The sequence below is a fragment of the Urtica dioica genome, chromosome 2, assembly GCF_054948205.1.
Source record: "Urtica dioica subsp. dioica isolate 48M chromosome 2, U.dioica_male_clone48M_v1_H2, whole genome shotgun sequence".
In the NCBI taxonomy this organism is placed as follows: Eukaryota; Viridiplantae; Streptophyta; class Magnoliopsida; order Rosales; family Urticaceae; genus Urtica; species Urtica dioica.
In genome coordinates, this window is record NC_142757.1 from 39,362,525 (window position 1) to 39,434,613 (window position 72,089).

At 39.0% G+C, this 72,089-nt stretch overlaps 4 protein-coding genes across 4 annotated transcripts; 2 read left to right on the forward strand and 2 right to left on the reverse strand.

The window, feature by feature from the left end:
• The first annotated feature begins 7,227 nt into the window (after nt 1–7,227).
• LOC149404699 (uncharacterized) lies at nt 7,228–9,135 on the forward strand. The gene is made up of 4 exons (XM_089607635.1): nt 7,228–7,464; nt 7,510–8,336; nt 8,511–8,766; nt 8,917–9,135. Exons 1-4 carry the CDS (start codon nt 7,228–7,230, stop codon nt 9,133–9,135), a joined length of 1,539 nt encoding a protein of 512 aa, XP_089463761.1.
• Nucleotides 9,136–24,065: 14,930 nt separating this feature from the next.
• Nucleotides 24,066–26,644, forward strand: SKL2 (shikimate kinase like 2). Its single transcript, XM_089601573.1, has 8 exons — nt 24,066–24,358; nt 25,001–25,191; nt 25,279–25,473; nt 25,561–25,622; nt 25,755–25,821; nt 25,934–26,049; nt 26,123–26,299; nt 26,385–26,644. The coding sequence occupies exons 1-8, from the start codon at nt 24,128–24,130 to the stop codon at nt 26,495–26,497; spliced, it is 1,152 nt and encodes a 383-aa protein (XP_089457699.1). The 5' UTR covers nt 24,066–24,127; the 3' UTR covers nt 26,498–26,644.
• A 19,707-nt stretch (nt 26,645–46,351) lies between these two features.
• On the reverse strand, nt 46,352–48,636 carry LOC149404701 (uncharacterized). Its single transcript, XM_089607636.1, has 3 exons — nt 48,309–48,636; nt 47,579–47,780; nt 46,352–47,456 (listed from the first exon to the last, which is right to left on the reverse strand). The coding sequence occupies exons 1-3, from the start codon at nt 48,634–48,636 to the stop codon at nt 46,352–46,354; spliced, it is 1,635 nt and encodes a 544-aa protein (XP_089463762.1).
• Nucleotides 48,637–48,657: 21 nt separating this feature from the next.
• On the reverse strand, nt 48,658–49,107 carry LOC149404702 (uncharacterized). Its single transcript, XM_089607637.1, has one exon. The coding sequence runs from the start codon at nt 49,105–49,107 to the stop codon at nt 48,658–48,660; it is 450 nt and encodes a 149-aa protein (XP_089463763.1).
• Between the last annotated feature and the right edge of the window lie 22,982 nt (nt 49,108–72,089).

Genomic DNA, 72,089 nt, shown 5'->3' on the forward strand with positions numbered 1-72,089 from the left:
ATTTTATTTTATAATTTTCAATATAACTTCCTACCAAATGCATATTAAATTATATTAAACTTTTTTTTTGTTATGTTTATAAATATGATATCGTTATTCTATATAAACTATATTAAATTAAATTATAATAATATTAAATATTATGTTAATATATCACAATTTATTCTTAAAATAAAAAAATCACAATGAAAAAATTATATTTTGGGATAACATTCATTACATACGATTTAATTTTTATTAGTAAATTATTGTGGTACTTTATTAGTATGTATTGTGTTTAACTAATTTTATATAATTTATTGATGTTATGTTATTTGTTGGGGTCAAAAATCAATTTTCTAAAAATAAAAATAACAAAACCATTTAAGTTGGGCTTAGGTTCGACCAAAGCCCAACAACATACTCAGTCCGGCTCTCAAGGACATATCTGGACCTAGTTCGACTCCTGAAGCTCGGTCCAAGCCTAGTAAGGAGCCCAGTTCGCCACAGGAAAGACGAGCCGCCCGAGTTGACCCAGCGAGAGGAATCGGTCATGGTCAGATAGAAGACTCCGCCGCGAAGACCGGATCTGAGATAACTTCGACTAGCGACGTGGCAGAGCCGAACTGACGAACACGTGTCCACTTCAACAAACCAACCTCGACTATAAATAGAAGCCGATACGTCAAATTTCGCACACGTAAGCTGATAATCTTACTTTCGATCTCTCATTTCTATATTCTCTGAGTTCGTCCTTGTTGAGTTCGGCACTCCGCCACCTTTTAGTCTGTAATTCATTGAGTTATTAATAAAAGTTTTGAGCATTTATATTCGTTTCGGTCCATTTCTTTTGAATTTCCTTCGCTTCTTATACGACGTCTTCTGAAACCCATACTTACAATAAATCAAGGGAAATTGCTATAACTACCACCAAATCAATAATAATTTCCAATAATCCACCAAATAATAATTTTGGCCAAATATACCACTTACCTCTATGTGTAAAACCCTAAATACCCTTAAAAAATTATTCTTTACATTTATCATCTAATTCCTTCTCTCTCTCTCTCCCTAACGTCTGATACTTCTCCAAACTCATCACTCAAGCTCACCCAAAATCAAAACCCTTTCTTCTTCTTTGAACCACGATCGAAATCCTTGCCCAAACATTTCAGCGAACGAAACCCTTTTTCTTCTCCACGAATCTCTTCTCATTCTCCACGAATCTCTTCTCATTCTCCACGAATCTCTTCTCCTTGCCCGGATTCTACTTGGTTAGTTTCAGCGAATCTCTTTGCCAAAGTCTCTACTTTGTTAGTTTTAATGTTTTTTCTTATCATTTATTTCGTTTTGTGTATGTTTATTCTGGGTATGTTTAAATTTGGGGCAAAATACGATTTTCGTGATTCTGAGTAATTTTTGAAGTTGTTCTGCGAAGTTCGTAAGTTTCATCAGATGTCAACAGTTGACGTCAACAATTGACGTCAACAGTTGACATCAATTGTTGACATCTTAAGTCAACAGTTGATGTCATATATTGACATATATTGTTGATGTATATTGTCAAATGTTGACGTCAACTGTTGACATTAATTGTCGACGTCAACTGTTGACATCTTATGTCAACAATTACTAACTTTGGATTTCTTCTTGATTTGTACGCAGTGATGGCGGAAATTTATTGAGGACGTCACTGTAATGGAGAGTTGGCTGAAGTTTGGATTGTTGAAGAAGAAAGATTAGGAAACAATGTAAACAATAGATAGCAATGTGTTTCACGTACTACTCTTATCTTAATCTTTTGGTATGCTTTTGATAGCAATGTTGTTCACGTACTACCCGTATCTTAATCTTTTGGTATGCTTTTGATAGCATGTTTAATGAATATCAACAATATATCAATTATCAATATGTAGTTTCTTTTTAATGGTTTTGACGTCAATTGTTGACGTCAATGTCAACAGTTGACGTCAATTGTTGACATCTGTGATTTATGAGCTCTCTGTTTATTGACATTGATGTCAACAATTGACATTGATATCAACAGTTGACGTCAATTGTTGACATTGATGTTGTTGACATTGATGCTTTGTTCATACTACTTTTGTTTAAGAGTCTATTTGTTTAATTCATTATGTTTTTTGTTTAAACTACTTTTGTTAAATAGAATCTCTTTTGTACAGACTACTTGTTGACCTCAACTGTTGACGTTGATGTCAACAATTGACGTCAACTGTTGACATCAATGTCAACATCATCAATGTCAACAATTGACGTCAACTGTTGATATTAATGTCAACAATTGACATCAATGTCAACAATTGACGTCAACTGTTGATATCAATGTCAATAGTTGACATCAATGTCAATAAACAGAGAGCTCATAAATCACAGATGTCAACAATTGACGTCAACTGTTGACATTGATGTCAACAATTGACGTCAACTATTGACATTGACGTCAACAATTGACGTCAAAACCATTAAAAAAAACTACAGATTGATAATTGATATATTGTTGATATTCATTAAACATGCTATCAAAAGCATACCAAAAGATTAAGATACGAGTAGTACGTGAACAACATTGCTATCAAAAGCATATCAAAAGATTAAGATAAGAGTAGTACGTGAAACACATTGCTATCTATTGTTTACATTGTTTCCTAATCTTTCTTCTTCAACAATCCAAACTTCAGCCAACTCTCCATTACAGTGACGTCCTCAATAAATTTCCGCCATCACTGCGTACAAATCAAGAAGAAATCCAAAGTTAGTAATTGTTGACATAAGATGTCAACAGTTGATGTCGACAATTAATGTCAACAGTTGACGTCAACTGTTGACATTATACATCAACAATATATGTCAACAGATGACATTAACTGTTGACATAAGATGTCAACAATTGATGTCAACTGTTGACGTCAATTGTTGACGTCAACTGTTGACATCTGATGAAACTTACGAACTTCGCAGAACAACTTCAAAAATTACCCAGAATCACGAAAACCGTATTTTTGCCCCAAATTTAAACATACCCAGAATAAACATACACAAAACGAAATAAATGATAAGAAAAAACATTAAAACTAACCAAGTAGAGACTTTGGCAAAGAGATTCGCTGAAACTAACCAAGTAGAATCCGGGCAAGGAGAAGAGATTCGTGGAGAATGAGAAGAGATTCATGGAGAAGAAAAAGGGTTTCGTTCGCTGAAATGTTTGGGCAAGGATTTCGATCGTGGTTCAAAGAAGAAGAAATGGTTTTGATTTTGGGTGAGCTTGAGTGATGAGTTTGGAGAAGTATCAGACGTTAGGGAGAGAGAGAGAGAAGGAATTAGATGATAAATGTAAAGAATAATTTTTTTAAGGGTATTTAGGGTTTTACACATAGAGGCAAGTGGTATATTTGGCCAAAATTATTGTTTGGTGGATTATTGGAAATTATTATTGATTTGGTGGTAGTTATAGCAATTTCCCATAAATCAAATATATAAATTATATTATAATTTGAGATTGTTGAAATCGACATCAACAATTTGGCGCCGTCTGTGGGAAGGCCAGAAAGACTAACCTCGAAAGGAGCAAATTCGCCAGAAAAGTAATATCATGTCTTCCACCCCAATTCACTATGAATCGGGAGAGGAAATCCCTCCGGGGATCAGGGCAATCCTGGTTATGCGGAACAAAAAAATAGAAAGTCAAGAAGAAACCAAACGGAGCCTCAATGCCCGGTTAGATTCCCTCTTGACCCCTCAAAATACTCCGGGTCAACATCCAAACCCCGGCGAGGTGACCGCCTAGGAGTCCGCTCGTAACACGGCGTTAGCCGCGCAGACGAGCCGGGCTCTTCCCCCTGGAGTCCGTCTGGACTTCGCCGGGATCCAGGTCTCTCAGGGCATGGACCAGCCCCCAGGCTCGAGCTCATAGCTCGGGGGAGGTACGGAAAAGGTCACCACAGAAGCCCCGATTGATCCAAACGGACTACCCCCGCCACTGCCAGCGGGAACACCTCCGGGATCCTTCCCAGCGGACTTCGGACCTCGCCCTGCGATGACCTTTCCAACGTTCACCCCCCAATTTTTCGGCGGGCAGAACCAGACGCGAACTAATCGAGGCGAGGTCACTACGGTCACGCCAATGCGCACGGGACCTCGCCACTTTCAAGAGGGCGAACCCAGCACGACATAATTTGAAAGGTTCAAAGAGTTGGTAATAGCCGAGCTGAAGGCTGTCCGCTCAAAATTTCACAGTGCGACCAGCTCGGCCCCCGAGATAGACCGACTTGTCGCCGAAACGAGAAGAACCCCTTTCGCAAAAAACATCACCGACGTATTTATTGAAGACGCCGGGAAAGTTCGACTCCCGCGGTATAACGGGACCTCGAGCCCGAAAGCTTATATCCTGTCTTTCAGGATTGCGATTGGTCGAGCTATGCTGACAGAGAGAGAACAAGAGGCAGGATACTGCCAGCTGTTCGCTGAAAGTTTGTTTGGAGCCGCTTTAGAGTGGTTCGCTAAACTATCGGCAGCTTTCCTAAAACACTACTCGATGTTCGTCGAAGACGAGCTCACGATAGCGGACCTATGGGGGGTTCAGCAGAAGGAAAATGAGTCCTTAAAAGATTATATGATCCGCTATAAGGACGTCCTCTCGAAAATCTCCAACGTCGACCCCGAATCCGCCATAACCTCTATGAGGAATGGATTGTGGCACGAATCGAGGTTCAAACTAGAGATGATTGTGAACCGGCCCCTGTCACTGGAAGACGCAATCCACAAAGCTACGAACTACGCTAAGGCCGAGGAGGAGTTCGCCTTCTTGGCAAAATAGCGTGCGGCCGAAAAGAAACCCCATGCTAACACATGGGTATGCCCCGTAAGCGCTGGGAACAATCCCCGGAGACCCAACCCCCAAGAGGTCGGACCACAGGCTAGGAAGCAGCACACCCCTCCGGGTTTCGCTTTCAACATAGGAGAAGAAAGCAAGGAGGGAGGTCCCCAGGCAAAAAAATGGACTAGGGATCCAAACGCGTTCTGCGACTTCCATCAGGCCACCGGCCATGCCACAATAAATTGCGAAACCATGCGCAAATTGCTGGCCGAAAAATATGCAAAAGGGGAATTAAAAAACATCGACCTGGGTCCCCCACCCAAAAAGAAGGTTTTTAACAACCGCGGCAGAGGCAATCCTTCGCCAAAAGATCTAGGCCCATCGAAGAAGGGGAGCCGGAGTCCCCACCGACCGCGGCAAAACACCGAGTTGACTTCATAATGGGCGGGTCGAAGTTTTGCAAAAGCTCAGTTAATTCGATAAAGGCTCATCAACGTCAGCTGATGAATAAGACCATCAAGATCGGAGAGGAACAGGATGTTCAAATCTCATTCTCCGAAAAAGAAGCCTTCGAAGCAGCAGACCAACATGACGACGCGCTTGTAATAACAATCGACGTGTCCAACTGGGAAGTCGCCCGAGTCCTAATCGATGGAGGGAGCTCCGTAGATCTAATTTTCAAAGATACCCTTAAAAGAATGGGAATCGAAGAATCTGAGATCGAGAAGGAGCAGACCCAATTAACAGGCTTCAACGGGTCGACCACTCCATCAATAGGGACTATCAAGCTGCCTGTAAAGACCAACGGGATAAATAAGATAGTCGAATTCCAAGTTTTGGAATGCCTCTCCCCTTACAATATCATCTTGGGGCGACCATGGATACATCGGATGATGGCCGTCCCCTCTACCTTCCATCAATGTATCCGGTTCCCCACGCCTGAAGGGATATGTGAGATAAGAGGTAACCAGGCGACCTCCCGTAGCTGCTACCTCACTAACCATAAGCAAAATATTAAAGAAATTAGTGGGAAGCAATAGCAATTAACAAACATAGAGCCAACAGAAAATGAAGGCTCTAAACCGGAAGAACTAGACTCCTCGAGTACTGAAATAACAGTACAAATACAGCTCGACGGCCTCGACCCTTCTAAGTGTGTGGGAATCAGAGCCGAGCTTAAGAGAGGCGTACGACGACAGTTGATTTGTTTCCTGAAACGAAATAAATCTACCTTCGCTTGGACGATAGAAGATATGCCAGGGATTAGTATCGACGTTACGTCACATCAGCTTAACGTAGACCCAAGTTTCAAGCCGATAAAGCAACAGAGGCGTAAACTTGGTCCCGATACGGCATCGATAGTTAACGACGAAGTTGAAAGACTCCTCAATGCTGGCTCAATCCGCGAAGTCAAATATCCGGACTGGTTGGCCAACATCGTCGTCGTAAAAAAGAAAAAAACGGAAAATGAAGGGTGTGCATCGACTTCACTGACTTGAACAAGGCATGCCCCAAAGACAGCTTCCCATTGCCACACATCGACCAGTTGGTGGAGGCAACCGTGGGACATAAGATGCTTTCATTCATGGATGCATTCTCAGGATACAACCAAATCCTAATGCATCTGGACGATCAAGAAAAAAACGGCATTCATAACGGACCGAGGCACCTATTGCTACAAGGTCATGCCATTTGGACTTAAGAACGCCGGCGCCACCTATCAAAGGTTAGTCAACGAAATGTTCAAAGAAAAAATAGGAAAGACAATGGAGGTGTACATTGATGACATGCTCGTCAAGTCCCTAAGAGATTGTGACCATGTAGGGCACTTGCAGGAGTGCTTCAAGGTATTGAATAAATACCAAATGAAGCTGAACCCTGCTAAATGCTCATTCGGGGTGTCATCTGGGAAATTCCTTGGGTACTTAGTCACCCAGCGTGGAATTGAGGCAAATTCAGACCAACAGAACGCCCTAAGGGAAATGCCCTCGCCCCGAAATAGACGAGAAGTGCAGCGATTGACGGGCCGCATCGCCGTCCTCAATCGCTTCATCTCTCGATCCACAGACAAATGCCTCCCATTCTATCAACTACTAAAGGGAAACAAGAAACTCGAATGAGACGAAAAATGCGAGAAAACATTTAAAGAATTAAAAGAATACCTATCGACAACCCCGATCCTAGCAAAACCTTTGACAGGAGAACCACTCTACCTATACGTTGCCGTCTCCCAGGCAGCGGTTAGTGGAGTGCTCGTCAGAGAAGAGCAAGGGAACCAACGACCCATATTTTATGTGAGCAAGTCGTTAGTCGATGCCGAAACCTGATATCCTATCATGGAAAAATTAGCGTTAGCCGTAGTTTCCGCAGCACGAAAACTCCGGCCATATTTCCAATCCCATTCCATAATAGTGATGACAACCCAACCGCTAAGAAGTTTCCTACACAGCCCCAACCAATCAGGGAGACTGACCAAATGGGCAGTAGAGCTAAGCGAATACGACATTGAGTATCGAATTAGGACTTGCGCTAAATCTCAGGTTTTAGCATATTTTCTCATCGAACTCCCAAGAGAAGACCCAGCCGTGACTGAGGATGATGGCACTTGGACACTGAAAGTGGATGGCGCATCATCGAAACAGGGGGCAGATGTATGAATACACTTGACATCACCCCACGGCGAGGTCATCGAACAGCCATTCAGACTCGATTTTGTTGCATCCAACAACGAAGCCGAATATGAAGCACTAATAGCCGGACTAAGATTGGTCACAGCAGTGAGAGCAAAGCAAGTACATGCTTATTGCAATTCTCAGCTAGTAGCAAATCAATACTCCGGCGAATACGAAACAAGGGATGAACGGATGGAAGCCTATTCGAAGGTCGTAAAAGACCTTGCAGCGCAATTCAAGCAATTTTCTCTAACGCGAATCCCTAGGGGTGAAAACACCTCTTCAGACGCACTGGTCACATTGGCATCAACCTCGGATCCGGACCTCAAAAGGGTAATACCAATCGAGACAATCAAACAACCTTCCATAGCCATCACTGTCACGACAGTAATAGCTATAGAAAGGTGGGATTGGAGGGATGAAATCACACATTACATCACAACTGGTACGGTCCCGTCCGACAAGATGGCAAAACGAAGGCTTATACTAAGGAGCGCAAGGTTTTGCGTAATAGACGACAACCTGTTCAAAAGATCCTTCGTAGGACCATACCTCAAGTGCGTTGGCACGAACGAATCGAAGCAAATCCTAGAAGGCGTACACGAGGGAGAGTGCGGAAGCCACACAGGAGGCAGAGCACTTGCCATCAAAATAAAAAGGAAAGGCTACTTTTGGCCGACCATGCTGGCAGATTGCGAGGCACACTCGCGCCGCTGCGACCGATGCCAACGCCACGCACCTAACATAAAAAGACCCGTGCAAGAGTTGTCCTCCATCTCGTCTCCATACCCATTCATGAAATGGTCTATGGACATCGTGGGACCAATGCCACCCGCCCCCGGCGGACTAAGGTTTTTGTTAATCTTAGCAGATTATTTCTCCAAATGGGTTGAAGCAGGCGTCTTCGTCTTAATAAAAGATGTCGACGTAACCGCATTCGTCTGGAAGAATATAATCTGTCGGCATGGAACCCCCCACAAAATCGTAACGGACAACGGGTCACAGTTCATATAAAAAAAATTCAGAACTTTTTGTTTCCGCAATAACATAGAGTTGAGGATGTCAACACCACGGTATCCCCAAGGAAATGGACATGCAGAAGCAACAAACAAAACTATAGTAGACTCGATAAGGAAAATGCTCGATGCCAAGAAAGGACGATGGGAAGAAGAATTGCCCGGTGTGCTCTGGGCATATCGAACTAGCCCTCGAAGACCGACAGGAGAAACCCCGTTCTCCTTAGTTCACGGGGTCGAGTCAGTTATCCCGATCGAGCACCAGGTGCAAACCCTTAGGGTGACACACGCACCTGAAGATGAGTAAAAAAATAACGAATCACTATGCGACTCCTTGGATTTTGTTGAAGAAAGACGGGATGCGGCCCTGGCACGACTATCCCTCTATAAGCAATCTGCCAGATTCTACAATAAGGGCGTCAACGCAAGAAGATTTGACATAGGAGACTTGGTTCTCCGAAAAATATTCCAAAACACTGCCGAAGCGAACGTGGGAAAACTCTGTGCAAATTGGGAAGGCCCTTACAGGGTCACGAAAATAGCACATCCCGGGGTCTATGAACTCGAAACACTCAGTGGTGTTCCCGTTTTGAGATCATGGAACGTGATCAATCTAAAAAAGTATTACTGCTAAAAAGGCAAGAATCGAACTACGACCGACTTGATCCCTGCATAAGGGTACATAGGCAGCCTTTCTCTGCGAAGGCACAGTCCCATAAATAAAATAACACAAGTCGCCCATTGGGTAACAATTGCAAAAGTATAACAAAAGGCTCCGAAGCCCACACCTCGTCCTAGGACCACGGTGTAAATAACTCACGACCAAGGCGAGATCCGAAGTCTCACCTTGTCATCTCATGTGACATCTGAATCAGAGGACGTACCTCGCCAGAGAGGACCTCGTCCGGGAAAAACATAGCGAAGTTTTTAGATCTCAACGATCTAAAAAGACTAGACAACGCCCGGGTAAGATTCATTTGTTTACTCCAGCCTAAGGGAAACATTTTAGATCTTGGTTATCTGAAAGACTTAGCAACTATTAAAAAATATGGCAACGCGACTCCGGCCTAGGGGAAACATTTTAGATACTGCGACGATCTAAAAGACTTAGCCGCTTTAAAAATATCGCCATATGACCTCGGCCTAAAATCTTAAGGGAAACATTTTAGATCTCGGTGATCTAAAAGACTGAACAGATTTTAGAAAAACAAAAAGTGATTAAGACTTCGGCCAAGTAACATTCTGTGGAAACCCTCAGAATGAAAGAGGCGACCTGAATGACTTGGACGAAACACACATATTCATGCACTCTTAAAAGAATTTGGCGAGCTAAAAGACTTGACAAATATCTAAGAAATGAAAACCGCATTAAAATGAAATAAAGAAGAAACAATAAATAAACAAAAATCCAAAATAGATAGGGGTACCGAAGCCCCCAATTATTGTTTCAAAACAGATAAAAGTTTCGCCCAAAATAAACGGGCCCAAAATATAAAAACAAAAAAATGCTGAAAAACAAAAAAATGATGGAAAACAAAATGATTGATGAGCGAAGGCGAGATCGCGATGAGAACAGCTCTGAGCTCAAACTTTGGGACGTTCCGTGGACGGTGTGAATCGCTGCGCCTCTTCCTCAACCTCGGGAATCAGGTTCAGAGTTTCGTCCGTCACACCCATCATCGACCCATGCTCGTCGAAGGAAGGAACCTCCGGCTCAGGGACCTCGGCGGAAGCATCAGGAGCGGAGTCGGGCTGGGCCTCGGGGGGAGAATGGTCAGAGTAAGGAGTGAAGGGGATGTCCTCGACCTCGGGAACGACGATGGCGGTGAAATCTTTCTCGTACTGAGCGATGTCATCCTCAGTATCTTTGAGTTCGCCCGACCAGTCGGAAATATCTCGCTTCAGAGCCTCCGAGATCAACTCTCTGTTACCCCGGCATTGCTCGAGCTTCCTCACGACGATGATTGCCTCATCCATCATCTCATTCTGAGCCCGATACTTCAGTATCTGTTGTCGGTATCGCAACGAAGTCGCCTTCCGCGCCGACAGGACCGCCCGAGCCTTCTCGACATTCGCCGACCTCTTGATCTTCGCCAGTTCGCTCAAAGCGGCAGCGAGATCTCGATCCCGGTTCCTCACCTTGGCCTCGGACACGTCCAGCTTTTTCTTTAGCTCGGCCGAGTGAACGCCCCATTTATCAATCGTGGCCTCCTTCTTCCCGACCTCGGCTTCCAAACCCTTGGTCTTCGCCACAGGTCGGCCTGAGCGGCCTTATACTTCCCCAAGAGTGCGTCCTTGGCGGCGACGTCCTCTTCGAGGGAAGTCACTTTCCCGCCTACCTCCTTGAGCTCGGCCTGAAGGGACTCCGTCCCTTTCTTCACCGAGTCAAGTTCGGCGAGAGAAGCCTTCGCCTTTCGAAGGCGCCTCTCATACCGATAGACCCCCCGGTTGAACTGGGTACACAACTACAAAAAAAAGTATAAGGCATATTAAGTATCTCAGTTCGACCCTTCCATAAAAATTATAACAAAAAAATATACTTACCCCGGTGATGGTCGATGCCATACATTGGTACCAGTCCGACTCCGTCAGCTCGGGAACCTTAGGCAGCTCGTGACCATTTATGGTCATCTGCCTGACGAGTCATGTGGACGAGTAAAAGTCATCGCAGAGAAGGTGATCCAGGTTGAAATAGAAATTGACGCAGTGCTTCTTCTTCGGTTTCGAAGAAGAAGCACCAGGATCACCTCATCGCGCCCTCGCGAGACCACCCCGAGTCCTCGCCGCGCTGCTCCCGCCGGCTGGGGTGCTCTCCCCTTGCGCCGCTCCGACATCGGGAGCATTCTGTGGCTCGCCCGAGGCGACCACGGATTCCAGGTCTCTACCCCCGTCACCCCTGTCCTTTTTCTTCTTCTTCCATTTTAGCTCGCCTTCACGAGGGGCGCTCTCCTCTTCATCTCGGCCCTCGCTCCGGCCTACTCGAGTTTTCCTCTTTTTGGGTCCCGCAGTGGCCCCAGCCGAGTCACCCGCCTGCCCAACAGGTGTAGCAGAAACAGACCCGGAGGCTTGATCGCCCTGAGCCTCTCCGGTCCCCGCAGGGGCGACCTCAGTCTCGACATCCACAACTGGGATATCGGCCTAGGAGCGCTCTTCGGTGATCTCGACCTCGGGATCCTGAGAGGGACCCGAGGGCGCGGCAGCCGAAGAGGATGCCGCCGCGGTCTTCTTACTGCGCCTCGCGTCCTGAGCACTGAGAGGCATATTCATCGCTTCGTCGTTGACTATATAAATAATAATAATAATAAATAATAAAAAATGAAATGAGTAGTGATTGATAAAATCCTCGAACAAGAATCATATAAAAATGCCGAACCTACCGTCTCTAGGAGGGGGAGGCCAAAGTCCGGCTAAGGTGAATCGCTTCGGAGTGAAGCTCGGCCAATCAACAACGCTTTCACAAAGATGGTCGAGTTTAACTGTGAACTCCGCGATCGAGGGAGCCTTGATTTTTCCTATAATAACAGAGATGATAATACAAGGTTAGAGCACCCATAAAAAAATGTGTTAAAGTATCTAATAACAGGTTCGCATACTCGGTGAGCTCGCCCACTTCGCCGAAAAGTTACGAGCTCGACTCTCGAGGGATTGCTCATTAACGGCGAAATAAAAATAACGCCGTCCCCAGTTCTTGTCTTTCGAAGGGAGACCGGAGATCACTCCCCGGCCCGCAGCCTTTGAAAGATAGAAACACTTGGGGTCGTGTTTCGAGTTCGCCTTGACCACGCAAAGACGGACTAAGTCCGTCAAAGCGAGATCAACCTTCTGCTCATGAGCCACAACCAAGAGACCCATGACCATTCGAACAAAGTTGGGGCACATTTGGGGCAAAGTTAACCCCAGGGCCTCGACGAAGTCGAAAAGAAGGGGGTGGATCGGGAACCAAAGTGTTGGGAATATTGCCCACTTGAAGATAATGAATAAATGATTACTAAATTCGATAATAAGATTACTTTATTAGCATTATATGATTAGTGGGTTGAGTTCTAAACAAATTAGAATCAATAACAACCATCTTCCATAGCCTCCGTATTAAACTGAGTCACGTGCTGGGCACCTGAGTTCGGGCGGTGTGCTGAAACATGGTCGATGACTGATATACGCCTGGAAAGCTATATCTAAAGTCATATATGTGGAACACATAGGTGAAAGATGATCACTATGTGGGAGCATTCTACACTTGTGGTAAGTGTACGACTTGGACATGTCTTGGTTGTAGATGTGTCGTTTAAGGACCGTTACGACACACTAACCGATGCCACTATGATGGTCACAGTGAGACTTGATCTAAATCCTGAAGTGATCATGGACACTGGGTTATGTTACTGAGCTCTTTGACTCATTCGCTAAAAGGCTATTCACGCTAATCACAGCTTATGTCTTGGGAGTTTTCTCAGAGCATGATTCGAGTGGGAAGTGATTTACAGATACGGAATTCAGCCTTTCTGAAAGAAGGTTAATGTTCACTCACCTAAGGGTTGATTCCAAAACCGATATGTATCAAGAGAAGTATAACGGAAAAATTGACTTCTCTTGACACGGGTTGAACCTGGAGGATCTTGATCACGAACTGACTATATCAGTGGACACTCGTCACGATGAGTAAATATAATTCTAGTATAACGGAGAGTTCAGTCTTGGCTTACAAGGCGGAGTATTTGACCAAGATTAGACGAATCGATGGACAAAAGAGAAATGACTATTTCGTCTTTTTCATCGGATTTGTTAAGCTCCTATTACTAGGTCCATATTCCCCGATTCGGCTCTGATAAATGCGGATAAGAACTTTCGTATAATAATGTTTATCATTATTAATCTCACTTGCTGTAATTGTGATTGACAGCATTAATTCTGGAAAACGGGTATTGGCAGAATTAAATAAATATTTATGGTAGAATTGTTTATTTATTGTTTGATCAAGTAAATAATCAATTATTAATTATTTGTTTGTTGTTAGACCAAGTAAATAAATAAGTAAATGGGTTTTAAGCAATTGGGCCTTGCACAAAATATGAAAATCGGATTTGGGAATTTTTGGCACTAGGGTTTACGCAAATTCCCCCTTGGTCGTGTGCCTAAAATTCGAATTTTATAATATTGGTATTTACCAATATTTTCTCTTTAGTTGTTTAAATAAATGAGAGAGAAAAATATAAGATATTGTCCTATATTTTCTCCTTATTTAAAGGAAAGTATTTAGGAGAATATTTAGGAGAATAATATATTCTCCTTTATTATCTCACTAAATAAATTATTCTCTATTTAAATAAAAGAATAATATCCCATAGATATTGATCTGATGGATGAGAGAAAAAGTAGGATTCACTTGTTGAGATCCAAGGGCCTAGATTTAATCCACCAGTGTGAACACAATAAAAGGAAATAAAATATTTTGGAAGATTCCATGAATATCTCCTTTTACTACTATAAATAGGGGTTCATGAGAATGCAAAAATTAAGGATTTTAACCTAATAATTTCGTGGCTCTCCCTTGGCCGTGCGAAATTTTCTCTCCCTCCCCTCGGAAATTCGTTTCCATTCTTGGTAAAATAAGAGAGAGATCTCGAAACACCTAGTTTCGTGATCCAGTGAGATAAAGACTGTGCCCACTCATCTTTCTCATTCGTCTCGGAGATTACGTTTCGGAAGACTAAGGTGTCATCCTCGAGTCCTTCATCAAGACGACGCAAGGAGTACGCGATTGGATTGGAGCGTTTTGTAGCTGAACCGAAAATCAATGTAAGTACTCGTTTACACTTATATCGGTTACTTGACTTATATGCTCTCGTGAATTAAATTAATTAAACATAACTAGATCTTGTTAATTATAACCATAATTTAATTAGCTTATGATCAGCGTAATTAATTATTTTTCCGCATTAATATGGTTATATGGTGGAATCATCTCAAACGAGTCGCATCGGAGCGATCGTTCGTGTCCGATGCGTGCTCGATCCACCGACAAGTGGTATCAGAGCTAGATGTTATGATTAATTAATCGATTCGTTCTTGTAATTAATTTAAATATGGTTTGAATGAAATTATATGTGGATGTGAATTTCATGCAATTCAATATATGATATGTGAATTGTGATTCGTGGTTTGATCGTAGAATATTTGATTCTCGCTTTTCTAGATTTTTGTAAACCCGAAATTCAAAGGGTATATGTTTTATGTAATTATTATTATTATTGTTGTAATCCGATGGTGCGACGTTCTTGATCACGACGATCGGCGAGAGACGGACACAAAACGAAGAAGCATGACGGACGAAGAAAGCCTCCACGACTACGCCACAAGAAAACTTGTCACAAAATTTTGTGACAAGTCTCGGCCGTCCTCTTAGTGCCGGGCCGCGCCCTCGTGGCGGCGGCGGTCCGGTGCAGCCTCAAGTCTAATCTTGACCTAGGTCAAGATTAGAGGATTCGTCCGGGCCTCAGCCCGGAAACCCTAGTGGGCCCACAGGCCCACTCAATATAATAAAAAAAATTAAGTTTTTAAATGTTTTATTTAATTAATTGTATGGGCTGAGCCCTAATGATTTTTATTTAAAACATTACAAAATAAATGATTATGATATCGATTTATTTTAATGGGACATTGGAATGTTCCCTTACTTAATTAATTTTTTCGATAAAAATTAGAAAAATTAAATAATTTGATATTGATTTATTTTTCTAAGGGACATAAGAATGGGCCCAATTGAATCCATGGGCCAATATGATTGGGCTCATCTTGATTACTTTATAGAATCAAATAGGAAACGATCAATCCGAATCAAACCATTCTTGCATGCTCTTGCTTGTTTATTTAATTACTATGCCATGCTTGTATGCTATAACTTAGATCATGTATCGTATGTTAATAGTTGTCATGGGCTTTCATTCATTAAAATTGTCTAATTGGATTAGGATAGTTAATTAATGAATGAGTTGAACGGATCGGAGAGCTTTGTCACCAAGCCGATAAGAGGCTAAGCTGAGAGGTACTTAAGAAGACCTAGTGTCTCACCTTCTCTACTGGGAGCTTTTCCGTGATGGAATACTTTTAGGATAATCAAGACTAGATGTCACGAATTCCTAATCACTAAGCTATATCGAAACATCTGTTTTTAAGGGTAGCTTAGAAACAATCGAGTTTTTAATATGACTTAGTTAACTCGAGTGGATCACCTAGATTAAAGTTAATGCTAGGAAAATTAAAATACTGAAAGTATATTGAGTCGTAGGTCTCCAACATTGACACAACACCGTGAAGATGAACGATCCCCTCTTGACCGGCGGTTTTCTAAACATGGTGGTCAGTTCCATTCGGAAGGGCTTTTCTGATTCCAATACCAAGGTTATGTCGCTGACGATAGGTGGGAGGGTTGATCTCTACGTGTACTAGTTACGCTAGTGCGTATGAGCTAGATTTCTTTCACTGAAATGTTGGGTTGACTCATGCATGAACCAACTGGTGGTTGCTCATGTGGCCAAAGATTCCTATAAAATTGGTAGTTAGTGAGCATAGTTATGAAGGTGCATGTACTATGATTGCTCACTAATCTGAGATGGTTCTCATTTTCACTAGGTGCACTCCGTTACGTCACCAGAGTGAAACGGACTGTGGATATTAGTCGAATTACCTTGAAATATAAAAACTGGGTTCTTTTGATTAGTATTTTATCCCGTGCATGTTTACATTATAGTTTTTATTTCCTAAATTATATTGATGGTTGTTTCTTTTCATATTGTTAATAAACGTACTTTTATGTTTTTAGTAATCATGTCGAACCCTATTATGGCCCTGTTGTCGAAAGAGGTCCTGACTGGAGATAACTTCCCTAAGTGGAAGTCGAATCTCAACATTGTGCTTGTGAGTGAAAGCATTCGCTTTATCATCACTGAAGACAGACCTCCTCTTCCTGCTCATGGTGCCTCCAAGAACTTGAGGGAGGACTATGACAAGTGGACTACTGCCAATAACAAGGCGGTGGCCTACATGCTTGCAAGCATATCTGATGCGTTGCGAACTAAGATGGAAGGGAAGGAGACCGCTGTGGAGATCCTTGACTCGTTGCAACAAATGTTTGGGATGCAAAGCGAGCAAGCCCGCATTGAGCTCACCCGTAAGTGCACTAGCACTAGGATGACTGCGGGAACTCCGGTGAGGGATCATGTCATAAAGATGACTAACTACTTCACCGAAGCTGAACTCCATGGGGCACAGATGGATGAGGTTACTCAGGTGGGAATAATCCTGAATTCCCTTTCGAGTGACTTCATACAGTTTACGTCCAACTACATCATGAACAAGTTGACGTATGGACTGTCTCAGCTGTTGAATGAACTACAGACTTTCGAGTCTATCACTCGACATGGGAAGAACAAAGGGTCAGCTCTCTATGCTGACAAGAGTTCTTCGCCTAAAACCAAGAAGATGTTGACTTCTGGTGCTGAGTCATCTAAGGCACGTCCGAATACTTCAAAGGGGAAAGGTCCCGCTAAGAAGGAAAGGAAGAACTTTAAGAGAAGTGGAAAAGGAAAAGAGAAGAAGCGTGAAAGCATTGGTAAATGCCACCACTGCAACGCTGAAGGCCATTGGAAGAGGCATTGTCCTCTGTACTTGGCTGAGCTTGAGAAAAACAAGAAGAATGCTGGTATAGTACCTTAAAATTCATGATTAAAGATATCCTAAAAATGTTTTGAGGATAATTATTCATGAGCATACTTCTTTTCTTGTTGCAGAGCAGATCTGATGGAGCACACATGTGTAGACGAGCTTGCTGAGCAATGTCGGATTCAAGCCCGAATTGTAGAGAAGCTCATGCTCCGTTTGAAGATCTAATTTCCCGCTAGTTTTATTACTTTCATTTTTGGATTTATTTTTGAACATGGGATGTGTCATTTAATAATCCAAGGTTTTCTGGATTGTAGCCTTTATGGCTATTCCAGAAAGGATGAATCTTTCTTTCTTTATGTTTTATTACATTATTTATGAACACAAGGTTGTGTCTTTAAATATTTCCTTCTATTGAATGCCTTGATTGCTTTTATGATATTTGAATATGCATGAATGCTTATGTCCTTATGAAAAAGATATAGAATATGAACGTCACGTTTTTTCCGTTCATATGCTATATAGAAGCACAATAAATAAATATAAATATTTTCTAAGTTATTATCTCTGTTAGAATTTAATTAGCTTTTATTGCTTCATTAAATTCTTATGTTGAATATGTTTAAGAACTATTTAGAGCTTTGAAAGCGTCTAAATAATTATTACCATTATTCGACAATGACTTGTGCGAATAATAAGTAATAAAGGAGACACAACTAAGAGTTAGTGTTGATGATGAATTAAATTAGTGGGAGCTTCCTTAATTGGAACCTAGTCACTAATATTCGTATTGATTGAGTGAGAGCATCCTTGAATGGAACCTAGTCACTCTAAATTTATTGATTGAGTGGGAGCATCCTTAATTGGAACCTAGCCAGTCTAAAATTCAATAATCGAGTAAGAGCATCCTTAGATGGAACCTAGCCACTAAATAACCAATATTATTGAGTGGGAGTATCCTTAATTGGATTCTAGTCACTATTGTTCAATAAAATAGTGGGAGCTTTCTTTAATGAAATCTAGCCACTTGTTGTTCAATAAATAGCAACATCCTTCATAGGATTAAACCCATCATTGAAGATGGCATCTTTAATCGGAATGTATATGCTATTATTCAATAATTAAAGTGGAAGAGTAATCAATGATTACCTTGCCACATAAATTAATGAATTGAAAGGAAGGATAATTTTGAATTATCTTGTCATTAAAAACAATAACCTAGTGGGAGCCTCCTAGAATGGATCCTTGTCACTTTCATCAACAATAAACTTTCCTTAAATGGAAAGACATGATCTTGAGATATCACTCTCGATCATACTAACTTGTCTGAAAGTTATTAGCTCATATTTAATTGATCTACCTGTTAAGCTATTAGCTTAAAGGAATAGAGAGATCTATAAAAGGATTAATGAATGGTTTAAGCTTTAATAAGCTATAAGGTGAGGGATTGAGCCCTTAAGGAGAGACACTATCATCAATGATACTCTTCTTTCTGATACCACGAACCACTTCATTTGGGATCTTCAAAATTGAAGAAGAACTGTCCTTTGAGGATGAAGTTCCAATAACATAAAGACATGGATCGAAGTAGTTATACTACTAAACCTTTTTGAAATATGAAAGGTAGATCCTAAGTACTTAACAAACTAATCATGATTGTACATGGATGTTTGTTATAATCGATATTTTGAGAATGATCGATAAGTGTAGCTCCTAAACAAGTGTCATGAATAAAGTCATTACTATTATAGTTCTAGACATCATTATGACATAAGTTAATTGACTGAGCTAACTGTTTCTAAAACTAAATTTAGAAACGACATGCTCGTTCCATTATGTCTCAAACATACTTATTGATATAAGGTATGAGCTCAATGTTGAGGCTATTGACATTGTCATTAAAAGGACTAATAATTAGACCTTAGACAATGTCGTATTTCCGAGAATAACTACATGTGTTGTAAACACTGTAATTTCTGGAAATAGTGAGACACTTAGTTATTTAAATATAGTAGATCCTTAAAGTCCTGTGTATATATTTAATATGAACACGACAAACAAGGATGAACTATAAATAACCAAGTAATGGAAATAGGTGAATAAATTCTTATTTAAACACGTTCAATAAATCACACTATAGTAAGTGGTGATGAGATCTAACCATGCAATGGTGCAACCTGTTTTGGCACCAAAGGGATGCACACCTTGATAGGGAGACTTGTTATCTTTAGATATAAAGTCTGGTGTATAATCTAAAGGTATGCGAAGTGTTAATTTGTTCTAAAGTAAATTTATTTACTATGGACAATTTGACTTGACCTTAAATGGTAAGTCAAAGATCACTTGCAAAAATGCATGAACTAGAATAATGGGACATATGTCAGATCGACATAAATGATAGAGTATAGATAAAATGGGAATCCATATGATGGGAATCTCAATCCTGGGTCAAAGTCTAAACCGTCTATAATGATAGCAAAGAATTAAATTGGCTGAAGGAAACTTATCTTCTCTGGTCAAAGTGGGAGATTGTTGGGAATATTGCCCACTTGAAGATAATGAATAAATGATTACTAAATTCGATAATAAGATTACTTTATTAGCATGATATGATTAGTGGGTTGAGTTCTAAACAAATTAGAATCAATAACAACCATCTTCCATAGCCTCCGTATTAAACTGAGTAACGTGCTGGGCACCTGAGTTCGGACGGTATGCTAAAACATGGTCGATGACTGATATACGCCTGGAAAGCTATATCTAAAGTCATATATGTGGAACACATAGGTGAAGGCTGATCACTATGTGAGAGTATTCTACACTTGTGGTAAGTGTACGACTTGGACAGGTCTTGGTTGTAGATGTGTCGTTTAAGGACCGTTACGACACACTAACCGAGGCCACTATGATGGTCACAGTGAGACTTGATCTAAATCCTGAAGTGATCATGGACACCGGGTTATGTTACTGAGCTCTTTGACTCATTCGCTAAAAGGCTATTTATGCTAATCACAACTTACGTCTTGGGAGTTTTCTCAGAGCATGATTCGAGTGGGAAGTGATTTACAGATACGGAATCCAGCCTTCCTGAAAGAAGGTTAATGTTCACTCACCTAAGGGTTGATTCCAGAATCGATAGATTGCTAGCACTTTCGAAGTAAGTAACGTTTGAAAGAATCTTTCGCTGGGGAAGCAACAATGCTTAGGGCTGATATGTATCAAGAGAAGTATAACGGAAAAATTGACTTCTCTTGACACGGGTTGAACCTGGAGGATCTTGATCACGGACTGACTATATCAGTGGACACTCGTCACGATGAGTAAATATAATTCTAGTATAAAGGAGAGTTCAGTCTTGGCTTACAAGGTGGAGTATTTGACCAAGATTAGACGAATCGATGGACAAAAGAGAAATGACTATTTCGCCTTTTTCTTCGGATTTGTTAAGCTGCTATTACTAGGTCCATAGTCCCCGATTCGGCTCTGATAAAGGCGGATAAGAACTTTCGTATTATAATGTTTATCATTATTAATCTCACTTGTTGTAATTGTGATTGACAACATTAATTCTGGAAAACGGGTATTCGCAGAATTAAATAAATATTTATGGTAGAATTGTTTATTAATTGTTTGATCAAGTAAATAATCAATTATTAATTATTTGTTTGTTATTGGACTAAGTAAATAAATAATTAATTGAGTTTTAAGCAATTAAGCCTTGCACAAAATATGAAAATCGGATTTGGGAATTTTTGGCACTAGGGTTTACGCAAATTCCCCCTTGACCGTGTGCCTAAAATTCGAATTTTATAATATTGGTATTTACCAATATTTTCTCTTTAGTTGTTTAAATAAAGGAGAGAGAAAAATATAAGATATTGTCCTATATTTTCTCCTTATTTAAAGGAAAGTATTTAGGAGAATATTTAGGAGAATAATATATTCTCCTTTATTATCTCACTAAATAAATTATTCTCTATTTAAATAAAAGAATAATATCCCATAGATATTGATCTGATGGATGAGAGAAAAAGTAGGATTCACTTGTTGAGATCCAAGGGCCTAGATTTAATCCACCAGTGTGAACACAATAAAATGAAATAAAATATTCTGGAAGATTCCATGAATATCTCCTTTTACTACTATAAATAGGGGTTCATGAGAAGACAAAAATTAAGGATTTTAACCTAATAATTTCGTGGCTCTCCCTTGGCCGTGCGAAATTTTCTCTCCCTCCCCTCGGAAATTCGTTTCCATTCTTAGTAAAATAAGAGAGAGATCTCGAAACACCTAGTTTCGTGATCCAGTGAGATAAAGACTGTGCCCACTCATCTTTCTTATTCGTCTCGGAGATTACGTTTCGGAAGACTAAGGTGTCATTCTCGAGTCCTTCATCAAGACGATGCAAGGAGTACGCGATTGGATTGGAGCATTCTGTAGCTGAACCGAAAATCAATGTAAGTACTCGTTTACTCTTATATCGGTTGCTTGACTTATATGCTCTCGTGAATTAAATTAATTAAACATAACTAGATCTTGTTAATTATAACCATAATTTAATTAGCTTATGATCAGCGTAATTAATTATTTTTCCGCATTAATATGGTTATATGGTGGAATCATCTCAAACGAGTCGCATCGGAGCGATCGTTCGTGTCCGATGCGCGCTCGATCCAATATTGCGAATCAAATCAAATATTCGGTCATTCGAAAATAAAATAATATCCGACTCTTCGATTTCGACTGACGGAGCTCAGCCAATATTGCGTCACGTGTCATAAAGCTTCGGGTATGCGCACCACGCGCCAAAAAAAAAGGAAAATTCAAACTGACTCTTCGATTCCGACTGACGAAGCGCGGCTAAACTCGCGCCACGTGTCAAAATATCCTGGAAATAAGCACCGCGCGCCCAAAATCGAAAATTTGAATCTTTCCCCCCATTTTATTTCGGGATTTCGAAAATTTTTCTCAAGTATTTTAAAAAATATTTGAAATATTTTTCAAAATACTCGGGGGCTAATTGTGGGGGTCAAAAATCAATTTTCTAAAAATAAAAATAACAAAACCATTTAAGTTGGGCTTAGGTTCGACCAAAGCCCAACAACAGACCCAGTCCGACTCTCAAGGACATATTTGGACCCAATTCGACTCCTGAAGCTCGACCCAAGCCTAGTAAGGAGCCCAGTTCGCCACAGGAAAGACGAGCCGCCCGAGTTGACCCAGCGAGAGGAATCGGTCATGGTCAGATAGAAGACTTCGCCGCGAAGACCGGATCTGAGATAATTTCGACTAGCGACGTGGCAGAGCCGAACTGACGAACACATGTCCACTTCAACAAACCAGCATCGACTATAAATAGAAGCCGATACGTCAAATTTCGCACACGCAAGCTGATAATCTTACTTTCGATCTCTCATTTCTATATTCTCTGAGTTCGTCCTTGTTGAGTTCGGCACTCCGCCACCGTTTAGTCTGTAATTCATTCAGTTATTAATATAAGCTTTGAGCATTTATATTCGTTTCGGTCCATTTCTTTTGAATTTCCTTCGCTTCTTATACGACGTCTTCTGAAATCCATACTTACAATAAATCAAATATATAAACTTTATTATAATTTGGGATTGTTGAAATCGACATCAACATTATTTACTATTTTTTTAGTTAATGATATGTAACTTTTTATAAAATAAATAAATTAGGGGTAAAATTTTAATTTTGTGTTTTTTGGGATGAATTTACAATTATAAATAGTGTTGCACTGTTTTAGAGGAGAGTCTCCCATTAAATTTCGTCATCATACTATATTTTTGTATTATTTTGGTATAAAAATTAGTGTGAATAGGAGCAAATTTTACACACTAAAATAATAAAATGGTGTAAGAGTATTTCCAAATGCTGACATTAAATTTGGTGTAGTTTTGACACTAAATTTAGTATAATTTTTACAACAAATTTTCTTTTTGTTTCAATGATACCACACCAAATCTCACGCTAAAGAGAATATTCAAAAAAATATGTTTTTTTGATTCTTAATCTAAGATACTTTATATTTCGTGTCTTAATTTTATAAGTTATGTCTAATTAGAGCAAAAATGTAATTGTATTTTATTTATCAATTATGTATAACATACAGTATAAATCAATAATAAATTATTTAAAAATTAAAAATGTGATCAATAAAAGTGAAAATTAGTAAATTTCATTACATAAATAATACAATATTTTTTAGGGAATAGGTAATACATCATAAAAAATATAAATGTGAAAATTACATACTATTATAATTAAATTAATTCATATTCATGTACTCATTCCACAAATGATCTATCAATGCATCACGTAGTACAAAATGAACATCTCTGGAGATTAGTATTTGTGGTAATGCTAGGCATTTTGTGGTAATAGTACTTGTAGTAGTATATTTTAATTATCGGCTTAATTAGATTTGATATCTATAAATTATTTTTATTAATTATTTGCTTAATTTGGTTTGATATTTATATATATATATATTTTTTTTAATTATTGGCTTAAAATTGGTATTGAGGAAATTACTTTGAATTACAAATAAAACTCCAAATAGTTAAAAATATATGGATTAAAATTGGATTAATTAAAATATGTACTTAAATTAAAGATTGTGAATTAGTTAGATTATAATAATTTTTAAATATTTGGTGTAATTTTGACACAAAATAAATAGTGTTATATTAAATTTGGTGTAAACACTGTTTATTTGGTATAAAAGTTGTATATTTAGAGTTTAGTATTAGAGATGATCTTAGACCAGTTTTTTTTGTTTTTTTGTTTTTTTGTTTTTTTTTTGTTTTTTGTTTTTTTGTTTTTGGTTTAAAGAATAAATTCAAAACAACGGAAATTGTACATATGGATTTTTATTTATTTAAAAACTCGGAATTTCACATAAACAAAAAAGAAAACAACTTCTCAGCTCTCCTCCTATCCTAAAAATGGCTGCCACGGCTACAGCCACTTCCACGTCTCTGACCTTATTTTCTCCGAAACCCAAACACTCGTCTGCTCAAACTCTTCTTCTCCAACGACCCAATTTTATTACCTTCAGACCCAACCCAAAAACCAACCTCTCTCTGCTTCTCTCCGACAACAATGTCTTCTCGTCCCACAACTCCTTCTCTCGCCTCGCTGCCCACAGCCTCTCAGCAACACCACTTTCTTACGAGGTTTCCTTTCTTCCCTTGTTTGATTGCCAATATATTTTGATTCTTTGTATCACATTATTCGGGCTTTTTTTATTTTTTATTATTTTTTTTTTGTAGTAACTGAGTTTAGCATGAAAGTTTCGCGCTTTGTCGAAATTGAACACTAAGTTACTTATTTATTTAATTTTATATGATTGATAAGATGTGGATGTACTTTTTGTCATTTCGGAGAATTTAGTGTAGAAGGACTATTCAGTTTCAATCTTCAATACTAAGTATCTGTTTCATTGTGTGTTTGTGTGTGTGTGTGTGTTTTTTTTTTAAACTAGTACATGATTAACCTTTATGTTTTGCTAGAAGGATATTTGGTTTCTTTTGGAAGATAGTGTGGAATTTACAAGGATGTCTGCATGATTTTTCGTATGAAATTCGAAGTATGCCTTGTGTAATGGTCATTTGACCCTTGGGTCATTGTGAATGCTGATATGTAAATGGTGTTCATTTTGTGTTCTTTATTAAAACCGCTTCTACCAGATTTTTTTAACATTTTGGTTCGCAAGAGATTCTACAACGCTACCATTGAGAGATGGATTGTATTTTTAATAAGAGGTGGGAAATTATTGTATACGAATTTCGTGCTACTAAAGAAAATTAAAATTGCAGTTTTTCGATAGCTCTTCTGAGGTCGAACTGAGGCTACAGTTAGGGAACCGGGATGTTCAAAGCCCCAAGGATATCTTTGTGGACGCAAATGACACAAACTTAACAGTCAAAGTCCAAAACTCCGGGTCTCTAATCACACTTATCGAAACAAATCGCTTGTTTGACAGAGTCAAGGCTTCAGAAACAATATGGTTTCTGCTGTGGAACTTTCAACTTATTATACATATTTTAATGACTTTGTTTGTGCCTTGAAAGAAATCTCGTTGCCATTGCTAAAGGTACATTGACGAGGACGAACTGGTGGTGAACTTGAAGAAGCAAGACCCGGATTTGAAATGGCCCGATATCATGGAGTCATGGGAGTCGTTAACTAGTGGAGCTTCACAGCTTCTGAAAGGTGCTTCGATTTACATTATCGGGGAATCTACCGAAATCAACCAGAAAGTTGCTCAAGAACTTGCAGTTGGTATTGGGTATAACTTTACTTCTCCACGTAAAGTTGAATTGCTTTGTAAAAGCCTGTTAGATGATTAATCGACATAATATTCACTACATTTCAGGTACACGCCTTTGAGTACAAAAGAGCTTCTCGAAAGCTTTACCAAGCAAACCATTGATTCATGTAAGTTAAACAATCCTATTGCAAGATATTTATCCACTTTTCTCCGCAAACTAATTTATTTACAGTGGTGTTCTTTTTCCCAAGTCTTATTCAAAATTAATCTAAAGCCAGCTAAAATCCAAACCTTTTCAGGTGTTCTTGCTGAAGGGTCAGATTCCGTTGCAGAATCAGAAAGCGCTATATTGGAAAGCCTAAGTAGGTACTGCCCTTAATTCCAAGTGTTTTTCAGTTCCTCTTCTATAATAATTTTTGATGTTTTTTGTTTCATGTAAAAACATTGAAAAATTTAACATCTGTTGGTTCACGTGCAGCCATGTCCGCACTGTGGTCGGCACATTAGGGCAACATGGAACCTCTCGAAGGTCCGATACATGGCAACATCTTCACGCAGGCTTCACTGTGTGGCTCTCTTCAACCGAAGCAACCGGTAATTTTTTCGATTTTGTGGGTCTTGGCTATACCAAAACGTGTTCAACAACTCTATCTATTTGTCGTTACAGATGAAGATTCGGCCAAAGAGGAAGCCCGGAAAAATGTCAAAGACAGAAGTTCGGGGTACTCGAGATCGGACGTGGTCGTGAAGTTCCAGGGTTGGGATCCAAACCACGCAAAAGCCTTGGCTCAAGCGTGTTTGAGCGCTCTCAAGCAGTTGCTTCTGTCTGATAAGAAACTCCCCGGTATGTAATTCAAGCTAGAGCTGTCCATGGGCTTTTTTCACCTTTTAATTTATATTTATTTGATTTAATGTCTGGTGTGTTGAAGATAAGAAGAGCCTTTACATAAGGCTGGGATGCCGCGGTGACTGGCCGAACATCAAGCCTCCCGGTTGGGACCCTTCAACTGGAGATGGTGATTCTTCCTCTACTTCGTACTAATTACTAATGGAATTGTTATATGTATATTTATTTTACCCCTGTATTTATATATGTATGCATAAACTGAAAATGTGTGCCCTCAAAAAGTATTAGTTTTTATTTTATTTTATTTATTTATTAATTTATGGTTTGAGGAGTTGATGCAAAGTAGCTAGTCTATTATTGGTGGTTATGCAAAGTAGCTAGTTTATTAACAGAATCTTGATTAAATTCATTTGCTGACTTAGGCATTAAATCTAAAGGGAAACATTTCGGATCAGCGGCGATCCGAATGACTTAAAAGATTTTTGAACATAAAACCATTACGAGACCTCGGCCTAAGGGAAATATTTTAGATTTTCGACTATCTAGAAGACTTAGCGAATTCTTTATAATCTTTAAGGGAAACATTTTGGATCGATCACGGGCGATCTAAAAGACTTAACAGATTTTGCAAGTCCCAATTATCTCGGGAGCGAACTAAATAATACTGTGAACACTCTCAGATCGGTTGGACAAACTGAATGACAGACAAAATATAAACATTCATGCATGCAAAGAAAGATTTGGCGAGCTAAAAGACTTGGCAGATCTTAAGAGATGAAATTGCGTTGCAAAAAATAAAAATAATAATCCAAATAAAATAGGGGTACCGAAGACCCCTATAATTGTCTAAAAACTTATAAAAACTTCGCCATAAACAACGGGCCCTAAGAACAAAAATTTTAAAAAAAATCATAATATATAAAAACGAAAGAAAAAAGTAGATCCCTTGCTGGCAGAAAAGAAGAGCTTAGACTTGGTCTTGGGGCTGAACCTCGGCACCTGGCCGCTCGGGAGTAGACATAAATGCCGCCACATTATCGCTCTCCTCGAGAATAAAGTTCAAGACCTCGTCAGTCTGATTGAGCATGGAGCCATGCTCATCAATAACGGCGGTCTCATTATCGGCTGCGGAGGCATCGACAGGGGATCGGTCCGAGTAGGGAGTGAAAGGGATGTCCTCGACCTCGAGGATGGGGATGGCTGCGTAGTCGGCCTCGTACTGGGCAATATCGTCCTCGGTATCCTTCATCTCGCCCGCCCAGTCCGAGATCTCGCCCTTCAAAGCCTCCGAGATCAGCTCCCTATTTCCCCGGCACTGCTAAAGTTTTTTCAGGACGAGGATGGCCTCGTCCGTCTTTTCTTTCTGAGCACGGTACTTGAGAATGTGCTCCCTGTATCGCAGCGAAGTTGCCTTCTTCGTCGCATGCACGGCCCGATCTCGTCCGCCTTCGCCATCCTCTTCGTCCGAGCGAGCTCCTCGAGAGCGTCCTTCAGCTCTTTGTCCCGATCCGCCAGGTCGACCGCCAACTTCTCCTTTTCTCTCCTCAGCCCGTCCGCATAAGAACCCCACTTCTGGATCTTGACCTTCTTTTCGTCGAGATCCACAGAGAGGCAATGGGCCTTGGCGAAGAGATCGTCGCCCCTCTGCTTCGCCCTTTCCAGCAGGGCGTCCTTGGCCAAGAGATCATCCTGAAGAGTGGCGATCTTCTCATTCATGCCTTGGAGCTCGGTCTGAAGAGACTCTGTCCGCTGCTGAACCTCGACCAGCTTCTCCTGCTCGGCCTTAGCATCACGAAGGCGCTTCTCATAGCGAAAAATGCCTTTGTTCAGTTGGGTCGACAGCTGAAAACAAAAATTTTCGTTAGCTCGACCTCAATAAATCCGCCAAAATTTTTACAAGTACAACAGGTCGACTATAAAAAAATATAAAATATAATAATGCTTGCTTTAGTCCATAAATGGATTTAAGCAACTCACAAACCTTGGTCTCTTGACCTTTATCCACGAAACCGTCTAGTTGAGGCATGTAAATGCGCTCGTCAAGATTGCCATTCAGGAAGGCTGTCTTGACATCGGCAACGGCCTTGCCTTTGTCGCCCGGGGCCGCTGTGGCCACGGGGGCTTCGGTAGAAGGCTCATTCTCACCACCTTCGGGAAGTTCCGGGTCCTGGTCCTTCTTCTTCTTCTTCTTCTTCTTCTTCTTCTTCTTCTTCTTCTTCTTCTTCTTCTTCTTCTTCTTCTCTCCTTCTTCGGGCACTTCGCCCTCAAGAACTCGACCCACTGGCGTCTTGCTCTTCTTAGGCGCAGCCACAACCTCGGCGCTTTCATTGGCGCGCCCCTCCTCGACGACTGGAGCAACAGACTCGGGAGCTTGGGCCTCCAAAATGACATCGGGCGAGGTCACAGTCATCTCAGGGCTTCGCCCGAATTCACCGGAACTACCGAGATCGAAGACGCCAGCCTAACCCCCATCACTTCGACCTCAGGGTCATTAGTGGGCACCGATGGTGCCGGAGTCGAGATAGAGGCCATGACCCCCTTCTTATTTTTTTCTCGCCTCGCGAGCACTAACTGGGGTGTTCATGTTGTCTCCTACGTCTAATAAAAGAGAGAGAGAGAGAGGAGAAAAGGCAGTAAAATATCTTATACGATTGTCAGTAAAAAAAGAAAAGAAAAACAAAGAAGACAAAGTCGGCGTTTGTCGAACTGACCTTCTTCAAGATCTCCTTCTAAGGTAGTCGGCAGATGTGGCCAAAGTCTGGCCGAAATAAACCTATAAGGCGTGAAGCTCGACCACTCTACTTCACCATCTTGTAATTTCGTTAGCTTCTCGGCGAACTCTACTCCTTGAGAGGGCGCTCTGATCTTTTCTGAAAAATAGAATAGGTAAACGTTAGTCCACTTCGTTTACCCATAAAAAATAAATAACAAAATAAGATAAATTTTCATGCATACTCGGCGAGCTCACCCACGTTGACGAGAAAGAACGAACTCGATCCCCGAGGGAATGCTCGTTTACGGCGAAGTAAAAATATCGCCTTTCCCAAAATTTGTCTTTCGAAGGCAAGCCCGAGATCACTCCCTTGCATGCAGCCCTCGAATGATAGAAACACTTTGGATCGTGTTTCGAGTTTGCCTCGACAACACAAATACAGATTAAATCCATCAGTGTGAGTTCGACTCTTTCCTCATGGGCCACAACTATTAGACCCATCACCATCCTGACGAAATTCGGACACATCTGGGGCAATGTTAACCCTAAAGTTCGGACGAAGTCGAACAAGAGAGGGTGAATAGGAAATCTTAGACCACACTTCTCCAACCAAATTTCGTATATACAACAGAAGCCTTCCACGACGGTGTCGGCAGTGGCTCCGGGAGGAGGAAGAAGGATCTTAATTTCTTGGGGGATTTGATATTTTTCACGGATTCTCCTAAGGTCGGTCGAGGTCACAGCAGAAGGTAAAAGGATATCTTCATTTCCTAAGGGCTGAGACCCTGGTGGATGAAGTCCTGAGCTCGACATCTAAAAGCTAAGTTTTGAGGACGAACTGCTTAAAGATATGAACTTGTTTGAGTTCGCTAGTCGAGCTGAGAGTGAGAAATAGCTGAAGCAAAGAACTTAGAGAGAAAACTCAAGCTCGAAATAAAGAGAAAAGTTCAAAAGAGAGAATTACCTTTTAACCGCAGATGATGAGAATATAAATGAGAAGAAGTGACTCTTCGGTGCACTTATTTATACATTTCATTATTAACCAAAATCCCGAAAAAATCTAATGATTTCGGAAAATAAATCAAATCAAATCGAAAATATTTCCTTGATATTTGCAAAGATATCAACAGACGCACCGACTCTTCGACTTCGACTTACGAAGTGCAATCATATCACGCAACGTGTGGAGAGAACGCGCTTCCGCGCGGTACCACGTGTCACAAAATATTTGATTTCCCCCTTTAATTCAAGGTGGTTCGAATTCCTCGCGGTAAATATTTTCAAAATATTCGAAATATTTTTAAAATATTTGGGGGCTAATTGTGGGGGTAAAAAATCAATCATTTAAAAAATTAATCTCGGTTGGGCTTTAGCCTGACCAAAGCCCAAATCCATTATGTAAATCGATTCGGAGGATTGATTCTGGGCCTAGTACGATCTCGGCAGATCGGCCCAAGCGCAATCGCACTTTCCAGCTCGACCACGTCCATCCGGCCACAAGGATCAGTTCGTCAAAGAGGAGACCGCGCCGCGAAGACCGGATCTGAGACCACTTCAGCCCCGACGAGGAGAACGGATCAAGGAGCACGTGTCTTCAGCGAGATAGCTCCGTCTAGCCTATAAGTAGAAGATGAGTTGACGATTTTCACACACGCAAGATTACAATTTTCATCTCTCGACCATTATTCATTACATTTACAATACTTTCAGTGTTGAGTTCGCCTTCTTGAGCTCGTCATCTCATCCTCTCGTAATTTAATTTTATAATAATAAAGTTTATTATTATTCTCCTTTTTTTTTATAGCTTTTCATTTCTATATTGTTTCTTATACGACGTCTTCTGAGACCTTTACAAAATAAATATCAAATATTAGTATATTATTATTTGTGATTGTTGATCGGTCCAAAAACTGACATCAACATGAGTGATACTTGAAAATATAAGTATTTTGTTCAAAAACTAAAAGTTACATGATGAAAGTTGTTAATAAGTTCATAACATATATCATTTTCGGTTTTGGATATATATATATATATATATATATATATATATTTTTTTTTTTTTTTAATATTTTGGTAAAATAATATAGGGGAATTACAAATATAACATTTTTTTATGTGTAATGTTTTAAAAATAGTTTCTATTTCAAATCTTATAAGAAAATTGATTTTTCAAACGACAAATAATTATTTATTTTTAAATTAAGTTCTAACCAGATAATAAAATTAAATAGAGTTCAAATCACCAAACAATTTTTTTTTAAAATAAAAATTCTTAACATCAAGAAAAGTTATGCTTTACAATTAAAAAAAAAAATTATTTTCGTAATAACAGCTTCAAACATACTATTTATGTGATAATTACAAAAAAATGGCTACCAGAAACAATATCCACAAAAAATATTAGTGTTATTCATATCCATTTCACCTATAAAAATAATTCATGTTCTTTTCCCCCTCTGAGTACATGATGTGTAATTGAAAATTATTTGGCTAGAGGTTGTTTTCATTAATATTATTAGTATAAGTAGGTCTAAGACAATTGCAGTAATTGAATCGGAACTTCCTAATTAAAATTTTAAATTTGCGATAATAAAATGGATAAAAGACATAATTACCCCCTGAACTATGACGGTGATGAAAATACACTCCCTGTACTCTAAAATCGATCAATTTACCCCTTAATATCAGTTCTTGTAACATTTGTGGTCCTTCCGTTTATTTTTGGATCTGATCCGTTAGTTATATATACACACTTTTGTAACTATATATGTAAAGTGAGGGAATTTTCGTAAATACCCTTAACATCTATTAAAAAAAATTAAAATTAAATAAAATTAATAAATCATAGCAATTACAATCTCTCTCTCTCTCTCCTCTGAATCTCCCCGAAGCTTCTCTGCTCGCCCATCACTTCAACGTGAACCACCACCACTCTCCAAATCGCTTCAATGACACAGTTATGAGCCTTTCATCTTCAACCTTCGAATATCCGATTTTGCTCCTTGCTCACTTGTCAATGTTCACCGCGATTGTGCTCCGGCATGGCGGACGACATTCGGTGCCTCTGAGAAATCAAGGAGGCGATGCGACACAGATCTCCTTCATTGTCGACTCAATCTCTCCGACAACGCTTTCGACAGAGTCGTCCCCAAGGAGCTTTCTCGTTGCCCAGGCTCAAAGACTACCGCCTCTCCGGCCCGGTCTTGGTGTCGGTCCGGTTGAGAATCCTAAGTACGATCTCGGTTGAGATTCACCGCGAGAACTTGGCTCGCTGGACTTGGTGTCGGTCCGGTTCGCACGCAGATAAACCCAACATTAGAGAGAGAGAATGTATTAATTCTTTATTTTAATTTCTTTATTAATGACTTTCTTTATTAAGATTATTTTAATTTATTTATTTAATATTATTTTATTAATCTTAATCAAGATAAAAATTAGAATTACATATAATATCATTATTTTGAGTGTCACATGATATTCACATGCTTATTTAACGGATGATTTAACAGAATTTTAGACGGAAGGACAATATTGAAATTAATACAAAGATGAAGGGGAAAATATCGAGTTTTTAAAGTATAGGGGGTGAACTCTTATAGACACCATAGTTCGGGGGGGGGGGGGGGGGGGGCAAATATGTCTTTTATTCTAAAAAAATACATAATAAAAAAAATAATTACATGATTTAAATAAGAGATTTGTGTTCCGTCCACGGTTCAAAAAAAAAAAGAAAAAGAGATTTATAATTAATTAGGTCATGATTTTGGATCTAGACTACGTTTGACAATAGAAATGGACATGAATGATACTAAACTCTTTCCATCATTAAAATCCTAAATGACTAAAAATAAGTAATAGAAATGGACATGAATGATACTAAACTCTTTGCTGGTAATAGAGATGGACATGTATAATATTAACTTGTTTGTAAAATATTGATATTTTTTTCCTTCACAAAACTAATAGTTTTAGTTTTAGAGGCATAATTTTAATACTGAAGTTGTCATAAAATACATCATTTTAAATTTTGGAAAGCAGATTCAACATTTTGTTAATTAAAAGAATTGAAGTATTATTCATATTCGCTTCACTAAGTATATAAATTTTGGAAAGCAGATTCAACATTTTGTTAATTAAAAGAATTGAAGTATTATTCATATTCGCTTCACTAAGTATATAATATGTAATGGTTATTTGAGGGGAGAAATTTGAGTAATTAGATCCAATATTACACTAAATTACTTAAATTCTTTTTGGTATTTCAAAAGTCATCTGACTTTCAACCCATTTGCGGATCAAAATACCCTCGTATTCAAACACTTGATTTTTTTTTTTTTAATTTTTTCTTATTTTTTATACAACTCTATTTTTGTTCTCAAATTCTCTTATCTATCAAATTTTTATTCTATAAGTTTGATAATTACTTTTAGAAAACTATCTTCAGACTAAAAATAACTTTGTTTGTTTAATTTTTAGTTCTAGATGTGTTTTCGTCATGCCGATGGAAAATTGAACAGAAAAATTGTGGAAAAGGGCAAGTGAAATGCCGTTTTTAAATGCCGTTTTCGATGGAAAACCGACGTGCCGACGGAAAACCGAACGGAAATAATGTTGCGAAACAAACACATACATATATATTTGTAAATATAGTCCACAATAATTGGACTATATAATTGCACGTGAAGTGGTTCGGGTTCCATTTCAATATGTCAACAAATTTCTATTTCAACATGTCAATAAATTCTATTCAAAGTTATTTCATTTCAATTCGTAATAATTTCAATTCCTACTCTAACAATTTCATTTCTAGCATAAATGATAAACTAATTTCAATTCAAAGTCTAACAATTTCAATTTCAATTCAAAGTCTAACAATTTCAATTCAAAATCAAACACCATCAATTCAATTCAACTGAAGATATATAAATTATAATTCAAAACATAAGTATATGTAATTTAAACTTTAAAGACATAACCTTACTTAAAAATACAGAAATAAATAGTTGAAAATCTGATTTTTGAGTCGCTGGAAAAAATGGTGGTTCGCCGGAAAAAATGGTGGTTCGTCGGAAGTCCTCAGAAAAATCTGGAAAAAATATATATGATAGATCGTCACAATACAAACAACATCAATGAAGGCGAGTACATGAAAAAAAAATCAAATTAATCATCAAAATGAAGAAAATAAAAATCTGGGTTTATGAACAAACGAAAACGACTTTCCGGGCATGTTCGTTTCGTCCGAAATTCTTCTTCTGTCGCAGAATCTTGCTTCAATTTGCTCTTTAGAATGGACGAAAACGACCGGCGTAAAATCATGGAAACGACATGTCGATGTCGTCGATATTCGAACGACATAACGGCGACAAACGACATTATCCATTTCCTCGGCCGTTAGGTGACCGGAAACGGCTTTTCCAGCAAAAGTCGGAGAAATTCGCCGGATTTTAAAACCCTGGCTATTACTAAACCATTTATATGGAAATTTTAACCTAGAAAGTAAAAAACAAAAAAAATGCTCTTATTCCCTAAAATAGCCTAATAATCTCTCTAAAATAAATAGCGCTGAATTAAACCTTTTATGCAACCAAGGTCTCATTGGAATGTAGGTTGAATTATGTATCCATCTTTATCACTTCCATGATTTATTGAAGTCGTTTGAGATAAAATTTGCACTAATCTGGAAAACCTAGATAAAGTCGCATTCAAAGGCAGAAACATTACTCACACTTTGTAGAACACTTTTTGTAACACCTGCTGAAAACACATAGCTTTAATCTTTTTTATTTATTTGTTTTTGGTTCAGAAACATATATCTTTAATTATCTTCATCATATTTAACTTGTTTAATGCACGCGTTTTGCCAAAAAAAAAAAAAAATACAAAGTCAACTGTTCTAACCTTGATTATTTATTAATTATTGTTATACAAAATAAAAAGAGAAATTGCCTCGTTTGTCATCAATTTCATAATATTTTCTCACTTTCCACCAAAAGACTAATTTGACCAAAAATGCCACCACTATGTCAACAATATTGACATCTAATAGTGAAGAGCAAAAATAGATGTCAACATTGTTGACATAGATGATGTCTCTTTTGATGGAAAGTGGAAAAAATGTTATGAAATTAGTGACAAACAGAGCAGTTTCTCAAATAAAAATCAGACGGCAATGAAAAAAATACAATCCTTCCCACAGTCCAGCTTAATTATCTTTATGTTTTGTATAAATCTAATACAATACACGATTATTGAAAGCAAAGCTAAGAAATGTACAATAAAAAAACAACTTGATATATAGATGTAACTGGAAAGAAGAGAATATATTACGCTTGCCAGTAATACTGTGGTAGGTTCACACTTGCTGCATCACCAATTGTGGATAGTTTCTGCTTTCTCGGGTGGCGAGGGAGCGCTTCTCTCGTCCTCCCGAAGTGAGACGGAGTAGAATGGCCCACTCACATATAAATGATGATGATAATAATAGTTATTATTTTCACTATTAGGACTGGGAGGTATTAATTTTCTAGGGCTAGCAATAGCAAATGGCTTGTTTTGGTCAACGTGAGTCAAGGAGACCTTGGAGGTTAAGCCCAAGCCATGGGTGGATGATAATAGAAGAATGGTAATGAGGGTAAGGAACACAAAAAGATTTCTCATAGTTTTTGTTTTTGTTGATTTTTTAAATGCTGATTCTCTTTGCAGTACTATTTAAATATAATTTCCCTTTGATTTCGTTTTAAGGAAAATTTTTAGACTCTTCGGGGCAAATTATGCAACAGTTTAAAAAATACTGGAATTAGTCGCAATCCTAACCATCAAATCCTTGTTCTGCAAGTAACTGACTTTGTAGAGTCTATTTATTCCCACGACATCACGCATAATAGTCAACTAAACATTTGATGTATTATCTTAAATTATAGGCGAGTATTTATTTCAAAACATTTGAAGTTTGTAACTTCTGCGGCATAATATCTTATGTTTCTCGAAGCAATCAGTCACATTTATGAACTTTCAGCGTTGACAATAATTTTTAGTCACACTTTTCTACGTAAATGTGTTTTACTAATATTTCTGTAAGCCATATATATTTCATCATCTTCATCACGACCTTTTCAAAGTCATTAGTGTTTTTAAAAAAAAAAAAAATCATGTACAGTACAAAGTTATAGTGCCGTAGAAGACCCGTAGACATGTAGGTGTAGGTATGGACTTTCTTCGCAGCTCATAATTTAATTTATCCATGAGAGTCACTCATTGAACTTTTTTTTTGTAGGAAATTGGATAGTCAAGGAAAATATATTTGTATAAAATGTCTCATCTCTGAGTTTTTGTGGCTGTTTCATTCAGTCTTTTATAAACACTAGTTTTTAAGCCGTGCGTGCCCGTGGCACGGCATTTGTTTGATACAATATTATTCAAATATTTCAAATTAAGATAGTAGATAAGATGGTAGCAGATAAGTTTATTTGCACAAGAACGTACATAGTGAAATAGAGTTTACAAAGGCATAAGAATTTACAGGTGCAAATAAGTTTACATCCTGAAATAAACGAGTTTATGAAAGCTAAACTTACTAGGGTATATGCAACATAAGAGTAAGCTGCAACCAAAAATAAGTGGAGTTGCAACAAGTCAGTGAGTTTGGAGACAGTTGAAGAAGTCGTTTCATTTGAGAAGCTCAAACGGTTTTGCGTTTCATTTGAGAAGCTCAAACGGTTTTGCATCTCATGCTCTGTAGTCATAAAAATAGAGCTGGAAAAAAGATGGTGAATCTGTAGCTGGGATAAGTTGTTAGATGTTAATGATAAACTTGATCATGAACTCTGAACGTGTAGATTCCCTTATTCATAACACACATTTTTTAGTCGTATTAACAGCAAGTGATGTAAAAAAAACTATTGTTATATATTCTAACGCAGCCCTTAAATTCTTGTGACTTTGCTGCTTGTGAAAGAAACATATCATATAATTGTTCCGGAACGGCGATCACTTTTAAAACGATATTGCCACCTGAGCAACAAGAATGTGCACTTTCGAACTGAAATAGAACAGCCGAACAATGATGGCACAAATAAGGATATTTGAGCTTATGAGTGTGTGCAGTGACAGATCTAGGACTTTAATCGACTGGGGGCACAATTTTTTTTTTATAATGGGTTGATAGACAAAACAAGAAAAATGCTAGAAAAAGCTTCAATAAATAATTAAGTATAAAAAATTACAATTGTATATGCCGATTTTTCATGTCTTGAAATCTCCGTATAATTATCTCATTGTCAGTCCTATAAAAAACATCTCTTTTCAATGTACACAATTATATTATCATTCATCAATTTATCTCCCATTCGATTGCGTTGACGATTTTTCACAGTATTCATGCTTGAACATACTATTTCGACTGAAGCGGTAGCAACTGGAAGAACTAATGCCAGTGTGATGAACAAATATACTAGTGGATATACCTGATCTTTCTTTGTCTCGTCCATCTTTTTTGCAAGATCCCCAAGCCCTCTAAGGTCAGCAAACTCCGCATTAGAGCGCATGTTGAAAATATAAGTTTCGAGTTGCTTATCGAGCTTTAAGCGATTAACAATAGAAAAGTCTTCGGGATAAAACTCGGCAAGACGGATTACTTTTTGTTTGTCATAAGAAGAAAAAGAGTTGGTCGGGCACAAACATGCTACAGACAAAAGAAGCTCCTTGTTCGCCTTAGTGAAACGATCATTTAACTCCAAAAATTGCATAGCAATGACAGAATAAAACAGCTCAACACGAAAGTGAAACAAATTCATTACTCCTTGGCCTTCCTTGAGGTATGTAAACATCATCCATGTTAGTTATTCCCACGTTATTCTTTTCACAAAAAGAAAAACTTCATCATGAAAAGAAAAAAACTTCATCAGAGAAATCTTCCCACCCTTTGTCTCGCATCGATTGCAACCTTAGCTTATAAATTTTTGCCAAAGTAATAGCATTTACAATATCTTGGTCTCTCATCTGCAAAGCTTTTGACAATTCTTCTGTAATTCTTAATATTGCCTTTATCAAGTGTAGCGTAAATACAAAATAAAAGGATTGCATGATAATCAATAAATTAATTACTCAAATTTCTACTCTGAGCTTACCCCTCGTCAACAAAAATCTCAAGAAGATCAATCGCGGATGAGAACATGAGATTAGAATCCTTTTCCTTTCCAATTTTTCTTACAGTCCAATAATCAACCACACCTTGAAACAAATGAAGTCGTGTTCCTCGCCTTGAATATTTTTTGTATGTTTGTTCGACGCATTTGAGTTCCAATCCATTGAAAACCTCATTCAATCTACTTTATAGTTCAAGAATTTGAGAAGATAAGAAATTGGCAACAATCTTGTGTTTGAAATTAGCTAGTCCTCGTGAATCGATAATTGTGCTCTTGCACTCTTTATTACTTGACGATAAGTACGATTGGGCCGTGTTAGGAATTTTCCTTATTTTAGGAATTCCAACCATCAGGTATAAAGGCTGAACTCATTTCCTTATTAGCAAACAATTTAGATATTTTTGCTTGGAAAGAATCAGATATGGTAGGAATAGATCCCAACCATGCTTGTTACCGATTAAATGTTGATCCCAAGGCAAGGCCGATTAGACAACAAGAAGACCCATGAATGCCGACAAATATGCGACACTCAAGGAAGAAGTTGATAAACTTATTTCTAATCGGTCAATTAGAGAAACAAAATATTCTAGCTGGCTTGCCAATCCTGTTTTGGTTAAAAAAACCGAATGGAAAATGGGGAACATGTGTTGATTTCACATATTCAAATAAAGCCTGTCCTAAAAATAGATTCTCAATGCCTAGAATTGACCAGCTAATCGATGCAATAGCTGGTCACGAATTATTAAGTTTCATGGATGCATACTCGGGATATAACCAAATCCCAATGTATGGTCCAAATGAAGATCACACAACATTTCTTACTGACTGCGGTCTATACTGTTACACAATAATGCCATTCGAATGAAAAAAATCCAAGAACCACTTACCAAAGGTTGGTAAACTTCACAACCTTAAAATTCGCATTAGTATCCAACCTTGCCTACTCAGCGACTTTGGCTTTCTATTCGGCCTCGAGCCCTCTCTTCGGCAGCCGAGAGCGATAGTGTTAGCTCATTATAAGAAACCTTGAGTTTCTTGATGTCCCCGAAGAGTTTCTACCGGTCAAGGAGCCCGTTGACTAGGTCCAGGGCCGAGATAGGATAGACTAGCCATAGCCTGACAAAATAGATTTTCAGATTCGAGAATAAAGAAAAATAAAAACAAACAATTTTTTTAAGAATAAAACTTACCAATGAGAGACAATCGGTAAGACGAACTGCGCGAGCAGGTTGATAAATCTCGCAGATGCTTTTGGCCTCCTTCATCGTCAGAACTCTCATCATGTAGCTAAATACCCGGTTCAGATGATCCGGAGCATGTGTGCTACTCGGTTCTGATGAGGCAGAAGTAACAGAAGATGAACGGCTAAAATGTTTGGCATCTTTTGAGCGCTTTGGGGATTGCCATAATTTTGTCAGCGGTCTCTCATTCTTAGAGGATTGGGCGACTCTTTTGCTCGACCCCTTAATTGAAGGAACTTTGAAACCCTTCGGCAACATCAAGTTAGCGGATAGAGAAGGAAGTTTTCCATATCTACACAACATATAAATTGTTTCCAACGTAAACTAAAAGTGAACCTCAATCAAATAAAATCTATTTCACATACCAGAGGAGTTTGGGTTTGTATGGTAAAAGGCCCAGTAGTACTTCGAAAAGTTCTTGGCGGTCTAGATGTTAACAATGATCTCACAGACGCGAATGAAGAGATTATGTAACAATGAAATAGACGAAATATCGCAAAAAATTAAAGAACCTATCTGTTAACCTGAAAAATTGGTTACACCTATCTCACGAAGTAATTTGAGTTCCGAGTACACAGCCTCGGGGATTCTCAGGATATAGGCAAGAATTTCTCTTAATACAGACGAATCTATTACAAGAGAGCAAAATAAATGAGAGTAAACTTCAAAGCTAAATCTAGTTCTTCTTCTTTCTAGAAAACGTGAATCCCATTTGGTCTTGTCGAAGTCCCTATTTATATAAGTCCAGGGGCCTTTGCAGTTGTTAATGGGTGTCGTGGGAGAGTGTTAGGAATCGTGGGGTGATCAACCTCACGTTCCCTGGCAGTTATTTGGTCTTCCCTCTCTTTTGTGAAGAGTGGGTGGTTATTTATGCTTTCCTCGGTGTTAACCGTTGAGGTCAGCGTTTTGATTAAATATTACACGTGTTTTATTGTCCGACTAGCCTTTTCTTTTGACCTATTGTGTTCTCTTCTCTTCGAAGTTCTGAGTCATAGGGTCCGTTCTTTTTTAATATGAACGTTCGCTCCTTAACCTTCATGAGTCCTTGGACCTTTGGGTACGAACTCTATTGCTGGATATCTCTATTCTCGGAATGCCGACTATATCGTTTGAGCTCGGCGAATTCTATGAGTAACAACAGCCTTCCAGTTTCTTAGTATTTAGTAAAAATGGTAAGGAACTAGAATGAGTCTAATCTTTGATTCAATTAGACCGTTACACTTTTACTAAATTTTCTTATGTTCGGATTTATGCCAACTAGAAGTTCGACCTATCTTTGTCGAATGTGTTTTTGTTTCAAAACGCGGTCGTTTTGCTCACGAGGTCATGACCGTTCGCATCTACTGTTAGATCGATGTGGCTTCCTTGGCACGCTTGATCCTAACCGTTCTTTTGATTGATCGACGCCACGTATAAAAAGGGGGAGAATCTGTCGGTCCTGTTCATTTTCGTCTTCGATTTTGAATTTTTCTCATTCCTCTTCTTTCGCTCCGCGCTTTCAGATATTTCGGCGACTTTTTTGGCGAAGAATTCTGTTTTAATCACCTGTTTTCCGACGCATTTGTCATTATAAATCTTTGGGTAAGTCTTTCCTTACTGGTTTCCTCTGTTTTTCTGCAATGGGTACTAATTTTTTTTTTTTTTTATTTTTTTTTATTTTATAGAATTGCAAATATTTGGGCGTCGGGATTTCTTGGATATTCGGAGTTCCGAGGTGTGCAACTATTTTGCCTTATTATGTTTAGTATTCCCTTACTTATAGGATATGGGAGGTTCGTTTTGACCTGACTTGGGGATTGACTCCCGAATAGTCAAAAGGACTGAGCCCGATCCTAAGGAAGTGATTCTTCCTTCCGGGCCGAGCATCCCTTTTTTCCGGGACCGTGAGTGGTAACATTCTTGAAGTCGGCTGTGACCTGCCTGTATTTGCTATAGAGCTCTCCTGGGTGTTCCACCATCCACCCTTTCATCCTGCGCTCATGGGTCGGGAACTAAAAGATCAGATTTTTGATCCTTCCCAGTTTGATTGTAGGGAAGAAATGTCTTCGGAGACGACCGTATCAGAATCTTGCGAATCGGACAGGAGACTTGAGACCGATCCTGACCGAGCACGTTCTCCCGAGCTCGAGGTGAAAGGTACTAGCTCTCCACCGGAAAGTGATTCTCCAGGTCCGAGTGGCCAGATCCTTGAGAACGAGGAGGAAGATGGGATGTCTGAGGCCCGTGAACGGACAGAGGGGCAGTTTTCTGCCGAACAGTGGACTTCTCGGATCAGTGATAGTTATATCAATGACCTTTATGAGGAGTTTAAGATCCCTGAGGGATTAGGCTGTCTACTCCTCGGGACGACGAGCGTGCATGCGACCCTCCTCCGGGAAAGGTGGCCTTTAATGCGTCAATTCTGAGGGCGATCGGCGGCCTGCCAGTGCACCCCATGGTGGCAGAACTTTTATTAGAGATAGGATTGGCTCTCACTCAGCTTATACCATCCGTCTACAAGATCTTTATAGGCCTTATCGCCCTTTGGGCGAAACATTATAAGTGCACTCTTCTCCTAGAGGATTTTACTCAGTTTTATAGTTTCAAGACTTCCCCGGGCCATCATGGGTTCAATTATGCTTGTTCTCAGAAAAATTCCGAAAAAATAGTTACCTTCCTTCCGACTAGCCAGAAGAACAGGAAGGATTACTTTTTTTTGGGTGGAGGGGGATTGGTTTTTGGGGGACAAGGTCGTCCCCACCAAGTTCTCTGAGCTCGGTGTGGTTTTGTTTAGACAACATTTGTTTATTGCTTCACACCTTCACGACTTTACTAACTTGTCTTTGGATATGTTTCAGGTGAGCTACCCGTTTACGGTCCAGACGAGCTCGAGGAACGTTATACTATTTTTGACCTATCCGAGCAAGACCGCTCCTAGTTTACCGTTCTCGATCCCGATTTCCTTGACAAGTTTTACGGCCGCCCTTACCGGAGTAAGTAACCTTGTTTTTTGCGCCTTCTTATAACTAGTTTCTTTTTAGTGAGGTTTGCTCAGTCTCTTTCAGAGATGGGAAGGAGGGCTGCTCCCGAAGAGGTTCCGAGGAACCCAAAAAGAAAAAATTCTTCTTTTAAGGATAGAGAGCTTGCCGAGAAGAAATCGAAGGTTCCCAATTCGAGCCCTTCGAAGCCCTCCGAGCCTCCAGTGGTGGTCATCTCGCCTGATGCACCGGAGCCTTCTGACGCCCAAGTACACCTTGCCCCAGCCTTCTCGTTCCTTCAGGTACGAATTCACGCCGAGGAGGTGGAATCTCAGCGCGAGAAAACCACCGAGGAGGCCATGACTCTCTATGCCGAGCTCTCTGCCAAGGTAAACAAATTTATTTATTAAATAGTTGTGTATTTTTCTAATCACTTTTCTCTCGTTGCAGGCTTTCGTTGGTATGGTTCGGCTAGCCGGCACGGTCGGGTCCGAGCTTGCTTCTCTTCGTTCTTGCAACGAGCTGCACCTTAAAGAGAAAGAGGCGGCTAAGGCAGAGGCGAGGAAGGCTAAGGTCGAGCTTCGGTCCAGAAGTGCCGACCAGGAGTCCGTCCGGGCCGAGGTCCAGGAGAGTCCGAGAGGCTGCGGCCGCCGAAGCCGTGGAGGCCTACAAGGCTTCCGCGAGTACAAGGACAAGAGGGACGACCTCTACTCGGCTGGGATGGACTACAAACTGGAGCTCCTTCGGAAGCGGAATCCTAATTTGGATACCACAGATTTCGATGCCGACATGGAGTCGTCCGAGACCGTTTCGGAGGAGGCGGCGGAGGATACGGGGGTCGGGGCACAATTATAAGAATCAAATGTTGTTGTTTTTTTTATCTGGTTCGAATGGATTTTGAGCTGATAGTCCGTGGTCGGACTGGTTTGTAATATATTTTATATGGCTCTGCCGGGCCTTATTTTAGCTTGTTGCTAACTTTTACTTGTTATTTGGAGAATTTTGAAATGATTTTTGTATTTTCCATCTGTATTGAGCTTTGAAATTACATAGTTTTCGTAATCGGCCAAGCACCGACTGTAAATTAAAAAACTTTGTGTAAAACGGAGATGTTTGTGTACCTGGTTTGGTATGCCTTGTTTGAAATAAGTTGGACTGGGATTACGAATTATTCATATTCTGCTCAAAAGAAACAATACGATTAATAGTCTATATTCATTGATCTAGGCGGCCATGCCACTTTTTAGAATGATAAATTGCAAGTAAGGCGACCAAGGCGCTTTTTGAAATAAAAAATAAGCATAAAATCTTCTTAAATTCTCGGCATTCCATGGATTTTTTTCCATCTTCCCGTCTAACTTCTATATCTTGTACACCCCGTTTCCGCAATCTTCTTTTTGATGATATATGACCCTTCCCAGTTAGCTCCGAGAACTCCATCTTGCGGGTTCTTCGTGTGGTGGAAATTTTTTTTGAGGACTTTATCACCGATATTGAAGTTTCGGGGTCGGACTTTCCTGTTAAAATGCCGAGCAACCCTTTGCTGATGAGTTAAGTTTTTTAGTCGTGCCCTTTCTCGTCTTTCTTCTAATAGATCGAGACTTAGGTTTAGATTCGAAGTGTTTACCTCCGTGGAGAATTTTTCCCTTCTGGATGTTGGAATAAGGACGTCTATTGGTATAACTGCGTCTGCACCTATACAAGGGAGAAATGCGTTTCTCCAATTGCGGAGTGGCCGGTGGTCCGATATGACCATAATACTTCTGGGAGCATCTCTAACCATTCCCCTTTGTGGTTGTCCAGCTTTGTCTTCAGATGGCTTTGTTGACTGCTTCTACTAATCCATTGGACTGTGGCCGGACTAGAGTAGAGAATACTTTGTTAATTCCATTTCTCACAAAAATCTCGGAAATTCTCGCTGTCAAATTGTGTTCCATAGTCGGAAATTATTTTTACCGGGATTTTGAATCTTATGATGATGTTTTTCCAGACAAATTTTTTGATATTTGATGGGAATTTTCTTAACTAAAGAAAAATTCTATACGACGCAAGCGAACGTGTCGTCAAGTAATAGAGTGCAAAAGCACGGATATCGATCCCACAATGACTCTAGACTATTTCCGAAGCAAACTCACTAGCTTTCTTTTTCGAGTTATGGAAATGAAAAATGGGGGTTTTTGATTGGTTTGAGAACAAGATGAAATGTAAACAAAAGTGAAAACAATACTTAAACACAAGTTAAAAGGAAGGGGTACGATTTCGTTATTTCATCGAGTCGGTCGGTCTTGGTACGATTCTAAACTCGGGTTTAGAGTTGTAAAATTTAGTCTCAATCCCTCTTAAAACATTCACTAATCTCTCTCGAGTCTTTAGGAATCTAGCTACGTGTCGAACTTACACCTCTCGGTTTGGGTCCTACTAAAACACAAAACCGCATTTAGCCCGGGACTTCAATCAACTACATCTACCCCCTAGTCTTTCTATAGCTCTAGGAAGGTTAATGATGGGACGGGTAGAGCTCACTCGTTTATTACCTCTTGGTTTCTAAACTCGTCTAAGGTTCACTAATTAGTTAGCTACTCTAATTAGCGTTAACACACAACCCATACCCATAATATTTCACTCTCAACCCAACCATGAAGCACAAAATCTAATCTAAAGGTTTGACCAACCAACTCAATTACTTAACTACATCGCACCCCTAAATCTACTTAGCTACTCATGATTAAGAATAAACAAAGTAAAATTGAAATAAGTAAAAGAAGTAAAATAATAAAGAAACAAGACATTGAATGCTAATCTCAACAACCAAATAAATATATCATTAAACTCAAGCACTACTTCAATATTCCACTTAGATAAACAATAAATTTATCACAATACTCCATGCTCAAATGATAAAGGTAATCAACAAAAACTCAAATAGAATACTTGAAAGCTTAAAATATGTTCAACAAAGCATTAAATTGAGTAAATAACTAAAGAACAATAAATAAAAGAGATAGAGTTTAGAGTGAACAAATGGAGGTGATGAGGATGATGGAGGTTGTCACTTCTCCCTCTTCTTCTTCACTCCCAAGCTCAAGAGCAAAATGGGTGTCAAACCCTAGCTTTCTCTCTCTCACTTTCTCTCTCAAGGTTTCAAAACAAAAACAAAAAGTGTTATCAATGTGAAAGTTCTTTTCCTTCTCTCAAACAAGTGTATATGAGGGTTGAAGGAGGGTTTTCGGAACAAATATCAGCCCTTGGATCGAATCCAAGGGTCAAAAATAGCTCAAAACGAGCTTTTGGAAAAGCTGAAAAGTGATATGGCGCGGTGCGCCACTTATCAGGAGCGCCGCGCCCCTTAAGCGAAATCACATAGGCGCGCCGCACCACATAACAGGCGCGGCGCGCCTCTCGTAAAATTTTGAAGGCGCGGTGCGTCTCTCTCGCGCGTCGTCTCCTCGAGCTCTCGGTATAAATTTTGGCACCAGGGCGCAGCGCGCCATATTTTAGGCGCGGCGCGCCTCTCGAGAAACGTTGACTCCATTGACCGTCGTTGACTTTTGTTGACTTGACTTCAAATGACCATAACTTGCTCGATTTAGCTCCGATTCAGCCCGTTTTCGCACCGCCACCTTCTCATACTCTCTCAAACCTGAAAATGCAATAAAAACTACAAAATAATATAAAAAACATTAAGAACAAGCTTCGATTCTTATCTAAGAGTCATAGATAAGTGTGAATGAATCTCACTTATCAATATTGTAGGTAGTTATTTTATTTAATGGTTCAACTTCAACCCATTTTAAAAAGTAATCTATAGCTACAACCACGTATCAGCATCCGCCCTTCCCTTATGGTAACGCTCCGATTAAGTCGATTCCCCATTCCGCGAATGGTAACGGGTAAGTAAGTGTGGTGATGGTGTTTGGAGGGAGCCGTGGGATGTTTGAGAACTTCTGGCACTATGCGCATTTTCGAACTTTGTCTCGGGCATCGTTTTTTTAAAGTTGGCCAAAATAACCCTTGCGGATTATTTTTTGGGCCAAGGCGTCTGCCCCTATGTGACTTCTGCATATTCCCTCGTGGATTTCCTGGAGCGCGTACTCAGCTTCCTCTTCATCTGAGCATCTCAACAATAGGCCGGTGAAGCCTTTCTTGTACAGAGTTCCTCCGTGTAGGAAGTAGCATGTTGCTCGGAATTTCAAGTTACGAGCTGCTACTCTGTCCTGTGGGAAAATTCCATTGCTCAGGAAGAGTCGGATTGGCGTTTGCCATGATTTTGAGCTCTGTACTTGGAAGATAGAATTCCCTTCTGCGATGCTTGATTGTTGGACCTGTATCACCGGTATGTGCTCGGAGGCTGATCCCTGAGTGGCTACCTTTGCCAGTGCATCCGCTTCTTCGTTCAAGCTTCTCGGAATTTGTGTGATTTCGCAGAGCTCAAACTCGTTCGCGAGATTTTTAGCTTTCTCGGCATAGAGCGACATCTTTTCGCCTTTAGCCTGAAATTCATTTTTCATTTGATTGATTATTAATTGAGAATCCGAATAGACTTTTAGCTTTTTGATTTCTAAATCCCTAGCCATTTGTAGGCCATGTATCATGGCTTCGTATTCGGCCTCGTTGTTGGAAGCGGGAAATAAGAATTTTAAAGCGATTTTTACTTTGTGGCCATCTGGCCATGTGAGTGCTATTTCGACTCCTGCCCCTTTGTCGTTCGTCGCTCCGTCTACATGCATGACCCATATGGGATGTTCTATTGGTCGGCCGGTGAATTCGGCGATGAAATCCGCCATAGCCTGGCCTTTAACAGCTGGTCGGGGTTTAAATGGGATGTCGTACTGAGTCAGCTCGATTGACCACTTCATAAACCTTTCAGACACGTCTGGCTTCTGCATGACTGTTCGGAGAGGGAAATTGGTTAACACCGTGACCGGATGTGCCAGGAAATAATGCTTTAGCTTTCTGGAAGCCGTCACCAACGCGTATGCAAGCTTCTCTAACTCCGGATATCTTCCTTCGGCATCGTTTAGACGCCGAGAAGTATAGTAGATAGGGAGTTGGTGATTTCCCTCATTTTTATGAGGGCCGAGCTGTCCGCGTATTCTGATACCGCCAGGTAGATATCGAGGGGCTCTCAATCTTCAACTTTTCTTAAGGTTGGAGGCCATGTGAGATGCTCGTTCAAGGATTCGAAATCTTTGTTGCATTGTTTTGTCCATTCAAACTCTTTAGATCCTCTTAGTTCGTTGACGAAGTTTACACTTCTATCTGTGGACCTCGAGATAAAGCAGCTTTGGTCCGCGATGCACCCTATAAGCTTTTGTACTTCTTTAATATTCATGGGCGGCTTCATCTCGAGTAGTGCTGTGATCTTCTCGGGATTCACTTCTATCCCTCTTTTGTGGACGATGTACCCGAGAAATTTCCCTACAGAAACACCAAAAGTACATTTCAAAGGGTTAAGTTTCATGCGGTATTTTCTTAAAATCTTGAAGGATTTGCTTAGATCTTTGGCGTGTTCGCTTATTTTGCGACTTTTTACTAGTAGATCATCGATGTATGCCTCCATCGTATTACCGAGTAGGTCTGCAAACATGCTGTTTATCAATCTTTGGTATGTATCACTATTATTTTTAAGACCAAAGGGCATTACTGTATAACAGTAGAGTCCTCGATCAGTAATGAATGCAGTGTGATCCTGGTCTGTACTATACATAGAGATTTGATTTTAGCCCGAATATGCATCCATGAAACTTAAAATTTCATGTCCTGGTGTTGCATCGACTAGTTGATCTATTCTCGACATGGGGAAACTATCTTTTGGGCACGCCTTGTTAAGATCTGTAAAATCTACACAAGTTTGCCATTTGTCGTTAGGTTTTTTAACTAGTACGGGATTAGCCACCCAGCTCGGATATTTGGTCTCTCTAATCGATTTGTTCGAGATTAACTTGCCTACTTCTTCTTTTAAAGCATCATATCTCTCGTTATTTAGAGCCATTCTTTTTTGTCTAATTGGTCTTTCTTTGGGGTCTATATTCAGCCTATGATATGCTAGCTCGGGATCTATCCCTATCATATCGGCTTGAAACCATGCAAAGATATTAAAGTTTCTAGACAACAGACTAGAGAATTTGGATTTCATATCTGACTCGAGATATTTCCCGACTCTGAGCTTTTTCAGTGGCTGATTTGGATCAGGTGCTATTTCTTCAATCTCGTCTTCGGGTTTAATTGCGTCTCGGCTCGACAGACGTGGATTGAAATCAGAGATGATTGCCATCACCTTTTGTGTGGCTTTGCTCTAGCTGTTCTTCAGATTCTCCGCGTAGCAACTCCTTGCTAGTGCCTGGGTTCCCAGGACTTCACCAACTCCCTGGTCAGTCGGGAATTTCATCTTCAGGTATTCCACGGATGTTATGGCTCCAAGCGCCTGCAACGTAGGCCTTCCGATGATTGCATTGAAAGACGACGAGCCGGGGACCACTACCCGTAAGGGATTGGTAGTCTTTGATCTCGGGACCTCTCCCACAATTATTGGGACTGAAATAACACCCCGGGGCCGAATAGAATTACTGGTGAATCCATATAGATTTTCCAGAGAAGGGGCTAGCGAGTCTTCCTTGAGTCCCATCCTCATGAAGGTCTCTTCATAGAGGACGCCCACCGCGCTTCCTGTGTCTACTAGGATCATGTGAACAAGTCGGTCACCTACTAGGGCCGAGATTACCAGTGGGTCGTTGTGCGGGTACATCACATTCCGAGCATCTTCGATCGTGAAAGTGATTGGTTCCGCGCTTGACTTGATGATCTTGTTCGGCCTTTGAGTGGCAGCGAAAAGGATTTATCGGTGGCCGGCCTGAGTTTCGTGGACGTAATTCTTTTGGGCATTTCGCGTATTACCTCCTACGTGGGGCCCTCCGACTATTAGAGAGATTTCCCGATAGGGTTATCTTTTCTCTTGATCTTCAGGTTGATCCGACCTGAATTTCTTTAACGATCCTCTTCGGATTAAAGCTTCTATAGCTTCTTTCAAGTGGAAGCAGTCGGCCGTCCGGTGTCCCACGTCGTTGTGAAACGCGCAGTACTTGGTTTTATCTCTCTTCGAGACGTCCTTCTTGATCTGGCTAGGTTTCCCAAAATCCTCTTTTTCTCGAGTAAGCGCAAATATTTCCTCAATTGGAGTATTAAGAGGGTGATATTTTATCAAACTTACTTGTGAAAGGTTTTTTAGGGCCGGCTTTCGACCTGCTTTTCTTTAATGGGCGGGAGTCCTCTGTAAGTCATCGCCGATGTTCCTCGCGCCGTGGCCTTGGGGCCTCAGCCTTCCGTGCTGCCCGCTTGGCCTCCTCGGCATTTATGTACTTCTGGGCCCTTTTCAAAAATCATTGTAGTCTTTAGGACTTGTTTTTTGAAGTGACCACCAGAATTCTGATTCTGATCGGATTCCCAATGTGATCCCAAAGAGTTTGAAATCTTCGTTGAGCTCATCAGCTTGTAGTGCTTGTTCCGAGTAGCGATTTATGTAATCTTTAAGTGGTTCGTCATGGATTTGCTTCACGGCTAGCAGTCTCTCCTTTGGGACCTTCCTTGAGCTTGATCCGACAAACTGCTCCATGAACTTCCTGGACAGTTGTTTCCACGATCCCACATAAATTTGGCTTGAGCTTTATGTACCATCTTTTCGCCGAACCGGCTAATGTGATAGAGAATGCTCAGCACATGACTTCTGGGTCAGCTCCCTGCAGATGCATCCACGACGAGAAGGTATCAAGATGATCTTCAGGATCGGTCTTACCGTCATAGGTTGGTATACTTGACATTCTGAAGCCTTCCGGCAAGGGGTGTGCTAACATTCGTAGGGTGACGGGGGAGATGGTTTCTCCAATCTTTAGGACGGGTTCTTTCCGGCCTAAAGAGACCTCCTCAATTCGTCTCCGAGCACCCTCCCTGATCTTTCATATTCTGGGAACAGCTTCTTTCTCCGAAAGATTGGTACATATCATGGATCTTTCCCTGGCTGGTCTGGAAGCCCTCCGAGTCGGAATCTTCCCATTCCCTTCCATAACTATCCTTGGCGTGTCTCCGGGATTTCTTAATCCTCAGTTCCTGCTCCACGTGCTCTTTCCCGGATCGGTGAGAGGGCTCTTCATCGGAGATCACCACTACGCTCCTCATGGTGACCTTTTTCGCCTGGATCCTTCCGCGTAGCTCCGTATTGATGGTCTCCAATGTTGTTAATGGTGCCCACAAGAAGAGTAGTAGTCACTATTTATGTACATTTGATGTAATAAAGTCTCACGCAGACTCTTGCTTGTAACTGCTGAATCATTAATAAAAGTTGAAACGTTCATTCATTCTTCCTTGTCTATTTGAAGATTTATGATAAACTATAGTCTTTGGTCCTTAAACAAACCTAACAACATATGAAGAGATAAATGCAGATTTGCATGAACAAACTCTTCATGGTTTGCTTAAAACTGCATATTCACAATCTAAGGATCAAATGACTATTGATCTCAGTACGATTGTTAGGAGAATCTATGATGTCTGGTTATGGGACATTGAGAGTTAGAGGCTCTATAGTTCTTATAGGTATCTTCCAATGGTGCTGAATTGACCAGTGCACTTCTAGAGACAGAATAAGAACAAACCATTTAACCTCTTATGTCTCAAAATCACAGCGTATTAATTGCATCGTGCTTACCTCAATCCTGAAATGAGACATGTCATTTCATAGCTTACGTATTCTCATTTGAGAAAGTAAGAGTACGGATTCACTATGTGATTCTGAACATGACCTATAGGTGAAGTACTAAGTTATGAAGATGTCATGAGTAACTTTGTGAAGATCTCATAGATATGAAATTCATGTACAAGATTGCTGAAATGCAATGTATATCACCCCATGCTTTGTTCCTTGGACTGTGAATAAATGAACTGGCCAGTGTTCAAATTGAGTCATCACTCTTTTGGATGAATCAATGTGACTTGTTAGCTCCTCGTCTATACATTGTTTCTAACTTATTCACAAGCGACAAAGGAGTTGAGGAAATAATAGCTAGAAGGGTAAAATGGTAATTTTGTAAATCCCGACTAGCTGATGATATTCATGAAGGGTAAACATAGATAATATTTAGTGGATCCACTCATCACAATTAAGTTGAATTCTTGAGTAGAAAATAAATATATTTGAACCGAGAGATTCTCAGTGTCAACTCTTTAGTGGAGTCTATTGACATTAATCTAAACTTGGAAAAGGTTTGTGAACTTTTGAGTCCAAGTAAGTTAGCTCAAGCTTTGTTCATTTGGATCCATGAGGTCACTGTCACAAGTCATATCGAGTAGGATTAGTTAAACTAGAAGCTAAGTCAAAACAAGAACGAGACAAGTTTTACGAAAATTGTCTAAAGGGTATTTTTGTCTTTTTCGACATAGGACGAAATGAATGTCAATAAATTTTTTGACATTGTCATATGATGACAAATTCCACTCGGCCATAGTAAGATTTTTGGGCCTTGAGGATTAATTTTATTTCATAGAATTTTACTTGAAAATTCTTAATGGGCTTTTTTTATGTTGTCATGAACAAATGAAGAAAAATCTAGGAGGCACTTCTAGAAGATGTTGCATGCCCAAACCCAAGAGAAAGAGAGTTTATTTTGTGCATTGATGTATGAAGATACTTGCCAAAAGAAGAAGAGGAAACAAATTTCCTCTAGAAGGAAATCCATTTTGGCGGCCAAGGCTAAGGGAGAAGCAAAAGAGGAAACATATCCAAGGCCTTCTACAAGGGCTTGGACGCGTGGAATAGGGAAGGAAGATCAAATATTTTTCTCATGAATATGTGATATTCTATAGAAGAGGAAACTACCTTTATGAAGGTAATCCATCCCCTATAAATAGTGGCTTCATTCTCATTGTTTTCTCATCCCACATAAGTTAGAGATTGAGAGCTTCTCTCTCTAGACATTGTGGCAGCCCATCTCCCTCTCTCTCTCTAGTTCTTTTCATTTTTGTTTTGGCAACTAGGTCCACATTTGACCTAGTGTTTATTTTGGCTCTTCGACTCTAAGACTTGTTCTTGAGTCGTCGTGTTTAAAAGTGCCCACACACTTATTCCTTCTAATGTCGAGTGATTCATGTGATAGAAACTTTCGTGGTAACTCGAGTTCTCGAAGAACAAAGAAAGACGAGCTTAGTGGGGAGACGAGCGATTCAATCTTTCCAAAAGCTTCTCAACGATTAAGCTTCGATAAAGGTTAGTAAACGAGTAATGCTCTTAGATAGTTTTAATTTAAATATAAACATGTGCTTGCTCTTTGTCTAGGTTAGTAAAAACGTTTTACTTGTTTAAAAGAAATTTTTTATTTTCCGCCGCTTGCTCGAAGCGTTAAATCTTTTCTTAACCCTAGATCAATTCCAAGAAATGGTATCAGAGCTATGGTCAAAGATATGCATGTAGATGTGATCAAAACTATGAGCTTGAAAATTGTTTTCGAAAGTTTACTCATTTTGTGACAAGTTAGAATTGTTTTTCTTAGATTTTTTTTTAAAATTTATTGCTCTTGTCTTTAAATTAAAAACCATGTTGATTTTTTATGACCTTGGGATTTTATTAAAACACATTAGAATCAGTTCTAAAAGTTTTTATTTTTTGATAATGAAAAACGTGTTTTTAAAGTTTAAGAAATTTCGGGTAATTTTGTGACTAGTTATATTGTCTTGCTAGTTTCGTTTATTTACTCGTTTCGTTTTATGTTTGTTAATTTTTACTTTTATACCATGTTAATAAAACACATATAAAAGCTTTAACAGCTCTCTAAAATGTTCTGTTACACTCGATTCTTTTTGCAGTCAAGTCTGAACTTTAATTATTTCCAAAATTCTTCGAGCTCGAGAAAAACCCGCAGTAAAAGTGGCATAAATCTCTGCTCAGAATTTTAAATTTATTGATTCTTGAATAAAATTAAAGGTCAGTTTGTCCTCTTTCCAATGTAATTGGTTTTAGGTCAAAAGGATATGATTCGTTGAAATGTTTGAATGTTGAAACTCCGAAAAGGAAACTGATAATTGGAGCTGCCAGTTATGGCGATTTTACTCCAAGGTGCGCGACTGTTCCGAAAGTCCAGTTGTTCAGAATTATTGAATTCCGGATTTAGGACCCCACTCCATGAGTTATAGAACTCTTATTAGAGAATTTTCTTGAGCAAAATTGTTTTTTCATGAGACAATAAACATAATGTGAAAGATTAAAATTTTTTGATTTTTGAAAATTTAATTGAAATTGTTTTTTTACAAAAGTAGTTTGAATTTTGAAAAACCGTTTTCACTTTCAAACTTGAAAATATTTTGTCATCCAAATCGAATAAGTTTTCAAAATGTTTTCAAAACTATATCTATATCACATATGTTTAAAATCTATATGCTCTTGAAAATTTGAGTGGGAGGTCTCCTCGAAGACGAGCCGAAAAATAAAAGCTGTGTAATCTAAAACTTTCAAGTGTTCGAGTGAGTTGAATTTCACACTTCTCTCATGTACTTTCCCGAATAGAAAATAGGAAAATGTCCGAGTACGTACCTTGTGCCTTTATGCACTAACACTGCTCTTCCTTGAACATGAAGATCTAGGATTCCTTTCTAGAAGTCCACTCTATCGCTCTATAACTAGGAAATTTGTTTCCGAACTTATAAGAGACGATGTGCCAACTCTAAAACTAAGTGGGAGGGTTATACTTGTTGTTTGTAACCCATGATCCCCACACTAATGAAAGAAGCAATTAAACGTTTGACTAAGAGTCACTCTTGTGGCCCTCTCTTCAATGAGAGTACTCTATGGCGTTTTGCTTCGATCATTGCTCAATGAGCTACGTCCGAGAGTGAGACAATGAAGACAAGGCCTCCTCTTGGGGGATTGTTTTTCAAAGATGACCTTTTGGACTAAGTGGTTGGTTGCACACTTAGACTCAATCCATAGTAATCCTCTCTTGAGGCTCTGCGAAAAGATGTGAGTGATCAACCAATTTATAAGGTGGCTAGTCAAAATTGGTGTATTGACATCTTGGCTAAGCATTAATGATGTGTCCTTTACTTATAAAAGGAGATTTTCTGCAGCCTTCTCTTCAAGGAGTAGATACATTTCGTTTATAACACCTTTGGATTTTTCTTGTCTTGTTCATCCTAAAAACTTAAACAAACTTAAATCCTAAACCAAAGACTAATCATAAAGTTGTTTCAACCCTTCACCATAATGTCTCTTCACCCTCTCTCTATCATCCTTTCCTCCAATAAACTCGAAAGCTTGAACTACGTAGATTGGAAACGTAACCTCGACATAATACTTACCGTTAACTAGCACAAATGGGTACTCACCACCCTGTGTCCTCCTTTGACGAATGATGATTCGACCCAAGAGGACAAAGACGCCTTAGCGACCTGGCTTCGATCCGATGAGATTGCAAGATGCTATATCTTAGCATGAATGAACAATGTGTTGCAACAACAACATTATCGTCACATAGAGACTGCCCCCGACATGCTCTACAATCTCTATGAGATGTTTGGAGGGCAAGGGCCTCAAGCAAGGCAACAAGCAGTCCGACAGTTTATGAACTACCGCATAGAGGCTGGGACTCCTGTAAGAGACCTTATGATACTGATCATTAGTTATATAAATGAAATGGAAATCCTAGGATCTGAGATTGATGTGAAGAATATCATAGATATGATCTTAGAAACTCTCCCCGAGTCTCTTGATGCCTTCATGCTGAACTACTCCATGAACTAGCTAAAGTACACTATTACCGAGCTTATCAAGGAGCTTCACACTGCTAAAGGTCTCACTAAGAGAAAGAGGAATCATGAAGAGGCACATGCTACTGAGCACAAAGCCTCCACTTCTGGATCTAAGATGAGACCTCACAAAGCCAAGAAAAAGAACTGTCCTGCCTACCTCAAAGCAAAGGAACATGTTATTGTACTAATTACCGAAGCATGCTTAGTAGCCGATAATGTATCAACGTGGATTCTTGACTCCGCAGCTACTAATCATATTTGTTGTTCATTGACTGGTTTCAAGAAAACCAAAAGCTTGGAGGAAGGCAACTTCTGTTTTAAATGGGGTGATGGGAGCCTGGTGTCTGCGAAGGCTGTGGGATCCGTGACGCTATCTTTTGAAGATCGCACTTTAAACTTGAATAATGTTTATTTTGTTCCTATATTTGGGAAGAACTTAATATCCGTTGCCCACCTTCGTGAGCAACATTATTGTTTAAAGTTCATTAAGAATGGAATTCATATTTCGTTTCCGGATAATTCTTTTGTCACTGATGCATGTATAAGGAACGCTCTCTTTTACATTTATCCCACACAACCTTCTCTTTTAGATGCTAAAATAGATAATGATCTAATTAGGGAGCCCAAGAGGATCAATCTTTCTGATTCCTCCGATCTAATAAAATCAACATATCTTTGACACTAAAGACTTGGTCATATCAATCTAGACAGGATTAAGAAACTTGTGAGGGACGGTCTGTTATCAATGGTGCCCACAAAAAGAGTTGTAGTCTTTATTTTGTACATTTGATGTAATAAACTCTCATGAAGACTCGTGCTTGTAATTGCTTATTCAATAATAAAAGTTGAAACGTTCATTCATTCTTCCTTGTCTATTTGAAGCTTTATGATAAAACCTTAGTCTTTAGTCCATAAACAAACTTAACAACTTACGAAGAGACAAATGTAGATTTGCATGAACAAACTCTTCGTAGTTTGCTTAAAACGATATATTCACAATCTAATGGTCAAAAGACTATTGACCTCAGTACGATTGTTAGGAGAATCTATGATGTCTGGTTATGGGGCATTGAGAGTTAGAGGCTCTATAGTTCTTCTAGTTATCTTCCGAAGGTACTGAATTGACCAGTGCACTTCTAGAGACAAAATAAGAACAAACCATTTAACCTCTTATGTCTCGAAGTCACTACGTATGAATTGCATCATGCTTACCTTAATCCTGAAATGAGACATGTCATCTCATAGCTTACGTATTCTCATTTGAGAAAGTCAGAGTTAGGACTCACTATGTGATTCCGAACATGACATATTGGTTAAATACTAAGTTATGAAGATGTCATGAGTAACTTTGTGAAGTTCTCATAGATATGGAATTCATGTACAAGATTGCTGAAATGCAATGTATATCACCTCATGCTTTGTTCCTTGGAATGTGAATAACTGAACTGGCCAGTGTCCAAATTGAGTCTTGACTCTTTTGGATGAAACAATGTGACTTGTTAGCTCCTCGTCAATGCATTGTTTCTAACTTATTCACAAGCGACAAAGGAGTTGAGGAAATAACAGCTAGAAGGGTAAAATGGTAATTTTGTAAATCCCGACTAGCTGATGATATTCATGAAGGGTAAACATAGATAATATTCAGTGGATCCGCTCATCATAATTTGGTTGAATTCTTGTGTAGAAAATAAATTCATTTGAATCGAGAGATTTTCAGTGTCAACTCTTTAGTGGAGTCAGTTGACATTAAGCTAAACTTGGAAAAGGTTTGTGAACTTTTGAGTCCAAGTGTTTAGCTCAAGCTTTCTTCATTTGGATCCATGAGGTCACTGTCACAAATCACATCGAGTAGGAATAGTTAAACTAGAAGCTAAGTCAAAACAAGAACGAGACAAGTTTTGTGAAAATTGTCAAAAGGGTATTTTTGTCCTTATGGACATAGGATGAAATGAATGTCAATAAATTTTTTGACATGGTCATTTGATGACATGCATCACTCGGCCAAAATCAGATTTATTGGTCCTAGTGGATTTATTTCATTTCATAAGAATTTTATTGAAAATTCTTAATGGGCCTTTTTCATGTTGTCATGAACAAATGGAAAAACTTCTAGAAGCCTTTTCTAGAAGATGTTGGGCGCCTACTACCCAAGGGAAAAGAGAGAATATTTTGTGCATAAATGTATCAAGATACTTTCCAAAAGAAAAAAGAGGAAACAAATTTCTCATGCATGCATAAGGGAATTTCAGTCAAGAGAGTCAAAGGCAAGGTAATGAACAAAAAAAGGAAACAAATCCAAGCCTTCTAGAAGGCTGCCTTGGCCGTGTGACTCATGAGGGAATAAGGCAATATTTGCTCATGAATGTGTGATATTCTATAGAAGAGGAAACTACCTTATTGAAGGTAAAGCCTCTCCTATAAATAGGAGTCTTATTCTTCTCATTTCATCCATCCCAAGTTTTAGAGATTAGAGAGCTTCTCTCTCTAGCTTGGCCGACTCCTCTCTCTCTCTCTCTCTCTCTAGTCAATTTCGTTTTTGTTTTGGCACCTAGGTCCTCATTTGACCTAGTGTTTTTAACTCTTAGACTTTAAGACTTGTTCTTGAGTCGTAGTGTTTAAAAGTGCCCAATCACTAATTCCTTTTCTCTCGAGTGATTCTTGTGATAGAAACCATCGTCGTTGCTCATGTTGCCGAGGAAAGAAGAGAGACGTGCTGCGAGGGAGTCGAACGCTTTCAACCTTTCGAAGGCTCATCAACGTTCAAGCTTCTAAAAAGGTCATTAAATTATTTATGCTCATAATAGTTTTTATTTACATGTGCTTCCTCTTTGTCTAGGTTAGTAAAATCGTTTTACTTGTCAAAAGAAATTTTTTAAAATTCCGCCGCTTACCGAAGCGTTAAACTTTTTCTTAAACCCTAGATCAATTCAAACAAATGGTATCAGAGCTATGGTCAAATATATGCATGTACATGTATTTAAAATTATGAGCTTGAAAATCGTTTTCGAAAGTTTATATTTTCTTAGATTTTTTTTTAATTTATTGCTCTTGCCTTTAAATTAAAAGCCATGTTGATTTTCTATGAGTTTGAGATGTTATTAAAACACATTAGAATCAGTTCTAAAATTTTTTATATTAAAAATCGTGTTTTTAAGTTTGAGAAAATTTCGAGTAAATTTTGTGACTAGTTATATTGTCTTGCTAGTTTCTTTTATTTACTTGAATCGTTTTATGCTTGTTGTTATTTCTTTTATACCATGTAATTACCATATTAATAAAACACAAATAAAAGCCTTAACATCTTCCTAAAGCGTTCCGTTACACTCGATTCTTTTTACGCACTAAAAGATGGAACTTTAATTATTTCTGTTTTCTTCGAGCTGGAGTAAAACCCGCAGTAAAAGTCGCATAACTCTCTGCTCAGAAATCGAAATCTAATTATTCTTGAATCCAATAAAAGGTCTGTCTGTCCTCTTTCCAATGCCACCGGTTTTGGGTCAAAAGGACATCGGAGCCGCCAGTAATGGCTATTTTACTCCGAGGTGCGCGGCTGTTCCGAAAGTCCAGTTTTTTAGAAATCCGGATTTTCAGCCCCACTACCATGAGTTATAGAACTCGAATGAGAAAATTTTCTTGAGAAAAAATGATTTTTTTATAAGATTATAAACATAAATGTGAAAGATCAAAATTTTTTGATTTTTGAAAATTTAACTTGAAATTAAATTTTTACAAAACTAGTTTGAATTTTGAAAAACCGTTTTCATTTTCAAACTTGAAAATATTTTTTCATCCAACTCAAATAAGTTTTCAAAATGTTTTCAAAACTATATCTATATCACCTATGTTCAAAATCTATATGCTCTTGAAAATTTGAGTGGGAGGTCTCCTCGTAGACGAGCCGAAAAATAAAAAGATGTGTAATCTTAAACTTCCAAGTGTTCGAGTGAGTTGAAGTTCACACTTCCCTCACGCACTTTCCCCGAATAGAAAATAGGAAAAGATCCGAGTATGTCCCTTGTGCCTTTATGCACTAACACTTCTCTGAACATGAATTTCTAGGATTCTTTTCTAGTTGTCCGCTCTATCGCTCTATAACTAGGAAAACCGTTTCCGAACTTATAAGAGTCGATATGTACCAACTCCAAAAACTAAGTGGGAGGGTTATACTTGTTGTTTGTAACCCACGATCCCCAACACTAATAAAAGAAGCAATTAACGTGAGACTAAGAGCCGCTCTTGTGGCCCTCTCTTAAATGGGAGTACTCTAAGGCGTTTTTGCTTCGATCATTGCTCAATGAGCTACGTTCGACAGTGAGACGATGAAGGCAAGGCCTCCCCTTGGGGGATTGTTTTTCAAAGTTTATCTTTTGGACTAAGTGGTTGGTTGCACACTTAGGCTCAATCCCTAGTAATCCTCCATTGAGGCTCTGCGAAAGGATGTGAGTGATCAAACCAATTTAAAAGGTGGCTAGTCAAAATTGGTGTATTGACATCTTGGCTAAGCATTAATGATGTGTCATTTACTTATAAATGGATATTTTTTGCGGCCTTCTCTTGAGGGAGTAAATTATCGTTTGGTTTATAACACCTTTGGATTTTATCATGTCTTAAATAAAACTTAAATCATAAACCAAAGACTAATCATAAACTTGTTTAAACTTTTATAGGCAATATGTCTCTCAACCCTCTCTCAACCATTCGAATCATCTCTTGGACAAGTGTTGATCAACTCATCGTCGCCACATCGCAAGTTGAATCATCTCTTGGACAATCGTCGCCACGTCGCAAGTTGATCAATTCTCAGATCCGGTCTTCTTGGTGAGGTTTCAGCTTGACCACGACTTCGCTGCTTGTCTAGACCAATGCGGACGATCTGTTCTCCTCGGCGAGCTGGGCTTGGGTTTCTTGCTTAAAGTCCGGCTGAATCACTTATTGGGATTTGGTCGAACCAAAGCCCAATGAATAATACATATTAAAAAAATTTATACCCCCACATGCAGTTTAAAAGTCTACAAAAATATTCATGTTTTGGAAATAGCCAATGTTTGCAAACTTTTGAAAAAAATAGCCAAACAGCTTATGTGACATAAGTGATAGCTAATAAAAGTTACTTTTATGACCTTAGCTTTTTAAATTCGTCATTTTCTTTCTCCCGATTTTGAATTCGTCACTTTCTCTCTCCTACTTTCTTTCCTACATTTTTTTTTCATAAAACTTCAAAAATCTATTTCATATGAACTAGAAATTGAGTGATTTCAAATCATACGGATTCGTGACGCCGAGATCTTCAAAAATAGATCTATTATGTTTGATGAAAAATTATGTTTAATGCTTCATGTTTACGTGTGTTTGTAATGACTTTTCCAGAAATATTCAATAAATTTCCAATTATTTTGAGATGATTTAAAAAAAAATTCAGTTATTTCCATATCTAAGGCAGTAACGTGATTTTTCTACATCTATGACATTAAAAATTATTTTTCATCCAACACAATGAGTCTATTTTTGAAGATCTCGACGCTACAAATCCATAGTATTCGGAATCACTCAATTTCGGGTTCATATGAGATAGATATGGATTTTTGAAGTTTGGATGAAAAAAAATTGTTTGAAAAAAAGTATGAGAGAGAAAGTGACGAATCTAAAAGAAACAAAAACGCTAAATTGATTTATGGATACTTTTGGAATTTTAACCCATTACGCCAACTACCACCTCATACATTTGATTATTTTCCCATAACTTTCTAAACGTTGGCTAAATCTCAAAAGTTAAGATTAAGATGGCTTAGTTAATTCTAAATTTCTTTAAGTCCGGTGAACTATTTTTTTAACAAAATAAAACTTTTTCTATTTATAAAAAAAAAAAAAAGATGCGCTAGAGTTATTGGCTTAGTTGTAGCTTTATTATTATTATTTTCATTTATTTATTATTATTTTTTTTTTTTTTGCAATGTCCAAAGTCGGAATCGAATGTAGGTTGAATTATGAATCCATCTTTATCACTCCCATGATTTTTTTAATGTCATTTGAGATAAAAATTTGTTCTAATCTGGAAACGCGTTACTCACACTTTGTAGAAGACTTTTTGTAGCACCTCGTGAAACATACAGCTTTAATTCTTTTTATTTATTTTTTGGCTGAGAAACATATAGCTTTAATTGGCTCCAGAATATTCAACTTGTCTCGTGGACGCTTTTTGCCAAAAAAAAGGAAAAAAAAAATGAAAAAAGAGGAGAAAAAAGAGAAAAAAAAAGAAGTCAACATGCAGTGTTTTAATTAGGATTTAAAATACTGTCGGTAAGACCCATTAAATGCATTTTTACTATGATCATGAACTATGTTTAAAATCAAATATTCGAATACCGAACGTTACCGTTATCGTACCGGAACTCTGATTTTGTCGGGTTCCCGAGAGATACCTTTGGTTTACCGAGGTATCCAGTGAAAGAAATAGTAAACCGTGCCGATGAACTTACCGTTACCGACGTGATTTACCGACAAATATTAGACTTACCGATGAGGTATCCAGTGAATAAATATTTATCCAGTGAATAAATATTTATAAAAAAAATATTTATATATATGTATATATATTAATAACAATATTAAGATAAACTATATATGATATATTATATTTACATATATTTATCATTTTCTAAAGCTGTATCACATATGATATGATTTTTATTTTATGTTTGATAAGTAATTATCGTTACATAATTAGACCAAATATTTTATAGTTTACAACAAAAGAAATAAAGAGAACGTTTAATAATATACATCTTTAAAATTAAGTTTATGACAATGTAATGTATTATATAAAGTTTAATTTTATGTGTATCTAATATATTATTTTTTGACAACATGTATATATTTCATTACTCTCTCTATATATATATATATATATATATATATATATATATATATATGTATGTATCAGTATATATGTACATGTATTTAAGAAACGTTTTTTTTTCTCGGGAAAAACCGAGAATTCCATTAGAAAGAAGCGATTACAATCACTAATGCAGACTTTGAAAGTTCCAATACAGAGATGCTCATGATCTCGAACTGAATCGAACCCATCGATATTAACATATGAAAGCGATCATGGGGTTTAAACGTGGCTTGGAATCCAACAATGGAAAACCAACAAAGCACACAACTAATCGAGCACAACATCAGCTCTTTGACAAAAACCTCTATGGTTGATAGGCAAACCCGAACAACCAAGAGCAAAAGACCTCGAAAGAGAGTCTCAAACCTGCATAAACGTATGTTTAACAGGAATTCCATTACGGAAGGCTGAACGATGGCTAATCCAACTTCAGAAACCAGACAAATAGTGCAAAAAGCAAAGAAAACAGAGAAATTACAAACCAAAATTAAACATATAACACACCACCCAAAGAACCAATTGTAACCAAGACCCAAACAACCTGTCACTCGGCGAGCTTCAACGGCTCGAACCCACGGCGCGAAGCACCTCCAGTACGCGACGATGATGGAAACGCGGGGAGCCGGGAAGATGTGGGGAACCCAGGCGATGGCAGATTTGGTTGCAGATCTAAAGGTGGGAGAGCTGCGAGACCACATCGGAGGCCGGCGTGAGAGGAAGAACCAACGCGAAGGAAATGAGAGAAGGAGAGGGTCGCTGGGGGAAAGGTCTACGGCGGAGACGATGACGACGCCGACCGAAGAAAAAGGAAGACACCGAAAGAGCGGAGGCACGAAGAGAGCGAAGGCACACAGAGAGCGTATCGTCCTCCCCTCCGGGTCGGAGCCGAGCCGCTGGATTGCTCAGCGCCGGCAACCGAAGCCCAGAGGGGCGGCGCCAAAAAACTTTAGGGTTCTCTGAGAGAGAGCGTTTTGTTAGAGAGAGAAAGAGTATTGAACGCAACTTTTTTAAGAAACGTGGGTATGTTTGGTTATCAACTCCAAAACTGTTTTTGAGTTTTCAAGAAGTGAAAATAGGAAACAAAACTGGAAAATGTGTATGGTAAGGTGTTTTCGAAAAAAAATTTTAAAAAATTTTGAAGTTGTTTTGTAAAAAAGTAAAAAAAGTGAAAACAAATAAAATGTGTATTTGGAAAAAAAAAATTTCACTTCTCTCCTCATTCTCTTCATCTTCTCTTTTTATTTTTTCAAAAACAAAAATGAAAACTGTACCAAACACTTTTTTTTTTGTTCAGTTTTTTCACTTTCTCAAAAACAAAAATGAAAACTGTACCAAACAGCTTTTTGAAAACAACTGCAAAATAATTTTTCAGTACAACTACGAAAATTAAAAAATAGAAAACAAAAACTTTTTGAGTTAACTACCAAACAACTTAATAACTATATTCTTTTACTTTTTTTCTTTATAGTTTATACTTTAGTTAATAAAAAATGCATTAGTCCATTAGAGATATAGTGACTACCTATCTATCCATAAATGACAAACCATCATTTTAGATAGTGTGAAGCCATTTTGCTAGTAGCGTGTGCAGACTAAAAATTGATTGTCATTTCATATTTACCAATATTTTACTTTTTTTTTTTGCTTTGATACCAATATTTTACTTTCATTTGACCGACAATTTCTTCTCTCTCTCTCTCTCTCTCTCTCTCTCTCTCTCTCTCTCTCCTTCTTCCCTAAAAGTTTAAAACTCAGCAACACCCAGAAGTTAGAAAACCAATCAAGAAAAAAAAACCCCAAGCTCCACTTGAATCCCGCCGATTTCTGAGAAGAATGCAACGTTTGGATGTCAAAAAGCTTTGGGAATCGTTGAAAATCAGCGATTTGGATCTGGTTTTTTGAGCCGAGTTTTGCCCAAATACCATAACTCCGGGATCCCAGCTGGAATTGTGTTTCTCGCCGGGAAGAAGGAAGAAACGCTCATCTGGCTGCCGGAATCTTCAAGCTCTCGGTGGGATTCGGCGGATTTGCGTGAGTTTTACCTTGCGCGACGACTGGAATCAGAACCCTAAATCTCGGCGTGAATGGCTATCTTTCGTCCGACTCACCCTTTTGCTTTTACTTTATATATATATATATATATATATATATATATATATATACACACACACATATATACAAGTATATTTATTAGACATGTTTATATATATTATATGCATTTAAAAAAATATAAATATTAAACATATTTATAATTATATTTTTTTATTAGATATTAGTCGCTACCCGTCAGTAAGCAATATATCAACGATATACCATCAGCATTATCAGTAATCAGTATGTATATTTTTATAAAATAACAATCTATATACCAATCGGTATCAGTAAAATTAGAACTTTGACATTATAAAATATTTTGGCACCGAGCCCTTCAAAGATTCCCCTAGCCTATGAATACATCCTCACCTTTAAGATAGAGATAACGAGTTATGGACCTTGAAACTCTTGCGTTGTTTCACACACTCTCAAACTTGAGAATACATAGTCACACACGAGAAATCCATTGACCCTCCCATCTCATCTCCCTCTCAATTGAACTAATTTCGAGTGTCAAAGAGTGCATCAGGAGAAAACCCTCCGCAACATATTATACTTTCTTTCTTATTAAAAGTTCTCAATATCATTACAAGTTTTGTTGGCTTATATTTTACCAGTAAATTTGTCTTTATAGGATGTCTGGCAATATACTCAATAATATGTTAACGCATCTTAGCTCCTGCGTGTAGATACTTGCGCATTAATATTTTTAGGAAGTTTCTTGTTTTTCCAAGATTGTCTACGCAAGACCTTCTACAAATATTTATATGTGTTAATGAGTATTCTATTTCAACCTCCATAGGTGTTGAACACTATAAAAAGAAATATTTTGCGTTTGGTGATATTTGACGCATTTTATACATTTTGGGATCTTAGATGTGCAAAACTATAGTGGACCGAGAAACAAATTGTGTGGTGTGTGCTGTAAACTCTACGTGCTATTCCTCGGTTTAGTGATTGATAGTGTTTTGAGTTTTGTATTTCGTGATTTCTATTCACGCTGATTTGTAATCGAAAGTAACAAACACTTGGAGAGTATTTGAGTTGAAGTGAGGGGAGCTCAGATTCAGAAGGAGTCTGAATTGGAATTCACGGGTATAGTAATAGGAAAAAGGCCTTGAAGTAGAGATCATTCATATAAGACCGTTGTGTACTATTAACTACTTTTCATATAGTGGATTTTCATTCCGCTGGACAAATTGTTCTCAAAGACATTACACTGAATTGGGTTAAAAATTATTTATGTTATTCACTTTACGCACTACTATTTTATATTATCTATCTAATTTTGCAGAACAAATTGTCACACAAATTGCCTCAATATTGTGTGTGACATTATCTCCAACTAAACAAAATTCCACTCAGAATGGAGAATCACACACACTCAAAGGGTTGGGAGCTAGAGTTCGAACACATTTTGACTAAAGTGGGGGTAGTGATAACATTTCATATAAATTTATTTCAGTACACAATTATTAAAAGAAAATAAAAAAATTACAATAAAAAACTTGTTATAAAGATGTAATTGGAAAGAAGAGAATATTGAGCGTTGCTAGTTATTGTCGAGGATAGCCTAATTGATTTTACCAGCAAAAAAAGATACACGTGTAATGAAGCAAGGATAACGATAACTAATATTAAATAGCTCGTGAGACAATCCAATGCTATATAATTTTGGAAGACGGCCATGGCGATAATGTGGAAGGTTCTCGTGTTGATGATAGACGCTTCACCTGTTGTGACCTTTAGTTGTCGCTTTCTCTGGTGGTGTGGGAGCAGATATCATGCCGCCCTTACGAAGCGAGATGGAGTATAATGGCTTATGCCGATAGTTATTATTATTCTCCCTGTTACGAGTGGGACGTATTAATTTTCTAGGGCTAGGAAATGGCTTGTTTTGGTCAACGTGGGTCAAGGAAACCTTGGAGGTTAAGCCCAAGCCATGAGTGGATGATAATAGGAGAATGGTAATGAGGGTAAGCCCAACAAGTGGATGATCATTTCTCATGTTTTTTTACAGCTTTTCTGGTGTTGCTGTTGTTGTTGAAATATAGCTAGATTGCTTACATGCTGATTCAGCTCTTTGCAGTGTTTAAATAGAATTTCCCTTTTAGAGAGTGATTTCGTGTTTAGGAAATTTCCTAGATTTTTCGGGTCAAATTATGCGACAGTTAAAAAAATATGATGGAATTAGGCCCAACCACCAACTTTTTGGTCTCAGGTGACTGACTTTATAGTCTATTTATTCCCACGGCATCACGCAGATCAAATAAACATCTGATGCACCGTCTTAAACTTTATTATAGCGAGTGGCGGAGCAAGAAAATCAAACCAGGGGCAATTTTTTTAAAAAAAAAATCAAGAGGGAAAATTTGATTTTTTTTTTTTTTTTAATTTGGGTCAAAGACATAAAAAATAATAAAAATTTATGGGTTAAAATTACAATTTTTATAGAATTTATTCTGATTAAATGTTCAGCAAATTCTTTTTCATTTTATCTAATTTAATATTTGTATTAATGTAATGAGCAACAATTTTAATTCTTATTTTAACACATTTTGAAACGTTCAAACTATTTAAATGTGTAACCGTGCTTTTATGGATGAGCAATTCAATATCAATAGTGGCCGACGCAAAAAAACTGTAAATCAGACCGGATCTGTTTTTTTAGATCGCCGGTCCGGTTTAAAACGGTTTTTTTTCCATCCGGTCCGGTCTACTCATTACAAACGGTCCGGTCCATTTTTTTTTAAAACATGGTTAAACTGGACCGGACCGCTTTATTTAAAAAAAATAATGTCCAACTAGTCCAATTAGGCATTTGTGCATGTGTTTCCCACCCGTACATGATTATATGTTTTTTTTGTTTTTGGGGAAAATTAATGATTTTTTCCTTTTTAATTATGTAAAATGGTTTGAAACGGTCTAAACAGTTCAAAACGGTCTAGAACGGTCCGGTCTAAACTGTTCAAAACGGTCTAAACAAATCACAGTTGTTTGGTCCGGTCCAGTTTGGATTTTTTTTTACCGTTTTGAGCGGTCCTGTCTTGTTTTATGGCCGGTTTTGGACAGGACCGGACCGTGCATAGCCCTACCAATAGTTGTTACACCAATATTAATGCACACTTATATAGCGGTTGAGCTTTTATGTTTAGAGGTCACACCATTGCTAGACTTGTCTATATAAGGAGGCTTCAGTTCTCGTATTAGAAGACTCTGTACACTAGGACAAAAAACGTCATCCGGTGCGACGTGTGTCTGAAAGATTTCTAGGGAGAGAGAAAGGTTCAGATCTGATATAGTGTTTGGATGAAATGATCAGACTACTTCTCATTAACTGAAATGAGGCTACTTATAGTACATGCAATTATAACGTGCGTAGGACGGTAAGTAAACTAACGCTAACAGAAATACAGAGTAGCTGAGTAATAACTAGTCTAATACCCTCCCTCAAGTTCATAATACTAGGCACTAGTATTTTGGACTTGAAAAGAATCCACCGTCAGCCGTGATCTCATTTTGCCAAAGTTTGGACTTGACGTAGCCTTCGTGAAGACATCAGCCAGTTGCTCAGCTGAAGGCACATGATTAACCTCAATCTCCTTGTTAACAACTTTCTCCCTCACAAAATAGAGATCAAGCTCAATGTGCTTGGTCCTGGCGTGCAGCACAGGATTGGCGGACATGTGAATTGTGCTGACATTGTCACACCAGACCTTAGGAACCTCAGGTTGGGGCAGATGTAGCTCGCTGAGTAAAGATTTGACCCACAAAATCTCAGAAGTCAAAGCAGCTAGACTCCGGTATTCAGACTCAGTAGAGGAACGAGACACAGTGTGCTGTTTCTTTGACTGCCACGAAATCAAATTTGGTCCAAGAAAAAGACAATAGCCTGTAGTAGATCATCTATCATCACCATCACCTCCCTAATCTGCATCACTATAGCCAACAAGCCGGAGATCAGACTCAGGACACGACTTCATGTGAAGACCATAGTCTGCAGTGCCAACCAAGTAACGCAGGATTCGTTTAACAGTTTTCCAATGAGCCTCAAGAGGATTCTGCATGAACTGAGACACGCGATTGACCGAGTAGGCAAGCTCAGGTCTTGTGATAGTTGCGTATTGAAGAGCACCAACAACGCTCCTATATAGAGTCGGATCAGCCACCGGATCACTCCCAAACGTGGCAAGAGTCACTCCAGACGACAGTGGAGCAGACGTGGCTCGAGCATATTGCATTTTGGTCTTGCAAATGAGGTCTTGGACATACTTAGTTTGAGAAAGATGAAACCCAGAGGCTGTTTTCTTGACCTGAATACCAAGAAAATAGTCAACCTCGCCCATGTCCTTGAGAGAGAATTTGGCATTCAGCTTGGTGATGAGACTGTGAACCTCATGAGAATGACTCCCAGTAACAAGGATGTCATCTACGTAAACTAGGACATAGATGATTGACCCTGCTGTGAAGCGTGTGAAGAGAGAGTGATCACATTTTGTGGACTGAAAACCAAACTCAACTAGAGCTGTTCTTAGTTTGTCATACCAAGCTCTTGGAGCCTGTTTAAGGCCATAAAGAGGCTTGTGTAACCGACACACTAGAGATGAGTCACTCGAGTCTTTGAAGCCCTCAGGTTGAGTCATGTACACCTCTTCTTTAAGATCCCCATTAAGGAATGCATTGTTGAGATCAAGTTGTCTCACCTGCCAGCTCTTGCTTAGTGCAATTGTGAGGACAATTCTGATTGTCGTGTGCTTAGCCACTGGACTAAAAGTTTCAGTAAAGTCAAACCCTGCAACCTGGGAGAAACCCTTGGCCACTAAGCGTGCCTTGTTCTTGTTGTGAGTGCCATCAGAGTTTTGTTTGACCTTAAACACCCACTTGCACCCTATTGCCTTGCGACCTTCTGGAAGCTTGACAAGACTCCAAGTTCCGTTTTTCATTAGAGCAGTGAACTCAGTCTGCATAGCAGAGTACCAAGTGCTATCTAAGATCGCTTCTGCAATAGTATTTGGCTCAACTGAAGCCAAAAACACACGAGGTTTGTAAATTCCATTTTTTGATCGCGTGGTCATAGCATGAGTGTTTAAATCCCTGGTTGAGGCTGCCAAATCCTGGTCCTGTGCAATAGAAGAAGGCAAGAGACTATGCACAATGGAATCATTAGTTCTAACCACACCCTGTGTTGCATCAGGACTAGGGACAGGTTGGACATTATCAGGACCTGGGAACATGACAGGTGGAGAGGATGATTGACTTACAGATGAAGGAATAAGTGTCCTTGGCTGTAATGACTTTGATGGCTCTAGAAACTGTGGTAAAACAAGTAAGGGAGCAGATGGAATAACCGGTGGTGTTTTAGTGAGTGGTTGAATAATCTTGGAAAACGGAAATTCTAGCTCATTGAACACCACATCACGTGCTATGAACAGTCCCCCTTTGTCATTAAGACACTTAAATCCTTTGTGTTTTAGACTATATCCCAAGAAAGTGCATGGACTGGACCTAAAATCAAACTTATGCTTGTTGTTAGGTCGGAGGTAAGGAAAACACAAGCAACCAAAGGTTTTGAGTGTGGTATAGTCAGGTTTCTTGTTGTATAAGGTAAGGAGAGGTGTTTGAAAATTGAGCACTACAGTGGGAAGCCTATTGATGAGATAAACTGCTGTTCTAAAGGCTTCATCCCAGAACTTCAGAGGCATTAAGGCATTGGCTAATAGAGTTAGACCACAGTCCACTATATGTCTATGTTTCCTTTCAGACCTGCCATTTTGTTCATGGATGTGAGGACAAGACAGCTGGTGATGAATGCCATGTTTGTTTAGGTATTGTGTGTAGGCTCTATACTCCCCACCCCAATCAGTTTGTATAGTCTTCACCTTGAAACCTAATTGAAGTTCAGCCTGGGACTTGAATAAAATAAAGGCTTCCAAGGCTTCAGATTTGTTTTTCAGCATATAGATCCAGGTATACCTAGAGTAGCTATCAATGAAGTGAATGTAATATTTATAGTCTCTACTAGATAACATAGGTCCAGGACCCCATATATCCGAGTATACCATCTCTAGAGGAGCTGTGTGCTTTGTGTTTGACACTGGAAAAGGTGACTTATGTAGTTTACCAAGACAGCAAGATGAGCACACAAACTGAGAGTCTTTATTAATATTGTCAAGGTTACAGGACTTGAGCACTTTCTTTACAACAATCTCAGAAGGATGTCCTAACCTATTGTGCCATAGTTGATAGTTCTTTGCACTAGACTCCTGATTACAACTAGTAGATGAAAGAAAACATGACACATTTGGTAGGTGAGGCGCATTAGGAGTGGGTATTTGTAGTTCACTGGCTGACGTTGGTAATGGCATTTGGGTTGAGTCAAACACATAGAGTCCAGCTTTAACAATCCCCTTCATTAGTGTAGCCTTGGACCTGAGATCCTTGACAACACAAAAAGATGGGTTAAACTCAAAGAAGACTCTATTATCTTGTGCAAATTGAGACACCGACATCAAATTTTTGGTAATTTTTGGTACGTGCAGGAGTTTGTTTAGAACTAAAGTTTTAGATGCAACAAAAGGTGAGTTAAAACATGAATTACCAATATGAGATATGCATAGGCCCTTACCATCTCCCATATGCACTTGGTCTTGACCAAAAAATTCTGTTTTGTTGGTGAAGTGACCTGTATCAGCTGTCAGATGGTTTGTGGCTCCTGAGTCTGGATACCACTCTGATCCAGTGTTACCATTAGTCCACTCTGAGTCCTGTGAGGCCATCATAGCAAACATATGTTCATCACCTTGAGAGTCTCCTTCAAGTCCAGTTGGTGCAGTCATTGTTGCTAGGTTGCCTTGGACTCGGTTTGGCTGATTTTGGAGTTGTTGAGGACCTGAGAAGCTGTGATCGAACCTATAGTAACATTGAGTCACTATGTGTCCCAGCTTGCCACAGAGTTGGCATTGTGGCTTTCCAGCTTGACTTTTGAATCCTCCTCGACCGCGACTTCTGATTTGAGTCATGTTGTTGAAGTTCGTGGTCTGAGTGGAGAACCTCTGAGGATTTTGACCGAAATTTCCATTGTTGTTGTACTGATTGTGATTGTTTTTGTACTGATTGTTGTTGTACTGAGAATTTCTGCGCCTGTTGTTATTGTTGTTGTATCTTCCGGAGTACGCTAGGTTCACCGATGGATTATCAAGAGACAATTGATCAAAGGCAAGATCATTGCTCCGATTTCGCCTCTGAATGTATGACTCTTGAGATAAGAGTAGCGATTCAATCTCATCCACATTGTATGGATCGAGTCTTGAATTTATCGCAACCAGAAAAGTTTCATACTCCATTGGCAATCCATCGAACACTGCGTCTATATGCTCTTTCGTGGTTGTCCTATGTCCAACCATATTCAACAGATCAACACAGCTCCGAATCTTTAGCAGAAAATCACTCATAGGCATTGTGTTCTTCTTTGTGTTCTTGAGTTGAGCCTTGTACTGCGCTTGTTTAGCGCGTACCTGAGTTGCGAAGTAGATCTGCAGATGAGACCACACTTGCGCTGAGGTCTCTGAGTTGACGAACCTGGAAAGCAATCCATCAGTCATTGACGAGAGTAACCAGGAGAGAATTAGCTGATCTTGTTGCTCCCAGTCGAGGAACGCCGGATTCTGAATTCTGTTCGCTTTGTCGAGATCGGAGACGAATTCGTTCGGTATAGGCGTAGTTTCAGAGAGGAATCGTTGAAGACGATGACCTTTAATCATTGTGGAGACTTGTTTTTGCCAGATGAGGAAATTGTTTTGATCAAGCTTTGCTGGAATTGGATTCGAGAAGGTAACAGGAGCGAACTTCGTCGCAGTGTGAACTTCATTGAAATTTGCTTGGCGATCCATCGGTTGAGCATGAGAGTACTCTCCGAGATCTGAGCTCAAGTCATCAGCCATGGCAGAAAA

Bases quoted from the DNA above. Each gene is read 5' to 3' on its own strand.
- LOC149404702 (XM_089607637.1), bottom strand. From the start codon at position 49,107: ATGTACCCGCACAACGACCCACTGGTAATCTCGGCCCTAGTAGGTGAC.
- LOC149404701 (XM_089607636.1), bottom strand. From the start codon at position 48,636: ATGGCAATCATCTCTGATTTCAATCCACGTCTGTCGAGCCGAGACGCA. The intron at 47,781-48,308 runs GCAAGTTAATCT...GTGTTTCTGTAG, and splicing joins TGCTTTAAAAGAAGAAGTAG to GGAAATTTCTCGGGTACATC. The intron at 47,457-47,578 runs GTTTGAATGGAC...TGGCGGTATCAG, and splicing joins GAACTAAGAGGATCTAAAGA to AATACGCGGACAGCTCGGCC.
- LOC149404699 (XM_089607635.1), top strand. From the start codon at position 7,228: ATGACAACCCAACCGCTAAGAAGTTTCCTACACAGCCCCAACCAATCA. The intron at 7,465-7,509 runs GTATGAATACAC...GTCATCGAACAG, and splicing joins CATCGAAACAGGGGGCAGAT to CCATTCAGACTCGATTTTGT. The intron at 8,337-8,510 runs GTTTTTGTTAAT...AAAAAAATTCAG, and splicing joins CCCGCCCCCGGCGGACTAAG to AACTTTTTGTTTCCGCAATA.
- SKL2 (XM_089601573.1), top strand. From the start codon at position 24,128: ATGGCTGCCACGGCTACAGCCACTTCCACGTCTCTGACCTTATTTTCT. The intron at 25,474-25,560 runs GTATAACTTTAC...ACTACATTTCAG, and splicing joins GAACTTGCAGTTGGTATTGG to GTACACGCCTTTGAGTACAA. The intron at 25,623-25,754 runs GTAAGTTAAACA...AAACCTTTTCAG, and splicing joins CAAGCAAACCATTGATTCAT to GTGTTCTTGCTGAAGGGTCA.